This window comes from Oncorhynchus gorbuscha, linkage group LG24 (genome assembly GCF_021184085.1).
Source record: "Oncorhynchus gorbuscha isolate QuinsamMale2020 ecotype Even-year linkage group LG24, OgorEven_v1.0, whole genome shotgun sequence".
NCBI lineage: Eukaryota > Metazoa > Chordata > Actinopteri > Salmoniformes > Salmonidae > Oncorhynchus > Oncorhynchus gorbuscha.
This window is the reverse complement of record NC_060196.1, coordinates 37188084-37259252: the sequence shown is the minus strand read 5'-3', so window position 1 is coordinate 37259252 and position 71169 is coordinate 37188084. Positions and strand designations below refer to the sequence as shown.

At 43.7% G+C, this 71169-nt stretch overlaps 5 protein-coding genes and 1 long non-coding RNA gene across 13 annotated transcripts; 4 read left to right on the top strand and 2 right to left on the bottom strand.

The window, feature by feature from the left end:
• Positions 1-13582: 13582 nt before the first annotated feature.
• LOC124012682 (nuclear migration protein nudC-like) lies at positions 13583-22276 on the bottom strand. The gene is made up of 9 exons (XM_046326552.1): positions 22091-22276; positions 21698-21775; positions 18696-18914; positions 18502-18585; positions 17735-17848; positions 17207-17401; positions 17011-17094; positions 15730-15848; positions 13583-13954 (listed from the first exon to the last, which is right to left on the bottom strand). Exons 1-9 carry the CDS (start codon positions 22160-22162, stop codon positions 13903-13905), a joined length of 1017 nt encoding a protein of 338 aa, XP_046182508.1. The 5' UTR covers positions 22163-22276; the 3' UTR covers positions 13583-13902.
• Positions 22277-23421: 1145 nt separating this feature from the next.
• On the top strand, positions 23422-25028 carry LOC124012909 (nuclear receptor subfamily 0 group B member 2-like). Its single transcript, XM_046326961.1, has 2 exons — positions 23422-24330; positions 24571-25028. The coding sequence occupies exons 1-2, from the start codon at positions 23712-23714 to the stop codon at positions 24816-24818; spliced, it is 867 nt and encodes a 288-aa protein (XP_046182917.1). The 5' UTR covers positions 23422-23711; the 3' UTR covers positions 24819-25028.
• Positions 25029-26489: 1461 nt separating this feature from the next.
• Positions 26490-34141, bottom strand: LOC124012908 (keratinocyte differentiation factor 1-like). 7 transcript variants are annotated; one of them, XM_046326956.1, is made up of 5 exons: positions 33844-34141; positions 28899-29798; positions 28619-28734; positions 28416-28493; positions 26490-28019 (listed from the first exon to the last, which is right to left on the bottom strand). In XM_046326956.1, the coding sequence occupies exons 2-5, from the start codon at positions 29774-29776 to the stop codon at positions 27952-27954; spliced, it is 1140 nt and encodes a 379-aa protein (XP_046182912.1). In that variant the 5' UTR covers positions 29777-29798; positions 33844-34141; the 3' UTR covers positions 26490-27951. The 7 variants fall into 7 exon arrangements, with proteins under 7 accessions (XP_046182912.1, XP_046182913.1, XP_046182911.1 ...); XM_046326957.1 differs by lacking the exon at positions 33844-34141 and adding an exon at positions 31049-31138; XM_046326955.1 differs by lacking the exon at positions 33844-34141 and adding an exon at positions 30700-31135.
• Positions 34142-52184: 18043 nt separating this feature from the next.
• Positions 52185-64390, top strand: LOC124013362. Of its 2 annotated transcripts, XM_046327662.1 has the most exons (5): positions 52185-52287; positions 52383-52441; positions 52527-53724; positions 63616-64164; positions 64325-64390. In XM_046327662.1, exons 1-4 carry the CDS (start codon positions 52265-52267, stop codon positions 63809-63811), a joined length of 1476 nt encoding a protein of 491 aa, XP_046183618.1. In that variant the 5' UTR covers positions 52185-52264; the 3' UTR covers positions 63812-64164; positions 64325-64390. The 2 variants fall into 2 exon arrangements, with proteins under 2 accessions (XP_046183618.1, XP_046183619.1); XM_046327663.1 differs by lacking the exons at positions 63616-64164; positions 64325-64390 and adding an exon at positions 54433-54498 and having other exon boundaries at positions 52527-54272.
• Positions 62076-63566, top strand: LOC124013363. The gene is made up of 3 exons (XR_006834853.1): positions 62076-62178; positions 62274-62332; positions 62418-63566. It is a non-coding gene; the product is annotated as an uncharacterized LOC124013363 (long non-coding RNA).
• Positions 63934-70574, top strand: LOC124012235. Its single transcript, XM_046325711.1, has 4 exons — positions 63934-63995; positions 68488-68517; positions 68737-70348; positions 70509-70574. Exons 1-3 carry the CDS (start codon positions 63934-63936, stop codon positions 70181-70183), a joined length of 1539 nt encoding a protein of 512 aa, XP_046181667.1. The 3' UTR covers positions 70184-70348; positions 70509-70574.
• The last annotated feature ends 595 nt before the right edge of the window (positions 70575-71169 follow it).

Sequence of the window (71169 nt, the reverse complement as noted above, 5' to 3'; positions counted from 1 at the left end):
AACTAAGTTGACTGTGCCTTTAAACATCTTGGAAAATTCCAGGAAATTATGTTATGGCTTTAGAAGCTTCTGATAGGCTAATTGACATAATTTGAGTCAATTGGAGGTGTACCTGTGGATGTATTTCAAGGCCTACCTTCAAACTCAGTGCTTCTTTGCTTGACATCATGGGAAAACGCGTTCATCTGTACAAACAATAGTATGCAAATATAAACACCATGGGACCACGTAGGCATCATACCACTCAGGAAGGAGACGCGTTCTGTCTCCTAGAGATGAACGTACTTTGGTGTGAAAATTGCAAATCAATCCCAGAACAACAGCAAAGGATCTTGTGAAGATGCTGGAGGAAACAGGTACAAAAGTATCTATATCCACAGTAAAATGAGTCCTATATCGACATAACCTGAAAGGCCATTCAGAAAGGAAGAAGTCACTTCTCCAAAACCGCCATAAAAAAGCCAGACTACGGTTTGCAACTGCATATGGGGACAAAGATCGTACTTTTTTGGAGAAATATCCTCTGGTCTTATGAAACAAAAATAGAACTAATTGTCCATCATTATGTTTGGAGGAAAAAGGGGGAGGCTTGCAAGCTGAAGAACACCAACCCAAACGTGAAGCACGGGGGTGGCAGTGTAACAGTATAACTTTAGACCGTCCCCTCGCCCATACCCGGGCGCGAACCAGGGACCCTCTGCACACATCAACAACAGTCACCCACGAAGCATCATTTCCCATCACTCCACAAGCCGTGGCCCTTGCAGAGCAAGGGGAACCACTACTTCAAGGTCTCAGAGCAAGTGACGTCACCGATTGAAACGCTATTTAGCGCGCACCACCGCTAACTAGCTAGCCGTTTCACATCCGTTACACTAGCATCATGTTGTGGGGGTGGAAGCATCATGTTGTGGGGGTGCTTTGCTGTAGGAGGGACTGGTGCACTTCACAAAATAGATGGCTTTAGGAGGAAGGAAAATATTGTAGATATATTGAAGCAACATCTCCAGACATCAGTCAGGAATTTAAAGCTTGGTCGCAAATGGGTCTTCCAAATGGACAATGACCGCAAGCATACTTCCAAAGTTGTGGCAAAATGGCTTAAGGACAACAAAGTCAAGGTATTGGAGTGGCCATCACAAAGCCCTGACCTCAATCCCATAGAAAATGTGTGGGCAGAACTGAAAAAGCGTGAGCGAGCAAGGAGGCCTACAAACCTGACTCAGTTACACCAGCTCTGTCAGGAGGAATGGGCCGAAATTCACTCAACTTATTGTGGGAAACTTGTGGAAGGCTCTCCAAAACATTTGACCCAAGTCAAACAATTTAAAGGCAATGCTACCAAATACTAATTGAGTGTATGCAAACTTCTGACCCACTGAGAATGTGATGAAAGAAATAAAAGCTGAATTAAATCTTTATTATTCTGACATTTCACATTCATAAAATAAAGTGGTGAGCCTAACTGACCTAAGACAGGGAATTTTTACTAGGTTTAAATGTCAGGAATTGTGAAAAACAGAGTTTAAATGTATTTGGCTAAGGTGAATGTAAACTTTTGACTTCAACTATAATACAGGCACTGACTGTGTGTGTAAAATGATTTAAGACTGAGTCTCTCTCCAATACAACCCAACATTGCAGAGTTATGTGCATCCTTTGAAGCACACCCTTCTCATTAACCTGTGGTGAGTTATTCACCATTTCTGATGAACAAATAAGGTTTTATATGCAAGATGGTTAAATAAAGAGCAAAGTATTGATTATTATTATTTGTGCCCTGGTCCTATAACAGCTCTTTGTTTCTTCCCACAAGCCGGGTTGTGACAAACTCACTCATTCTTTTGTTTAATAAATGTATTGTATAGTGTGTGTGTGGCAGCCTTTCAATGATGGCAAAAAACAACAACATTTGAGAGTGCGCTGACCCTGGTGCTAGAGGGAGTACGCAGCTGGAGGTTGAATGTTTGAAGGTGTACAGGACTATAAAACATTTGGGACCACTGCTGTAAAGGCTGTATAGTAGGGCTCCAGACTAACTTTTCCCCTGGTGCCACTAGAACTTGTGGGTTTGCACCTTGACACCAGTCCACCTTGACACCAGTCCACATTAAAATCGTTCACTGCTGTAATGTGAGAGTGAGCATCTCATAATATTTTCAGGCCTGTATACTATATACTAATCACAGGTATATGATTAAGGAAAATCCTCATTCTCTACGGAGGCTAAAATCAAGCCATTCAGTTTCCTGAAAGCAGTCTGCCGGTCACACTGGTTAGAAGGATTTGGAGACAGGCGCAGGAATACATCATCTGGGTTTTTAATACACCTTAACAAACACGTATACAAAACATTGGTATGCACCCAAACAAAAGAGCGAGGGTAAACCTCGTAGAATGACACGGGACGAGACCCGTAATACACGCAGCACAAAACACGCAGCACAGGCTGAGACACCGCATGCGCGCTCACACCACCAAAGGACCAGGGAACATTAATCATCAGGCCACTGGGGAAACAAAGGGCACATTTATACAAACACAATCAGTGAGGAATTGGAACCAGGTTCAGTGCAGTTCAGTGCAGCCTAGAAGGCCAGGAACGTCGACCTCCGGAACTGGTGAACCGAATGAGCAGCAGTACCGGGAGAGCCGTGACACTGCTGGTCTGTCTGTCTGTGAGTGTGTTTCTGTTTTCAGTCTGTTTCAGTGGGTTTGGTGTTGCCTGGTGTAAATATGAGCAGCTGATTTCAGTCTGTTTCAGTGGGTTTGGTGTTGCCTGGTGTAAATATGAACAGCTGTTTTCAGTCTGTTTCAGTGGGTTTGGTGTTGCCTGGTGTAAATATGAGCACCTGTTTTCAGTCTGTTTCAGTGGGTTTGGTGTTGCCTGGTGTAAATATGAACAGCTGTTTTCAGTCTGTTTCAGTGGGCTTGATGTTGTCTGGTGTAAATATGAGCAGCTGATTTCAGTCTGTTTCAGTGGGTTTGGTGTTGCCTGGTGTTAATACTGTATGAGCCGTTGAGTTCAGCAGACACTAGTGTGTGAGAAAACATGTTTAAATCTGCTCAGCCCAGCTGTGCGATCTCTTTAACCAGTGGTGTAAAGTACTTAAATTCTACCTAAGTCGTTTTTTGGGGTATCTGTACTTTATTTTAATATTTCTATTTTTGACAACTTAATTTTACTTCACTACATTCCTGAAGCAAATAATGTACCTTTTACTCCATCCAAAAGTACTCGTTACATTTTGAATGCTTAGCAGGACAGGCAAATGGTCTAACATTACCAACAGAACATCCCTGGTCATCCCTACTGCCTCTGATCTGGCGGACTCACTAAACACACCTGCTTCATTTGTAAATGATGTCTGAGTGTTGGAGCGTTACAATAACTACATTAACTTTTTGATACTTAAGTATATTTAAAACCAAATACTTATAAACTTACTCAAGTAGGATTTTACTGGGTGACTTTCACTTTTACTTGAGTCATTTTCTATTAAGGCATCTTTACTTTTACTCAAGTATGACATTTGGATACTTTTTCCACCACTGTCTCTAACACGCACGCACGCACACACACACACACACACACACACACACACACACACACACACACACACACACACACACACACACACACATACATACACACACGCACAGACACAAACACACGCGCACCTACACACACACACGCACACACACACACGCACGCACGCACGCACGCACGCACGCACGCACGCACGCACGCACGCACGCACGCACGCACGCACACACACACACACACACACACACACACACACACACACACACACACACACACACACACACACACACACACACACACACACACACACACACACACACACTCATTATTCGTGTCATAGTTTGTATTTTCTGAGTGCCTTTTCTAGGAAACCAGCACCCTTTCCACTGGATGTGAGATGGCTGGGTTACATACTGTAGGTATGGTAGGAAGGACATGAGCTGGCTGGGTTACATACTGTAGGTATGGTAGGAAGGACATGAGCTGGCTGGGTTACATACTGTAGGTATGGTAGGAAGGACATGAGATGACAGGGTTACATACTGTAGGTATGGTAGGAAGGACATGAGATGACAGGGTTACATACTGTAGGTATGGTAGGAATGACATGAGCTGGCAGGGTTACATACTGTAGGTATGGTAGGAAGGACATGAGATGACAGGGTTACATACTGTAGGTATGGTAGGAAGGACATGAGCTGGCAGGGTTACATACTGTAGGTATGGTAGGAAGGACATGAGCTGGCAGGGTTACATACTGTAGGTATGGTAGGAAGGACATGAGCTGGCAGGGTTACATACTGTAGGTATGGTAGGAATGACATGAGCTGGCAGGGTTACATACTGTAGGTATGGTAGGAAGGACATGAGCTGGCAGGGTTACATACTGTAGGTATGGTAGGAAGGACATGAGCTGGCTGGGTTACATACTGTAGGTATGGTAGGAAGGACATGAGATGGCAGGGTTACATACTGTAGGTATGGTAGGAAGGACATGAGATGGCAGGGTTACATACTGTAGGTATGGTAGGAAGGACATGAGCTGGCAGGGTTACATACTGTAGGTATGGTAGGAAGGACATGAGATGGCAGGGTTACATACTGTAGGTATGGTAGGAAGGACATGAGATGGCAGGGTTACATACTGTAGGTATGGTAGGAAGGACATGAGCTGGCAGGGTTACATACTGTAGGTATGGTAGGAAGGACATGAGCTGGCAGGGTTACATACTGTATGTATGGTAAGAAGGACATGAGCTGGCAGGGTTACTTACTGTAGGTATGGTAGGAAGGACATGAGATGGCAGGGTTACATACTGTAGGTATGGTAGGAAGGACATGAGCTGGCAGGGTTACATACTGTAGGTATGGTAGGAATGACATGAGCTGGCAGGGTTACATACTGTAGGTATGGTAGGAAGGACATGAGCTGGCAGGGTTACATACTGTAGGTATGGTAGGAAGGACATGAGCTGGCAGGGTTACATACTGTAGGTATGGTAGGAAGGACATGAGCTGGCAGGGTTACATACTGTAGGTATGGTAGGAATGACATGAGCTGGCAGGGTTAGGTATGGGAGTAGAGAGAGAGTTGATGGTGAGAGATCAAAAGGACAGATTCACAGACACACAGACAGAAAGTTCTGACAAACAGAAAGTCTTATCCACCCCCATACATGGATTAATGGTAGCAGGTCTCACCTCTGAGGACGTTATTTACCCAGAAGACTGACGGGACGTGAGCCCACAGAGCAGACACATCACTAAGCACTCTCTTCCTGTTTCGTCACTTCCGCTTTACAAATACACATGTTCACATGATACGGTGTCAGCTCCTGATGAATGTTCTACGACCTATTAGGATTTCTTATTCATCTGTTATGAAGCGGACTAACAACACCATTTATTTTGATGGTCTTTTCTGCTGTTCATCCTGGGACACATAGGGGAGATGGATCTTTGTTAAAATAACACACACTGCTGAGGAAATTCATGACAGAAGTGGTCCTTTTTTGACTGATCATCTACCCTATACACTACCGGTCCAAAGTTTTAGAACACCTACTGATTCAAGGGTTTTTCTTAATTTTTTTACATTTTTCTTCATTGTAGAATAATAGTGAAGTCATCAACACTATGAAATAACACATAAGGAATCATGCAGTGACCAAAAAAGTGTTAAACAAATCAAAATATATTTTATATTTGAGATTCTTCAAATAGCCACCCTTTGCCTTGATGACAGCTTTGCACACTCTTGGCATTCTCTCAACCAGCTTCATGAGGAATGATTTTCCAACAGTCTTGAAGGAGTTCCCACATATGCTGATCACTTGTTGGCTGCTATTCCTTCACTCTGCGGTCCGACTCATCCCAAACCATCTCAATTGGGTTGAGGTCAGGGGATTGTGGAGGCCAGGTCATCTGATGCAGCACTCCATCACGCTCCTGGGTCAAATAGTCCTTACACAGCATGGAGATGTGTTGAGTCATTGTCCTGTTGAAAAACAAATGATAGTCCGCCTAAACCCAAACCAGATGGGATGGCGTATCACTGCAGAATGCTGTGGTAGCAATGCTGGTTAAGTGTGCCATGAATTCTAAATAAATCACAGACAGTGACACAAGCAATGCACCCCCACACCATAACACCTCCTCCTCCATGCTTTGTGTTGGGAAATACACATGCGGAGATCATCCGTTCACCTACTCTGCGTCTCACAAAGACACGGTGGTTGGAACCAAAAATCTCAAATTTGGACTCCAGACCAAAGGACAGATTTCCACCGGTCTAATGTCCATTGCTTGGCCCAAGCAAGTCTCTTCTTCTTAATGGTGTCCTTTTGTAGTGGTTTCTTTGCAGCAATTTGACGATGAAGGCCTAATTCACGCACTCTCCTTTGAACAGTTGATGTTGAGATGTGTCTGTTACTTTAACTCTGTGAATCATTTAGTTGGGCTGCAATTTCTGAGGCTGGTAACTCTAATAAACTTATCCCCTGCAGCAGAGGTAACTCTGGGTCTTCCATTCCTGTTGCGGTCCTCATGAGAGCCAGTTTCATCATAGCGCTTGATGGTTTTTGCAACTGCACTTAAAGAAACTGTCAATGTTCTTGAAATGTTCCGTATTGACTGACCTTCATGTCTGATGGACTGGACTGTCATTTATCTTTTCTTATTTGAGCTGTTCTTGCCATAATATGGACTTGGTCTTTTACCAAATAGGGCTATCTTCTGTGTACCACCCCTACCTTGTCACAACACAACTGATTGGCTCAAACGCATAAAGAAGGAAATAAGTTCCTCAAATTAACTTTTAACAAGGCACACCTGTTAATTGAAATGCCTTCTAGGTGACTACCTCATGAATCTGGTTGAGAGAATTTCAAGAGTGTGCAAAGCTGTCATCAAGGCAAAGGGTGGCTATTTGAAGAATCTCAAATATAAAATATTTGTTTCACACTTCTTTGGTTACTATATGATTCCATATGTGTTATTTCATAGTGTTGATGTCTTCACTATTATTCTACAATGTAGAAAAAGTAAAAATAAAGACAAAACCCTTGAATGAGTTGTTGTTGTAAAACCGGTAGTGTATGTGTCCCAGGTTTTCCACGTAGGAAGCAGCCCCTCTCTAGGCAGCCAGAACCACAGCCAGGACAAGAGCCAGCCAAGCGTCTTGTCTGTCTGGCCAGTCTGAGGGAGCTAACCAGGAGCTGGAGGCCAGCAGACTATAAAACGGAATAAACAAAGGGGTTGGGCATGAGCAGGGTGCTTTTTACTGCATTCCCACGCCAGCAGCAGCAGCAGCAGCTTACTGAGAAGTGCTACCTGAAAAACGCAGGACCCTCCCCCTTCCATCCCCCTTCCATCTACCCCCATCCCTACTAGCAGCAGGAGTAGACAACCAATCCAAGGCGACTGCTGCAGCCCAGGTGTACAAACACTTAACACAGCCCGAGATCAAAGGGTCTCATTAAAGGACAATAGATCCCTATCCCCCACCCCCTAATCCAGACTTGTACCACAGCATGGGCTTTCTCTATATCAATCCACTTCCTTAGGCTACACCTGCTAGAGCTCCCCCTACTGTCTGTTCAAACCTGGGACAAGACAGTCACTTTGAGTCAGGGAATCAATGAGGATTGTAACACTTCCCCTAGTGGTCGGTTACTGGCTGGCCTATGTCCTGACCTTTAAACTTTGCTGAGATTATAGGTGGTTTGCTTGGATACAACATCAATACAACACTACTTTATTATCACCCAAGATTTTACAGGTTTACTATATACAGACAAATAGGCACAGAGTAATAATAATAATAATAATAATAATATATGCCATTTAGCAGACGCTTTTATCCAAAGCGACTTACAGTCATGTGTGCATACATTCTACGTACGGGTGGTCCCGGGGATCGAACCCACTACCCTGGCGTTACAAGCGCCATGCTCTACCAACTGAGCTACAGAAGGACCACAAGCATTACTGAGCTATAAAGATAGTCCAAAACAATTATTCACTCTGTCCAGTAATTTTGGACAAGAAATGAAACATTTAAGTGATACTTAAAGTGGATTTCAGCCTGTCCAAGTATTCAACCACACATATGAGTGAGCAGTGAAACTGTATCAGCCTCTTATAATAAGATAAACAAATGGAAACACAATCAACTGGATGCTGTGTCCCTGTGATCCAGATGTGCTGGTATTACAACAGTTTTATATAGCAATGATAAATATACAAGAGTCGGTAGATATTTCATAGCGGAATCATCCTTCAGAATTTGTGCGTCAACTCAGGCAGGTTCTCAAAAACAAGCTGCAAAAGAAGAGCCAGAACCCTATAGAAATCATTTGATTTAGATTTCAAAAACTTTATTGACAGATGTCAGTCAGATCAGGCCTGGGAAAGGTCTGTCTGTATGGACGTCAGAGCCCGCTACCAGCCCCGGTGTGTCTTTGATGGGGAGGCCCTCTCTTTGTAGTCGGCGTGTTAGTCAGTAAAAGTTAAAGGGCCTAAATGGTCCCTAACAGGAAGCAGTTTACACAGTGAAGCTCAAGCTGCCTGTGGCCCCTATTGTTCCCGGGCCCCTCACCACTTCATTACGATTTCCATAAGAAAGGAACAGTAATTTACCCTTTTCTTCTGGCCTCCCTTCATCTTGGTGGAGTGGACCTCTCTCTGTCGTCAGTCACTTGTTCCTTCTCTCCTTCATGCTACCCAATGTATGGGTTGGAAATGTATGGGTGGTGAGGTAATGGCCTATGTTCTGAAAGCATTTAAAACACAATGGAGACCAGTTAGTAAAGATTACAAATAAGGACAAATTAGAATAAAACTGTATAATGGACAAGCATTTGTCTGTTTTGTGACGAGAAGTAGGACTAATTTGCAGAGCACCTTGACCTGAGAAAGTCAGGTCTGTCTTGAAGAAAGACTGGCTCGAGTTCATGAGGTGAAACTTGGTGTCTTTGGTGCTTCTGAGGTTAGCATAACTGAGCTGTACACAGAGAATATGTTCAAATCCTGGCTGACTGAAGGGTCACTGTGACTGGCCATTCTGTCCACTGATCTGCATAGAGAGAAGACTAGTGTCCACGACCAGCTGAGCTGAGCTATAGAGACCACTGTGGAGAGAGTTCAAACTGTTTCACAGAAAGAGAGAAGGAAAGATCGACATAATGGTCATCCACATTATAAGGCATGGTGTTCAAACCAAGCAAAGTTGACTGTATAGTGAATCCCAGCTGTGGCAACGCACATGAAGGTAAGACACCTCCTCTCTCACACACACACACACACACACACACACACACACACACACACACACACACACACACACACACACACACACACACACACACACACACACACACACACACACACACACACACACACACACACACACACACACACACACACACACACACACACACACACACACACACACACCACTATTCCCTCCCCTAACCCTCATTCCACACTTTGAACTTCTGAAGTGAGAAGGGGAGAAATGCAGCGAGAGCAGAATTAATTTATGCGGAGAGAACGATGTGTAACTTCTCCAGTTAATCCCATCAACCCTGACGCATGGACACATCCTGGGACACATGCAAACACCGATCAAACATGTCCTCTCTCGCTCACGCCTGGTAGGATACCCCAGTATCCCCATATACCCCACCGAGTGGGGAAACGCCCCCGGACTCTCCTCCTATGACAAACGTCAGTCCTGCTAAACCAGTGAACAACCTTGGTATTACCCACAGATATAATGCTTGACACGTCTGGATCACACCATTACATGTGTTTAAGAGTGTTTGTTCACACAGATGCTTTAGGTTGTTGAATGCGCCAGATTCTAACTTCAGCCCAACAGTAGCCCTGACTCTTCATTAACAGGAGTAGGTGGTTGGATTGTTTTCCTTCACAGTCTGTTATTATATAATCCAGGGTGGTTATAACTCAGGCTATAACACCAGTTACAACCTCTATAAGGACCCATGGTGCTCTCTCCCTATCTTTCTGTTTCCGAAGGGTCTTGGCTGGAAGGCTGGTTGTTGTTCCTCCAGTCTGCGAAGGGGAGGGCAGCCGGCTGCAGACCCCCTCAGTGAGCCGGGCTGTTTTACCCACGGCCCCATGCAGACCCTGACAATAGAACCCGGCTGGAATCATTGTCTGACCTATTGTTGCAGGGGGAGCCAGAGAGGCTGGGGTCGGGTTGAGGTCCAGAGCCCATATGTCTCAGAGTAGGAATGCTGATCTAGAATCAGGTCCCCCCTGTCCATGTACGTCTTACTCATTATAATCTAATAGGCAAAACAGAACATAGATCTGCAAACCTACTCTGAGAGGCTTTGCCGCCACACCAGCAGGCCTCCTTATTAATACTCTAAATCTCCAAACCTCATTTCCAGGTTATATTTATATTTTATATTTATGTAACCTACAATTGAGGTCGGAAGTTAACATACACTCAAGCCAAATATATTAAACTCAGGTCTTCACAATTCCTGACATTTAATCCAAGTAAAAACGTGCTGTTTTAGGTCAGTTAGGATCATCACCTTATTTTAAGAATGTGAAATGTCAGAATAATAGTAGAGAGAATGATTTATTTCAGCTTTTTATTTCTTTCACCACATTCCCAGTGGGTCCGAAGTTTACATACACTCAATTAGTATTTGGTAGCATTGCCTTTAAATTGTTTAACTTGGATCAAACGCTTCAGGTAGCCTTCCACAAGCTTCTCACAATAAGTTGGGTGAATTTTGGCCCATTTCTCCTGACAGAGCTGGTGTAACTGAGTCAGGTTTGTAGGCCTCCTTGCTTTCACAAGCTTTTTCAGTTCTGCCCACAAATGTTCTATTGGATTGAGGTCAGGGCTTTGTGATGGCCACTCCAATACCTTGACGTTGTTGTCCTTAAGCCATTTTGCCACAACTTTGGAAGTATGCTTGGGGTCATTGTCCATTTGGAATACCCATTTGCGACCAAGCTTTAACTTCCTGACTGATGTCTGGAGATGTTGCTTCAATATATCCACAACATTTTCCATCCTCATGGTGCAATCTATTTTGTGAAGTACACTAGTCCCTCCTGCAGCAAAGCACCCCACAACATGATGCTTCCACCCCAGTGCTTCACGGTTGGGATGAGGTTCTTTGGTTTGCAAGCCTCCCCCTTTTTCCTCCAAACATAACGATGGTCATTATGGCCAAACAGTTATATTTTTGTTTCATCAAACCAGAGGACATTTCTCCAAAAAGTACAACCTTTGTCCCCATGTGCAGTTGCAAACCATAGTATGGCTTTTTATGGGGGTTTTGGAGCAGTGGCTTCTTCCTTGCTGAGCGGCCTTTCAGATTATGTCGATATAGGTCTTGTTTTGCAGTGGAAATAGATACTTTTGTACATGTTTCGTCCAGCATCTTCACAGGGTCCTTTGCTGTTGTTCTGGGATTGATTTGCACATTTCGTACCAAAGAACGTTCATCTCTAGGAGACAGAACGCGTCTCCTTCCTGAGCGATATGATAGCTGCGTGGTCCTATGGTGTTTATACTTGCGTGCTATTGTTTGTACAGATGAACGTGGTACCTTCAGGCGTTTGGAAATTGCTAAGGTCTTGGCTGATTTCTTTAGATTTTCCGATGATGTCACGCAAAGACACCTGCTCCATCCCTACCTGACACCTGCTCCATCCCTACCTGACACCTGCTCCATCCCTACCTGACACCTGCTCCATCCCTACCTGACACCTGCTCCAGCCCTACCTGACACCTGCTCCAGCCCTACCTGACACCTGCTCCATCCCTACCTGACACCTGCTCCATCCCTATCTGATACCTGCTCCATCCCTACCTGACACCTGCTCCATCCCTACCTGACACCTGCTCCAGCCCTACCTGACACCTGCTCCATCCCTACCTGACACCTGCTCCATCCCTACCTGCTCCATCCCTACCTGACACCTGCTCCATCCCTACCTGACACCTGCTCCATCCCTACCTGACACCTGCTCCAGCCCTACCTGACACCTGCTCCATCCCTACCTGACACCTGCTCCATCCCTACCTGACACCTGCTCCAGCCATACCTGACACCTGCTCCATCCCTACCTGACACCTGCTCCATCCCTACCTGACACCTGCTCCATCCCTACCTGACACCTGCTCCAGCCCTACCTGACACCTGCTCCATCCCTGACACCTGCTCCATCCCTACCTGACACCTGCTCCAGCCCTACCTGACACCTGCTCCATCCCTACCTGACACCTGCTCCATCCCTACCTGACACCTGCTCCATCCCTACCTGACACCTGCTCCATCCCTACCTGACACCTGCTCCATCCCTACCTGACACCTGCTCCATCCCTACCTGACACCTGCTCCAGCCCTACCTGACACCTGCTCCATCCCTACCTGACACCTGCTCCATCCCTACCTGACACCTGCTCCAGCCCTACCTGACACCTGCTCCAGCCCTACCTGACACCTGCTCCTTCCTTTATAAACTTGATTCTATATCAGATCATATTTCAAGTGATTCATATTATCCATACAAACCTCAAGTCTCAAAGGCAGCACACGTTACATAATGGCAACATGTGGTCACTCAACACAATGAAGTTTAATTTCTAACTTGTTAAATATGTCAGTCAGCCAGCAGCCCTGGGGCCTGAGGCTTGGATGTCTTCCAAAATAAATATGACTTCGGTTAATCTGGCCTTCAACTACATTTTATGATTCTGTAATAAAAACAATAGAACAAATAAAAAATGTGACATTTGGCACCTTCACCTCTCACGTCTCCGAAAGCTCTGGTTACATTCCACAATGAACTAAACGGAACAAATATATAAACGCAACAATTTAAGAGTTAATGTTCATATAAGGAAACCAGTCAATTTAAATAAATTCATTAGGCTCTAATCTATGGATTTCACATGACTGGGAAGGGGTGGGCCTGGGAAGGCATAGGCCCATCCACTGTGGAGCCAGGGCCAGAATGAATTTTTCCCCACAAAAGGGCTTTATTACAGATAGAAATACATAATCAGCTGTCCGGGTGGCTGGTCTCTGACGATCCCGCAGGTGGAGAAGCAGGATGTGGAGGTCCTGGGCTGGTGTGGTTCAACGTGGTCTGCGGTTGTGAGGTCGTTTGGACGTACTGCCAAATTCTCTAAAACAATGTTGGATGCTTATGGTAGAGCAATGAACATTCAACTCTCTGGCAACAGCTCTGCATGCCAATTGCACACTCCCTCAAAACTTGAGGCATTTTTTGCATTGGGTTGTGTGTTGTCCTGATGCCATAATTCACTCGGGCTCCAGTGGCCTAAGACACTGCGTCTCAGTGCAAGAGTGGTCACTGCAGTACCTGGTTTGAATCCAGGCTGCATTACATCCGGCTGTGATTGGGAGTCCCACAGGGCGGCGCACAATTGGCCCAGCGTCGTCTGGGTTTGGCCGTGGTAGGCCGTCATAAGAATTTATTCTTAAATGACTTGCCTAGTTTAATAAAAATGAATGTGGTTTGAATCAATTTATTAAAAAAAAAAGGTTCCAAACATTTATTGAGACACTCAGAACACATGGAACAAGAACAAAGATGTCACTAGTCATCAAGTTTCTGTCACAGGAATGAGACTAACAGGAAGCCAGCATCCCATGACGAGAGAAAGAGAGACGGTGATGAAGACAGTAAGATAGGGGTGATTCAATTCAACTGTAACATCGGTGCCGGAGGTTGCTTTTGATAAGGATTCATAGTGGTTGTTTTGTTTTCTTGGGCAGAGTAAGAGTGCAGAGGGGTATGGAGAGTTGGCTGGGGAACGACAGCGACGTCTCTCAGCTGAATTTGGCTTTAGAGAAGTCCATCTCCGGGTGCTGCGACATGAACCTGGAACACAATGACAGGGGTCACATCATGCAGTCTGAACAGTGAAAGAGTAGCCTGGTCCCAGTCGACAAGGAACTGGTAAATGACAATAGGAGTTTGCAAGACTATTTAAGTGCATCTAGCTTAAAGAAAGCATACCAGCCATGTGTTAATCAGACTAGACAGGATAAACTCCTCCCAGCGTTGAGCCCAGTAAGGGGACAGGGGAGGAAGTGAAGCTGGTAGCAGCAGTGAAGGCGTTTAGAGATGCACCGATGTGGACATTAACTAATAGTTCTAGGCTATTATCGTCCAATACCTAAAGTAACCAACTCAGACTGACATCCATTTCTAATAGACTTGAATGTCTGCTATTGTGTCAAACAGTAATGAACATACAGTAAAAGTCGACCCTTAGTGACCGTACCAGATCTTTTGAAGAGGACATTTTCATAAACTAGAGGAGGTGTGAGGCGATGCAGAACGACACGCATATAACCAGACAAGTGAACAACCACGGCTAACCTACCATTGGCTTAGTCACGACCAGGACAGGAAGTAGAAGGGCTGCCCTCCACATAGCCTCCGACGGCTCCTTCCCTAGATCAGTTTCCAGTAAGCCACAGGGAAACCTAACGCTGGCCATGCTTGTGACTGGGACTAGAAGGTGTTTCACCTCCACACTGATGAGACCTTAACATCCATCTCCGACGGCTACAGCTCCTTCCCTCTGTCCCGTACAGACCCCTCATCTCAGTGGAATCGTCCTAATACTTATGTCTGGCGAGTCATACGGAGATGAAATATTTGCCAACCATCACTAAATGCACCTCAAATTGCCAAAATCACGTTGCTAGGAAAGGACATTGTCATTGTCTGGTCATCTTTAGAATACGGAGCATATTCACAAGACTATGTAGTACGTAAACTGAATATAACTTTGTTCTTCAATAAAAACAACAGGGCACATATATGAGCAGGTGGATTGCACAGTTTAACACCGTTAAACAGTTGGAGACATGCTTTTCCCACAAACCCCTTGGATCAGGGTTTCTGTACAATGATGTCCGAGGTCAGTGTGGGGCCCTGACTTTGAACAGGGATAACTTATGCACGACTCATAAAAAAGCAGTGTAATGGGAGACATGTTTCCTTCCCAGACAGGTCAGCTCTGGTCCCGACTCCGTACTGAAGCTGGTACAGACGTCTCACTATTCGTTTATGGCTGCAGTGATTATGTAACCTGACCTTGAGTGGAAACAGTCTGCTTTCAAATTCACATTTGACCTCCTTTTTATGGCCATGTTAAACTATACAGTAACTACTAGAACATGTTAGACAATAAAAAGCAAAGCACCAAGTGGGCGCTTAGTGGTTTGAGCGTTGGGCCAGTAACCGAAAGGTTGCTAGATCAAATCCCTGAGCCGACTAGGTGAAAAATGTGGCGATCTGTCCTTGAGCAAAGCCCTTAACCCTAAGTGCTCCAGGGTCGCTTTCAATAATGGCCGATCCCTGGCTGTGACCCCATTATCCGCGGGTGTCTCAGGGGAATGGGATATGCAAAAAACACATTTTACACCACACACTTGTACATGTGTGAAACAGAACAAATATACCCCCCCCCTCTCCCCTATTGTACCTTTACCTGTGAGAAAGGTACGTAGTTAAGTCCCAGGGAGGACTTGACATGGGTCAAACTTTATACTGTATATGTGAAGAAAAGTATTGCACTAATTAAACATTATCATAACAGGCATGCTATGTGATGGTGCTATAAGCAATGTGCTGAAAGCTACTTTTTGAGGATGTCTTGTTTATTCTGCTCTTCGGAGGTGGGTAGACCCATGGACTTCTGTCTCTGATCGTACATCATCTTCTCCACCATACCACGGGTCTCCCCATCCAGATCTGACAGCTGAGACAGCCGGGACACAGAGAGAGCCGGAAGAGGAAGAGAGAGAGACGGAAGAGGAAGAGTGAGAGACGGAAGAGGAAGAGTGAGAGACGGAAGTGGAAGAGAGAGAGACGGAAGTGGAAGAGAGAGAGACGGAAGTGGAAGAGAGAGAGACGGAAGTGGAAGAGAGCGAGACGGAAGTGGAAGAGAGCGGCGGGGGAAGAGAGCGAGCGGGGGAAGAGAGCGAGCGGGGGAAGAGAGCGAGCGGGGGAAGAGAGCGAGCGGGGGAAGAGAGCGAGCGGGGGAAGAGAGCGAGCGGGGGAAGAGAGCGAGACGGAAGAGGAGAGAGGGTGAGCGATAGAATAGATGAGAGATGGAGGATGGGCGATAGAATAGATGAGAGATGGAGGGTGAGCGATAGAGAGGAGATGAGCGATGGAGGGTGAGCGATAGAGAGAAGATGAGAGATGGAGGGTGAGGGAAAGAGAGAAGATGAGAGATGGAGGGTGAGGGAAAGAGAGGAGATGAGAGATGGAGGGTGAGAAGAGAGGAGATGAGAGATGGAGGGTGAGGGAAAGAGAGGAGATGAGAGATGGAGGGTGAGGGAAAGAGAGGAGATGAGAGATGGAGGGTGAGGGAAAGAGAGGAGATGAGAGATGGAGGGTGAGGGAAAGAGAGGAGATGAGAGATGGAGGGTGAGGGAAAGAGAGGAGATGAGAGATGGAGGGTGAGGGAAAGAGAGGAGATGAGAGATGGAGGGTGAGGGAAAGAGAGGAGATGAGAGATGGAGGGTGAGGGAAAGAGAGGAGATGAGAGATGGAGGGTGAGGGAAAGAGAGGAGATGAGAGATGGAGGGTGAGCGATAGAGAGGAGATGAGTGATGGAGGGTGAGCGATAGAATAGATGAGAGATGGAGGGTGAGGGAAAGAGAGGAGATGAGAGATGGAGGGTGAGAGAAAGAGAGGAGATGAGAGATGGAGGGTGAGCGATAGAGAGATGAGAGATGGAGGGTGAGGGATGGAGAGCAGATGATAGATGAAGGGTGAGGGAGAGATGGAGGGTGAGGGATAGAGTTTAATAAGTGGGAGATGCATTACCTTTTTACTTTTAAATATAGGAGAATAATCACGTGTTCTCTTGCAAATTACAGTGAGCCTTGCATCAGTAGCTTGGCGTTGGTTACCTTCGAGTTCTCCGGACAGATCTTCTTCGTGTTGAGTTCTGGGTCCGTGGTCACCATCTTATTCCACCACTCCATCTTGTTGATCTGAAACAGACAAGGCATGACTGACTGACTTATAAAATATTTCACGCTGAAACCATCTCTCTCAATTAAACCAATTGCAATAAAGTAAATAAAAGCATCCTCTCTGAAGTACCTTCTCCAGGTGAATGGTGACCACCTTGCCGTCCTCAATGAGCCAGGAGCTCTCCTCCACCTTGACGTGGTTGTAGAGCTGTCCATCGATCACAGGAGGATGGCCCTTCAAACCCACCTTCAGCATACCACGCTGGATGTCCACCTCCACATCCTTCCCTTTTAAACGGAACTTCACATCAAAAGGCACCACCAGCTGGGGGGGGCAGAATAGAGGGCAACACCCAGTTAGAATGAAGGCACCACTAGCTAGGAGGCAAGGACATAGGGGAACCAACAGAATGCCTGATAACCTTGTCTGCCCAGATTACATCTTGCCCAATACTAAACCAATCCCTAGCGACTGCAGACAAAACGATAAACAACATCCGCTCTGAAATAGAGGGAGCTGCTGCACGATCAGCCCACGAACGGAGAGCACAAACACCTGGATAGTTAAAGCAACAATCATGCTCCAGTTAGACAACTTTAATATCACTAGGGAACATAGCAACACGGTAATCACTGAAGACAAGGGAAACAAACTCACGTCCACTTCAGACAGGGACTGTGTCCAGCGATAGTTGGCCAGGTCAGCTCCGTTGCCTGCGTTGGGTTTAATCTTGTCCTTGTCTTTCTCGTCTTCTTCTCCTTCGGAATCAGTCTGGCAGAAATGAAGAAGACTGTGATTCATTGTCTTCAACATACTGCACATACATGTAATACCCGTGTGCTGTAAGAGAGGAGATGTTAGCCAATGTTGTTATGGTCTAATGTTGTTATGGTCTAATGCTGTTATGATCTAATGGTCTAATGCTGTTATGATCTAATGTTGTTACGATCTAATGTTGTTATGATCTAATTGTCTAATGTTGTTATGGTCTAATGGTCTAATGTTGTTATGGTCTAATGTTGTTATGATCTAATGGTCTAATGTTGTTATGGTCTAATGTTATTATGGTCTAATGGTCTAATGTTGTTATGATCTAATGTTGTTATGATCTAATGTTGTTATGATCTAATGGTCTAATGCTGTTATGGTCTAATGGTCTAATGTTGTTATGGTCTAATGTTGTTATGGTCTAATGTTGTTATGGTCTAATGGTCTAATGTTGTTATCGTAGAATGTATGCACACATGACTGTAAGTCGCTTTGGATAAAAGCGTCTGCTAAATGGCATATATTATTATTATATATATATTATATATTACTGTAATGTGCATCAGTTTTTCCCCTAGTTCATTTCCCAGGTGGGACGCCCCATCTATACGATACCGCTCATTTATCTACTGAGGAATCCCAACAGAATCTCTTACCCCCTTGTCTCCCTTCTCTCTCCCTTCCTTCTCAGCTGGAGCTACTGCAATTGTGGCCTCTTTCTTCTCCTCTTGTTTCTTTTGCTGAAACCACGGCAAGAGACATTAAACTTCATCAAGACAGTGCCATTGTTAAACCTAGTGTGTATAGTACATCAATCAATCATTCATAACTGACAATCGGTTCTTCTTACCTGGTCGATTTCAGACTGAAGTCTCTCTGCCTCTTCGTCTGTCAGTTCTTTGATTTTGGGCTCGTCGTCTGCGTTCTTCCTCTTCTTTTCCTCCTCTTCCTCAGCTAGCTTGGCAGCCCTCTTTGCCTTCTCTCTCTTCTCCTTCTCCTGCCTCTTCTCCTTCTCTCTGTGAGCCTTCAGGGCAAGACCACTGTGGTGGGCAAACGACTCCTTCACCAGCTGGGGACAGAGGGGTCGTCACTAGGTAACAGCCACAAAGTCATAAACCCCTCACTCACATTTCTACAATTTCTCTTCTTAAAATCTGATTTTAAAACTTATCCTAAACCACACTGTTAACCTTGTGTATAACCCTAACCTTAAAATAAGACCAAAAAACAGTTTTGTTTTGATTATTTTTACGATATAGCCAATGTTTTACTTTGTGCTATCTAGTAGAAACCGGTGGGGAAAAGGGGGAGATTAGACTGAAACTACTTTAGCAGTTCTGCATCTTTTGACATATGCATCTTTGTTATGTTTCACTATATTGGATCACTCCACGGCGGAGGGATACATCGAGGTGAGGAGTTACACCAGTGTACACCGGTGTCACGGCTGGGGTCCGCCCCTATATATATATATATAGACACACCTCCATTTTCTCAGTGGACATCTATGGTTTGAGGTACAAACTTTCTGAAGCTCGCTTGTTAAGTGTAATATCTTCCTTGGAAGTTCTCTCACTGGCTGTTTGCAGCCTGGAGCAGCTGCCCACATGGCCGCCCCTCCTCAGTGCTCCACTCGCAGCGCGCGGTTGGTCTGGATCTTCCGCCGTGGTTTGTCGTACTTGTGATTCGCTAGCGTTACACTACGACTCCGTGTGCATCCATTAGTATGGTGGGTCTTGCTGACACAAACGGTAATTTACCTTACACAACCTGCCCACTGGTTGTTCTGTGTGTTGTCAATTGAGTCATCGAGTATCGAGTCAGACCGTCAGCAGGTTGATGACGACAGCTGTTCCCTGTTGGCCAGTGATAGGCTGTTCCTGGGGGACGATGTTGGCACTGTTCACCACCGTGAGCGGGGGGCTACCAGGCCGCCAGCGGGGCTCCATTGCACCCAGTGGCTCGAGAGGCTATGAGGAGCCTACTCACTCAGGTAGCCACTGCACTGGACATCAACTGGTGGACAGAGATGACTCTCCATCTGTCCCCATCTCTACTAGTGGACAGAGATGACTCTCCATCTGTCCCCATCTCTACTGGTGGACAGAGATGACTCTCCATCTGTCCCCATCTCTACTGGTGGACAGAGATGACTCTCCATCTGTCCCCATCTCTACTGGTGGACAGAGATGACTCTCCATCTGTCCCCATCTCTACTGGTGGACAGAGATGACTCTCCATCTGTCCCCATCTCTACTGGTGGACAGAGATGACTCTCCATCTGTCCCCATCTCTACTGGTGGACAGAGATGACTCTCCATCTGTCCCCATCTCTACTGAGTTCTGCAAGGCCTTGCAGGAGAGCTGGGCCTCTGCCAGGAGGCGCTTCCGACTCACAGCAGAGACTGGACCATGGCGTTATGATGCGAGCGCGGAGTCACTTGGCCTCCGGGAGAACCCGACCATGGACACCATAATAGCTGCCATGGTCCTCCAGGACCGGGAGATTATAGGGCGGAACCTGCGACTGAAGCCGGACCCCCCGTGCGCTGAACGGCACCAATGTTCCATGTTAGGACTACAGAGGGCGTAATGAACACCATGCAGAGTTTAAGGGCACCGGCTACAACCGCGACATACCAGTTGCACTGGTGGTTGTTCTGCTCTTGGTGCACTGGTATTGAGGTTGTGCCTGAGTCATGCAGGGTGCAGTGTGTCCTCGTATGGACCCTGGTGGGAGGAGTACATCTCTCTGCTCCAACCCCTCATTCCTCCCGAAGGTTCTGTCAGACAGGCATGTGAACATCCCTTTTATCCTGTCTGCTTACGACGCCAAGGCAGTGGCGGGGGAGTCTGGGCCTCCCTCTGGCATGCTGTGCCCTGTGAGGGCACGGGCAGCCTATATGGAACGGACACGACAGTGGGAACAACAGACCAGCTCTTTGTCTGCTATGGTGAGAGAGTCATGGGGGCTGAGCTATCAAAGCAGAGGCTCTCTCACTGGATCGTGGACACGATTACGACAGCATACCGCCTGGCTGGCAGGCCAGTGCTGGGATCTGTGGTGCCACATTCAACACGAGGTGTGGCTGCATCCTGGGCTCTACTGAGAGGAGTGCCCCTCGCTGATATCTGTGCTGCGGCCAGCTGGGCTTCCTCTTGCACCTTTGCTAGGTACTATTGGGTAAATGTGGCACCTCCCACTGCAGTTGGTTCAGCGGTCCTGGGCGCCGCCTCCCCTTCCGGGGACTATGCCTGGACCCCCCTTCCACATTGACGGCCCCTGCGTCTCGGTCCCGTGGAGTGATCCAATATACTGAAACATAACTGTGGTTACATAGGTAACATTAGGTTATGTGAGCTATATAGATCACTCCAATCCTCTACGGTGCTAGAGCACCTCAAAATTGATGTGTCGTGGCCATAGGGCAATCTATAGGGGCAGAACCCAGTCGTGACACAGGTGTACATGAGAGTACATCTGTAAATCCTCACCTTGGATGGATCCCTCCACCGCAAAGTGATACCAATATATTGGAGTGATCCATATAACTCATAACCGTGGTTACATACGTAGCCTTGGTTCTGTTACGCCTTGCACTGATAGTAGCCTTGGGCAAAACACTACGCAGCATCATCTGGATATGTGTTCAACAACAGTTCAACATTCACCATCTGCTACCATTTCTGTCAAGCCTTCTATGCATAATGTTTGACGCATATGTTAACATAAACACCACACAGAACGCACTGCAAATGCCTCTGCAACGCAATGCTGGAAGGCAAGGTGTCCCAAAATGCTATGACACTGTCGGTTTGATCGAGGCGTTAGGTAGCCAATTGTGGACTGACCTTCTCTGGTGCTCCTGCCTCTCCACCCGTGAAGAAGTCGGTTTTACGCCGGAGGAAGCTGAAAAACGTGTTTACTAACTGTTGGGAGAATAAATATTACATTAGAGATGATACACAGCCAACCTGAGCTTTAAACACGCCCATTTGCTATGCCTTACCAAAGGTTGCCACACCACCTGCATGCCTAAACACAACTAACTAGCTAAACTGTGGTTAACGAATACGATACTGATGTGAAATTTAACATACGTAACTACCATTAACTACAGGTTTGTGGTGACATATTCATGGTGGAAACGCGGGACACTCCCCATCATACAGCTAACGTACATTAGCCGGCTAGCCAGTTGTTTTATGATGAATTTCATAGCATCCTAACAAGCTGGAGTTTACCTCTTGTACGCCTCCTTCATGCTGTTGTGCCATAACAAGCAACATCCCGTCATACTTCTCATCATCACCCATTTTCTGTCGAAATGTATGAACTTGATTAAAATATAATTTGAAATGCAGGCTAGCAGGGAGCTAAAATGGAGCAATGTGAAGTCACGTTGCTGTGCTACTTCCTGGAAACAAGCACCGCCTTGTTTCTCAGCGAATTAAAAGTTTGACGCAAACAACCATGAGTCCAACCTTTTGATTGGCAAACTAAACACCCAATTAGATCCTGTTAGATGAACGGCTATGGCGTGTTCAAGTTTTGACGGTGTGAAACCGAGTGCAGCGGTGAACCGAATATTCGTGATGAGAAATTACTGTTTGATTGATGGCAAAAAACGTACTGGTAATTCATTATGACATAATTCTCGTATATTCATGTCGTTTCACTATTATACTTTTTTCTTACGTTAATCTGTTATACATTTCCATTTGAAATAATTCAAATGTATTTATTTACAGACATTTTCACATGCAAACACGATTTATATGCTCAAGGATTACTTTCGGATTCTGAACATCTTTGGCGTAGCCATTATATCAAATCTCCCCACCTCTAAATTGGCAATGACCCTTGTTTGTCTTGAGAAATCCTATTGAAAATGTTACATTTGATAGTTGGATAACATCATTCTAATTCTTCATTTATTAACAGTGATTTAGCAGGATATATCTCTGATGGATAGGTGTCAATGACCAACAGCTCAATGTTCCATATTTTGACCCAGATAACATACTGTATCTTGACTCCATGACTGAACTATTCAAATATACTGAAAAAAGGGTCACAGTGACTGCCACACAGTGTTATGTTGAGTGATACGCAACGGGTGGAAATATATATTTGTTCTAGGTTACCTAGCCTATTTGCAAAAACACATGGAAGGCCAAAAATAAAGTAGGCTGTTGATAATGAGATTAAAATGATACCTATCTATCATGATTAGGATCTAGGCTACTTGTGTCATTATTTTCCTAAAATTATATTGCTCTTTGTCAATGCCAAATGCTGATATCCTATGATCCTGAGTTTGCATTTACCCCTTAACTAGCAAGAAATAGAAGACTGAACCGAGGCCGTGTGTTGGGGTGGTAGTCTGTATAGGAGCATTGACCCCGTCCTTGGTAGTCAGGTCAACATGATAAATGTCATTGATCTCGTAGTGCAGCTGGCTTCCTCACGTCTCTCCCTCCCTGCAGGCCAAATGTCACAGTTGTATTGAATACGCCCTATCACCTCACTCCACGTGGAGAGAACCTAATGCAGAGAGCAGAGCAGTCCAGGGTCACTCTGTTGTTCTCAGATGTGAGTGTGTGTGGTTTGAGGGGGAGGGGTCAAGGCTGACTGGTGACACACAGATCAGAGGAGAGTGTCCTGTCTTCCTATAAATAAGACTCGGTCTACTGGAGTTGTCAGACAGTCAGAGCTGCTGATCACACTGCTGGACAATATTTAAAAGAGAGAATGTGGCTATTCTCACATCTGTAGCATAGCTCTGTAAAGCCTCTGCACTGGGGACATCTCATCATCTATTGATTGATTGATACTTTATTGATCCTCAAAGGGGAATTCTCCATGATGTTTCCTCTTGAAGAGATGAAGAGCACCTGTCACTGTTCAGGTTACCGGGAGCAACAACATCAGCCTCACACCATCCTGTACAACATCCTGAGCCGGGCGGACAGTAACTACAGCAACAACGACAGCCTGATCAACAATAACCAGGTGAACCAGTACAACTACAATAAGATGATGCCTCACAACTGTCACTGCAAGCGGCAACGGGTGGTGTGTCTGAAGAACCCCGAGGGAACCTGTCAGATGACATCTGATGTTCTGGTCAAAACCATCTGCTTCATGAAAAGTTTACCCTCCTTCAGTCAGCTTCCAGTGGAGGATCAGCTATCTCTGCTGAGGGACTGCTGGGTGCCCCTGTTCTCTCTGGGCCTGGCCCAGGAACGGACTGTGTTCGAGGTGAAGGATGTTCCACAGGCTAGCATGCTGAGGAGGATCCTCCTCAACGGTCAGGGGCCACAGAGTGAGGAAGAGCAGGAGGTGGAAGATGAGGGGAAGAGGTTGCTGCCTACCCTGGCTGGGGTGCATAAACTCAGGTCCTGTCTGAACAGACTGTGGACTCTGGATCTCAGCCCAAAGGAATATGCCTATCTGAAGGGAGCTATGCTGTTCAATCCAGGTAAAGATCATTTTATCTTCTCAGCATGCTATGATGTAATGTAGAACTCCAAATCTACCTTAACTGACATTGTATTCATTTCATTTGATGTAAATATTTGAAGCAATCAATACATTGATGATTATTTAATCATCTAACATGACAATACAGTAAACAGCTCCCCTCTTCTGTCACATTAGTGTTAAATTGCTGATGGTGGAATACAGTTGACATGACATTTCCCTCACTTCCTCTTAACAGACGTCCCAGGACTGAGCACCACTGTATTCATCAACAGTCTACAACAACAGGCCCAGAGAGCTCTACAGGAGGTTGTGCTGACCCTTCACCCAGGAGACTTGGGTCGATTCAGCTGCATCCTACTATCGACCTCTGACTTACAGACTGTCAGCCAATCACTCATCACAGAACTGTTCTTCAGACCTGTTATTGGTCAGGCGGATCTGTTTGATTTGTTACGCAAGATGCTGTTTATTAGACAAAAATAAAGCTGAAAGTGTGTGTATGTGTTTGAATTATATTTTAGGGTATTTTCTACAGTGACAACTATGAACGTGACGAATGCAACCAGGCAATAAAAGTTGAATAAACTAAATGATTCTGTTTTCTTCTCTTCTATCCACACATTTAATCATTGTACTTTTGGCATGTATATGACATTTTAACAGTGGTGTGATAACAATAAATTAAGTGAGAGCAACAGTATTTTCTATTGGATCAAAAAATCCTGTAATATTGTACTGGCTCTTAGCATATGTACTCTGGCTCCTACCTGTGGTATTCTACCTGGACCTACAAGTATCTGTGCTGTTCACTGTACAGGGTATTGAATGGAAAGTACCAAAAATCCCCTGAGTGACGGGACCTGGAAAACTCCCCAATGCATAAGGAAGGCTAGCAAAATGCGGCTTTAGACAGCATTAATACCCCAACTAGCTCAACACTCATATTTCCTGTAAACCTACCTCTTTATCCATTTCCTGTCTATGCCCAGGACCAGAATGACCTGTTTTACAGTCATTCCGTGATCTGTATTATTTTGTCCTTGCCAAAGATAAAAGTTGTCCCCAGAGGGCACAAGTGAACACCCTGGTACTGGTACTGCACACATGCCAAGGTTATGTGTACATTTGGGCCTGTTCAACAGGGCAAAACATTACATTACAGAACATTCAGACAAAAATGTTTTAAGTAGAATAGAATATATGCTTGCCATCCATTGTAGAATAGATATTTTCATTTCAATTCGCAAACTTCTAAACATTTCACATCACAGAACCCTCATTGGTTCGTAAGTCTGCATGTTGTCAGAGATTCTTCCATTTCAATACATCAACACAATAGAACTGCGTTGTAGATAGTTTGGAAGAGTAGTGTGTGTGAGTAACTGGCTGATTCATTTCCAGTAATGCAGCAGGAAAAGCCTATTTAGAAAGAATGAAAACACAGAAATACACAGAGCTTAATGTCAACAACACACACAAAACATGACTGGGACTCTTCCACTGGTGAGCTAATGGAAAGTGAACTAGTCACAGGTTCAGACATTCTTGCCTGGAGGATTTCCATTTAAAATATTTATTTATTTATTAACATATCATTCATTTAGACACTCTTAGAGAGGCGGATCCTAACTTCCACATAAATCCACTTAGTCTCATTGTACAGAACTCAAATTAGACTTAAGTGGAAGTTAAAATTTTCCCCATAGAGAGCAACACAGTTCATTTTTACCAGCCACAATAAAACAGAAGACAAAATGTGCAAGAATAGCATGGCATCAATGCCTTTACAACTTCATTTATGCTTGTGCATCCCTTCAAAAAAATGTTTTATATAAAATCACAGAAATGCACACATTATACAATTTAATTTCAAGTATATACTCATTGGCGTCTACAATGAGATCATGTTAAATCATTATCCAGGCCACATGCTCGTGAGAGATTTTGGACCCTAACCAATTTTAAAGCAATGCAAACATATTAGGATTACCGTTATGGGTATCAATTCACTTAACACACCCAGCGTCATAACATGTTATGACATGGTCATAACATAACCTTTTATAATATGGTCATATCCCTTGTCATGACACATTGCGTTATTTTATGGCAGGTTATGACACCTACATAAGAGTGTCAAAACCTACCACACAAGGCAAAACATTCCATTACACAATTACACTGTTGACATGTTCTATATTTGTGTGTGAAATCGACCACGTTAAGTGATCACTGTAATTGCACACACATTGATGTCAGGCATGTACTTACCCCAACGCTCCGTTGCGGATGGCTGGGATGAACGCAGATGCAGATTTCAGGAGCAGGATGACGTATATAACAGCATGTACGTGATAGGTGACTTATAGGATGACGTATATAACAGCATGTACGTGATAGGTGACTTATAGGATGACGTATATAACAGCATGTACGTGATAGGTGACTTATAGGATGACGGTCATAATGCTTCACAACAGTGTCAAAAAGCGGATTTTCTACAAGTTAATTAAAATACATCAAAAACATGACCGTAAAGAATTCATTATAACAGAGGATTTAAGAAACAATCTTTTAAAAAGGGAAGGACAATTCCTGGCCGGGAAAAAACTATTTTGAATAAATGTGAGTTTTGATTCTATAACCAGCCATAAAATAATACAATATATGTCACAACAGGTGTAAACATATGGGTCATGACAGTGTAATGACCATATTATGACAGGTCATGTCAAGTGTTTCCACATAGTTAAGACCATAACACGTTATGACACTGGGTGTTAAGTAAAATGTTACCTAGTTAGGTACAGCAGCATGATATTCTCTTGGCATCAAAAAGCACATCTACATCTTGTATTTCAAAGTCACCAATACGTCAATAACATTCATAGTCTTTGAGGTGTTCCCTCTTCATCCGTTCCCAGTGGGGTTTTTTGGCCTCCAGTACATTCCAGATTAGTTCTTGGTGTCTACATGTTGCGCTATTAAACCGTTGACCAATCAAGTGTGCGGTTATCCATCTTCCTCGGGTCAGTTTACTTGACCCTGCAAGTCCCTGGATGTGAGTACACTACCTTGAAACTGATTCTTGTGTTAGTGTTGAAGCGATAATGCAGAAGGAGATCCGGCAGCAGTGGAGAGTCGAGTTTCATATCAAAAGAGCTAGTTGTTATTCACTGGTAAAGTAACACACACCACCACGGATGTAATTGAGGGCATTAAGAGGAACAACAAAACAGGGGAAGCTGCTGGAAGAGTTTGAGAAGTAAATCTACAGTGACTTTCCTATGAGACAGACCAACCCCCAAACAAGGGCGCAAAATATGCCAGAATCAAAGATACATTCACGACCCTGGTTACATTAGAATCCTTCAATATACAGATGACACGATTCATAGTATCGCCTTCAAAATAAAGTCGTGGTCTTCGGACGGAGTTTGCATACGCATAATACTCCTCCCACTTCATTTAACATAGTGCTAATTCTCAGGCTCCTTAAAGTTCCCAACACAGAATTAAATAGACCTTACAATACGTGTATCTGTATGGCTCCCAACCTCTTCAGCTGGAGACTGGTGAGTAGCTCCATGGTATCAGCAGTGTTGAAGATGGATCATCATGTTCTGACTGAAGTCCCGGGCAGGGGCATGCCTAACACAGACATCTGACGTTCAGAACTCTCTGCTTCAATCAAAATATGATAAAGAAGGCATGAGATGTAGAACATAATCGAACAGACCAACTTCATTGTTCACGCAATGTGGAAATGTGTCTTTAGCTTCAAAGTCAGTTCCACTCATAGTTCCTATCTAATCAGGGACCGATTTAGTCCTGGGACACCAGGTGGGTGCAATTAATTATCAGGTAGAACAGAAAGCCAGCAGGTTCCGGACCTCATAGGGTCAGAGTTGAAAACCCCTGCAGCAATGTGCCACTGCTAAATGAACACAGGGGACACACTGCTATTTCAGTAAAAAAAAGTGTGTATTGAAGGACTCTAACCCCATCATAACAAGCTCTTAATGATGACTACAACACTGCAGGACACACAACATAGAGTACCCACGTCAAGTCGCTTACCTGCTCCACTGGTCATCCTCATGTTCCTAGCGTTCATATCAGAATCTGTCTCCTTGGAGATCTGGATATCATAATCATCTTTGTGGTAAAACAGAGTGAGTCAACTAACAGTGTAATAACAAATGAAAGCCCATGAAGGATTCCTTCAACAAGTACGTAAAATAGGGGAAAAGTGGTTGTTTATCATTAGAGGTGTTGCTTACTGTTATTGCTGATGGTTGATGTTTGGTAGTTGCTCATAGTTTCGTTTCCGCTGTCGGAGGTACTCCTCTGTGACCTTCGGTATGGAGGTCTCTTCTTGCTCTTCCTAGTGCTGATCCTGAATGCATAGAATGGATTAAAATAGTAGAAACTTTATTATCCATTTTAATGTATTGATTTGCTGTCACATTACCAACAGCTTGCACGCACACAACAATACTTGATGTGCCCTTGATCAAGGCAGTTAAACACTACCAGCAAATGTCAGTGAATGGTAGCTACCTGATGATGCCCTTGACCAGTCGACCTTCTGCGTCCTGCTCATCAAGCTGATGCTCCTCGGCCAGGTCACTGATCAGCTGGCTGATCTCACCGGTCTTCTTCAGGAACACTGAGTCCGAGGTGCAGTGGGCCAGCTCCTCGATCTGGTACTCAGAGTACAGCTCCAGAAGCTTCTGGGTGATCAGAGAGTCCACGTCACCCATGCTCAGATCACCCGTATCCCCCTCATACCAGGAGTAGGATGGAGGGCTGTACCGTCTCCCTCCTCCACCTCTTCCATTGTGTAACAGAGGCCTGGTAATGACCACTGGCTCCTCCTCCATTCTGGGAATATCCACTTTGACCCCTCTGATGTAGATGTCCTCCGACCAATCAGAGCCACTACCCCCGCCCTCCTTCCTGGTTTGGGGGTCGTTGGCCCCAGGGTGGCTCTGGAGACCCCGGAGGTTGACCTTCTCCTGATCGTCATCTGGTGACCTCCCTGTGGGACTGGGGGCCAGGATGGTGCGCCGACACACCATGTAGATTCCACAGGTCAGCACGCTGCACACCCAGTTCTTACAGCTGCCTGGGGAGGAGGGGGCACAAGGACCACACCCATGATCCCCTGGAGGAGAGTCTGCTGATCCGGGGATGAAGCCGATGGTCTCATCAGCCGCCTTGCTCTGCACGTCCCCGTGGTGGGCCTTGTGGTGGGTCCCCCTGGGACCCTGGTGCCTCAACTCCACCGGGTCCACACATCGCTCCTCATAGCAGGACTCCTGGCTGGTGCTGCTGCTGCTCCGGTAGAGGAGATGGTTGGGTTCCACAGGTATGAGGCCGACCTGGCCCCCTGGCGCTGACCAGGGTCTGGGGCTCCCTGTGATGCTGCTGGGCATGGTGGCTCACTAGAGCCAAGGCCTGGGAAAGAAGAGGACAGGGAGTGTGGGGGAGGGCAATTCATTACATTAATGTAGGAAATATGTATGCTGTATTTTTTAAACATTGCTTAATCCTGTCATAATAATCAGCAGCTTGAAATAGACAACAAAGCAGCCGTGAATCAAATCCAAGGCTTGGTGATGAGATGAGAAATTGATTCAGGTGTGTTATTGCTGTGGTAGGAAAAACATTTGCAGCCTGGGTCTCCAGCACACGGAGAAGCCCCGAGGGGTATTGAATTAGCCGGCTAACTTGCATAAATATTCTTTAAAAATGTTTTATTTTGTATAAAGATCAACTTGAAAACGGGGATGGCCTAATTGACTAAACAACCAAAAACACACACGTAAGTTTAGCTTTCTTAATGAACCAGAAAAGCTAGTCATTTCTAGTTGTTGATTGAAGTGAGCTGGCTAATGTAGGAAATGTGTAGTATACCCCTCTGGCCTGTAGGCCACGTTCAAAACGTACTTTCACAGAAAGTCAAAGGCCATATGGAAGCCAGGATGAGGACGGTGTCCATTCAACGTAGGCCAAAATGTAAACCAATGTGTCATAACGTGAATGTAATCAAAAGACTTTGTCTGATAGGCTGTGGGGTGGGGGTGACTACAAAAATGTCCTGATCAGTTGTTTGAGGAAAGCAGGGCCGGGCCTACTTCATACAATGAAAGGTTACTACTGCCATATGCTGAGACGTAGAACAACTAGTTGAAATGGACGACGACCGTTTCAGTCCATCTTCAACCTTTTGTCAACAACAAAAAAATACAATAGTTGTCAAGGTGCTACTTCCAAAACACATATCTAATCAACTTTCGTTCCATCTGTAATGGATACTTTAAAATAAGTTACACCTGGGTTTATTAATTTGGCTTACTCACGGCATTCGAAGGGTGATCGCGGTTCTCCACCGAGTTTTCTTCCGAGTGGTTATATTCCATAAAGAGCAAGAGTTTACATTTGTATATATATATTTTTTTTTGAATTACAGACAAAAAAGACGCGGCATAGTTTCGTTTCGTAAATGCTTCCTTACAACAGATTTTCACCTGCGCGACAAGGTAATAAAGCGAGAGAGTTACTCCAACCAAAATCACCGCAGTAAATTCGTTTAGGCTACTTTAGATATTCAGAGTTCGCTCGTCAATAGCTGTCCAACGGAACGTCCTAAGGTAATATCTAGAATCAGATGACGGTAGAGAGCAAAATACACCTTTTGTTTTTACCGATAGTCGAACTCTTCCCTTAACAGGGTCGAACAGAAGGCAAGATTCTGTTTTCTGGCGCTCGGGTGGTTTAGGGACCGTCGTAAAAGTGCAATACCGGTGATTACACGTGTAAGCAGAAAAAAAGGTTTTGCATTCCCATTCAGGAGGGTTAGCCCTATGAAGACTACACACAAGTTTCTGCCTTTTGTAGTGGAAAATCGGTTCAAATATGACACAATGAAGAACTTTGAATTCAATTATAGACTTTTAATACAAGCCGGAGAGCCCCGCGGGACCCACACCTTTTCCAGAGCCCTGGCTCCAGTATTTATCCACATATTCATGTAGTCTGTTTTTAGTGTTCAGCTATTCTATACATCTTATGCATTTGTCTGTGTTATATTTGCAACCACACTTTCTATGGAGTTTTTTTGCGAGCCACATCTGCATTGCTTGCTCTTTGGGTTTTAGGCTGAATTTTGTATAAGCACTTTGTTAAAAAAGGGCTTTATAAATACATTTGATTTGATGTGGTTTTAGATGTTACACTGTATGTACAAAACATAATAACACCTGCTTATTCCATGACATACTGACCAGGTGAAAGCTATGATCCCTTATTGATGCCACGTGTTAAATCAGTGTAGATGAAGGCAACATGACAACTGAAACAAGGATTTTTAAGCCTTGAGAAAATTGAGACATGGATTGTGTATGTGTGCCATTCATAGGGTGAATGAGCAAGACAACATATTTAAGTGCCTTTGAACGGGGTATGGTAGTAGGTGTGTCAAGAACTGCAACACTGCTGGTTTTTCCACACAACAGTTTTCCATGTGTATCGAGTGGTCCACCACCCAAAGGACATCCAGCCAACTTGACACAACTGTGGAAAACAGTGGCATCTACATGGGCCAGCATACCTGTGGAATGCTTGACACCTTGTAGAGTCCATGCCCTGATGAATTGAGGCTGTTCTGAGGGGGAAAGGAGGTGAAACGCAATATTAGGAAGGTGTTCCTAATGTTTTGTACACTCAGTGTATATGTCATTTGAACTGGAATCTATTGAAAATGAGATCTTTATGTGAATTCACACATACAGATCACTGCACCTGTACATAGCCCATCTGTAAATAGCCCATCCAACTACCTCATCCCCATACTGTATTTATTTTGCTCCTTTGCCCCCCATTATCTCTACTTGCACATTCATTTTATGCACATCTATCACTCCAGTGTTTAATTTGTATATTGTAATTACTTCACCACCATGGCCTATTTGTTGCCTTACCTCCCTTATCTCACCTCATTTGCACTCACTGTATATAGATGTTCTTCAGCTGTATTATTGACTGTATGTTTGTTTATTCCATGTGTAACTCTTGTGTTGTTGTATGTGTCAAATTGCTGTGCTTTATCTTGGCCAGGTTGCAGTTGTAAATGAGAACTTGTTCTCAACTAGCCTACCTGGTTAAATAAAAGGTGAAATATATTTTTTTATAACCACAGGAAAAATATTTGTAGGAAATCAAACTGGACGAACTTGTATATCTATATATCATGTTGACAGTGAGCTAATGAAAATTACATGACGATCGATGCTTGGCTGCCATTTGACAAATACAAATCATCTCTCTTTTGTCCATAATCACCTCATCATGTAGGCCAGCCTATCCTCACTATCTGCCAGCTGTTGGCTAGAGCACATGCCATAACCATAATGGGCACATTAGCTATATAAATGCAATATAGGCCTACAGTATTGTGACAAAACCATCAGTTGAGGTGAAGATGGAATGGAAACCAACTTTTATTTTTTAGGTACATGGGAATTGAACCGTAAAAGTAATTATGAAAACTTGTTCTCAACTAGCCTACCTGGTTAAATAAAGGTGAAATAAAAAACTACATCATCATGCACAGCCTTTTATCCGCAACAAGTCAAATTGATAGAGAAAACAAAGCTAGGTAATTAATTTCAATGATGTAAAGGCCTATCATTGGTTCCCACCAGTGATTGAATGAGCTCTAATCATATTTTAGGGCCATACTGCTAGGTTTCCATCCAATTGAAGACAGATTTTCATGAGAATATTCTAGAATCCGCATGAAGGAAAATATGCAAATTGTCCCACTAGTGGTGTGTTTCCACCAAACGGACTTGTTGCAAATAAAAATCAGTGTGTGATTTCGCAAAAGTTTTCATGTACGGAATAAACCTTAAGTTCAATGTGTTTCCATTGCATTTTCAACTCTACCGACAGGTTCTTCACACAATTATTGCATTAAATTGCAAATGTGCTACTCTGTTCTTGGCACATGTGCTTTAGCCAACAGCTCGCAGATACAGTGCAGGTATCGTCTACATCAATGCTTCCCAAACATGATGATCAATGTTTTTCCAAGCCACCGTGCATCTACATCTGCATTGCTTGCGGTTTTAGTCTGGGTTTCTGTAAAGCACTTTGTTACATCTGCTGATGTAAAACGGGCTTTATAAATACATTTGATTGATTGAGAGCCTCCATACTTATTGGGAAGGAGCATTAAGATCACTGTGCACTTTCACCACCCTATGAAGTTCATTATTTCAACTGTGGCCTAATAAACTGCATGGTTTCCAAAGTCTAGTGGGAGGACCACACGCCATATCGTCACGTGACATCCTTTACTTCAATACTTGTGCAAAAAGGAATTTTCACCGCTATTTCCACATAGTTAATTTCCCAGACACAAAAACATCCCATCATTTCAAACAAATAGACGCAAAGTAAAGTTTGTGGTTATTGTGTTGTAGTAAAGAGTACTTACACAAGCCTCAGAGCTGAATTCCATCCATATCCAAGAAGTATCGGTGATTTCCGATTGAGCCGACATATGCAGCAACGTTTACTGTGAATGCAGTCGCGGTGAATGAAGGAACGTTGCCTTTAAATTTCAATCGAGCGGTCTTGAATCCACTCCGCACAGTGGATTTTGACAGGGAGCGATGACATTTTGGAAGCCAGTCATTGTCAATGGAGGGAAGGGAAGTGGCCAGGAGCGCAATGTGGGCGAGGGATGGTCAACAATGCGGGACCAAAGTTGGGGAAAGGTGAACATTATGCAAATAGGCTGCTCTGCGACACTATTGACCAATCTAAGCTCACGATAACTTCCAGCCCCTACTGGTTTGGCTGTTCATGCCTATCACTATATCTAACCTGCTTCCTAGCACCCTCACGAGGGCGAAGCTAGCATGGCTATCCAAAATATTGTGTTATGTGGACATCACGTCAGACTACAGTAGCCAAACTCAACTGGCGGACCGCGGTCCTGGTCCGGACCCAGAGAAGGGTCAATCCAATCGGACAACATCACATTTTGTTATATAAAAGTCAATGCATTTTTTTAGACAGCTTTAAAATATATATATATATCAAAACGGGCGCCGCGGCCTCTAACTCAGCAACTTCTCTTTCTCTCTCTCTCTCTCGAAGCAACGGCCACTTCAACTAGTGCTCCGCCTAATCCAATTGCATGGTTATTTGCAAATACAAGAGGCCGCGTTTTACCCAATCACATTAATCCAAATATCCTCTGTGGAACCTTGGGACAAGCAGGCAGAAAGAATCGGAAATATTTGACCACGTTTCAACTGTAAATATCACAGATTGAAGGAGCTTAGTTACCAGTATATGGCTTGTTTTTTTTTTTTAATAGTTGATTCTGAAAACGGGACAGTATTTATTAATTCTCCCCGCAAATAGCACAAAACCAATGTGCCTGATATTCAGTGAGTAAAGTGCCAATGTTTAACGCCATGAGGACACCAGGCTTAGTAAATTAGATCGGACGTATCCCCTGAACACAGAGGTGAGAACAAACAAGATTAAGTATATCCATGAGGTCATCAAAGGGATGCTGACAAAGAGGGGGAGAGATCTGAAGTCAGAGTTCTTCATCATCACAGATGAAGCTCCAGCCATGATAGGAAGAGGGAGGGGACTGGTTGCACGTTTGAAAGAGGACCACCCTGACCTGACAAATCACTGCATCATCCATCTATCTGTCCTGTGTGCCAGTCTGGGAAATGAGTATTCTGAGGTCATGACAACGATGATGAAGCTGATCAATGGCATCTGCTACGAGGCATTCTGACAAAGGCCAATGCTAGTTCTGATGACTTACTACGGCACAGCAATGTCAGAAAGCTCAGCAAATGCAGGGTTTTGGAATGTTTTTGGGCCTTTCAGGAGGAAATCAAAGCTTTCTTAACAGAGCAAAAGTGTGACAAGGCAACTCAGTTTGAGTTTTTGGAAGATGGAAACAGTTGCATTTGACAGACATTACATCACACCTTAAATCAACTGAATGTTAAGCTGCAGGGACGGGACAACACAGTGTGTGATATGATAACAGCAGTTCGGGATTTCCAGATGAAACTTGAGCTTTTCAAGAATGATCTTCAGAGAGAACATGTCCACTTCCCCAATCTTCTGGTGCAAACGTAGGGAGACAGATGTGTTCCCAACCATGTTGATTTCATCCAGAAGTCAAATCAAATCAAATTTTATTTGTCACATACACATGGTTAGCAGATGTTAATGCGAGTGTAGCGAAATGCTTGTGCTTCTAGTTCCGACAATGCAGTGATAACCAACAAGTAATCTAACTAACAATTCCAAAACTACTGTCTTATACACAGTGTAAGGGGATAAAGAATATGTACATAAGGATATATGAATGAGTGATGGTACAGAGCAGCATACAGTAGATGGTATCGAGTACAGTATATACACATGAGATGAGTATGTAGACAAAGTAAACAAAGTGGCATAGTTAAAGTGGCTAGTGATACATGTATTACATAAGGATGCAGTCGATGATGTAGAGTACAGTATATACATATGCATATGAGATGAATAATGTAGGGTAAGTAACATTATATAAGGTAGCATTGTTTAAAGTGGCTAGTGATATATTTACATAATTTCCCATCAATTTCCATTATTAAAGTGGCTGGAGTTGGGTCAGTGTCAATGACAGTGTGTTGGCAGCAGCCACTCAATGTTAGTGGTGGCTGTTTAACAGTCTGATGGCCTTGAGATAGAAGCTGTTTTTCAGTCTCTCGGTCCCAGCTTTGATGCACCTGTACTGACCTCGCCATCTGGATGATAGCGGGGTGAACAGGCAGTAGTTCGGGTGGTTGATGTCCTTGATGATCTTTATGGCCTTCCTGTAACATTGGGTGGTGTAGGTGTCCTGGAGGGCAGGTAGTTTGCCCCCGGTGATGCGTTGTGCAGACCTCACTACCCTCTGGAGAGCCTTACGGTTGAGGGCGGAGCAGTTGCCGTACCAGTCGGTGATACAGCCTGTAATAAGGCTCGCTTTGATGACTTCACCGTTGGAAGAGAATTGGTGCTTCACTGTTGGAAGAGAACTGGTGCTGCTCATCCAGAACCTCTTCCTCATCTTCCTTGTCACAAACATGACAATGTTGTCAGAAGATGTAAAACAGACCTTCAGATGGGTAGATGTTGCATCACTGCAAATGGAGTTGATTGAACTGTAAGAAAATGTGTAGTTGAAGGTGCAGGCTGGTGGTTGTGACCCTGTCACTTTCTGGGGAAATATAGTGCCTGCAGCTGATGTCCCTGTTCAAGAAACTGGCACTATACATCCTAACCATGTTTGGCTCCACATACAGTTGTGAATCAGCCTTCTCCACAACAAACTTTATTCAAAACAAATACCGCACCAGGCTCACCAATGTTCTCTCTACTACCGCATGGCAAGCGGTACCGGAGTGCCAAGTCTAGGACAAAAAGGCTTCTCAACATATTTTACCCCCAATCCATAACACTCCTGAACAGGTAATCAAATGTCTACCCGGACTATTTGCATTGTGTGCCCCCCCCAACCCCTATTTTTTACTCTGCTGCTACTCTCTGTTTATCATATCTGCATAGTCACTTTAACTATACATTCATGTACATACTACCTCGATTGGGCCGACCAACCAGTGCTCCCGCACATTGGCTGACCGGGCTATCTGCATTGTGTCCCACTGACAACCCGCCAACCCCTCTTTTACGCTACTGCTACTCTCTGTTCATCATATATGCATAGTCACTTTAACCATATCTACATGTACATACTACCTCAATCAGCCTGACTAACCGGTGTCTGTATGTAGCCTCGCTACTTTTATATCCTCGCTACTGTTTTTAGCCTGTCTTTTTACTGTTGTTTTATTTCTTTACCTACCTATTGTTCACCTAATACATTTTTTGCACTATTGGTTAGAGCCTGTAAGCATTTCACTGTAAGGTCTACACCTGTAGTATTTGGTACATGTGATAAATACACCTTGATTTGATTTGAACACATGGTCCCGTGTCTGAGTTGCTCTCACACCATTTATGCTAAAGTTTAAAACATTGGCAGGAGACAGAAAGTATCATTTCTGGGCAAGGCATGGATGGCCCTGACTGACTTATAAATGAATATTGCATGGCCCAGACTGACTTATAAATGAATATTGCGTGGCCCAGACTGACTTATAAATGAATATTGCGTGGCCCAGACTGACTTATAAATGAATATTGCGTGGCCCAGACTGACTTATAAATGAATATTGCGTGGCCCAGACTGACTTATAAATGAATATTGCGTGGCCCAGACTGACTTATAAATGAATATTGCGTGGCCCAGACTGACTTATAAATGAATATTGCGTGGCCCAGACTGACTTATAAATGAATATTGCGTGGCCCAGACTGACTTATAAATGAATATTGCGTGGCCCTGACTGACTTATAAATGAATATTGCGTGGCCCAGACTGACTTATAAACAGAACAGTTTCAACTGTTCTGCCTTACTATTATTCAACCATGCTGGTCATTTATGAACATTTGAACATCTTGGCCACGTTCTGTTATAATCTCCACCCGGCACAGCCAGAAGAGGACTGGCCACCCCACATATGCTCTCTCTAATTCTCTCTTTCTTTCTCTCTCTCGGAGGACCTGAGCCCTAGGACCGTGCCCCAGGACTACCTGACATGATGGCTCCTTGCTGTCCCCAGTCCACCTGACTGTGCTGCTGCTCCAGTTTCAACTGTTCTGCCTTATTATTATTTGACCATGCTGGTCATTTATGAACATTTGAACATCTTGGTCATGTTCTGTTATAATCTCTACCCGGCACAGCCAGAAGAGGACTGGCCACCCCACATAGCCCGGTTCCTCTCTAGGTTTCTTCCTAGGTTTTGGCCTTTCTAGGGAGTTTTTCCTAGCCACCGTGCTTTTACTCCTGCATTGTTTGCTGTTTGGGGTTTTAGGCTGGGTTTCTGTACAGCACTTTGAGATATCAGCTGATGTACGAAGGGCTATATAAATAAATTTGATTTGATTTATAAATGAATATTGCGTGGCCCAGACTGACTTATAAATGAATATTGCGTGGCCCAGACTGACTTATAAATGAATATTGCGTGGCCCAGACTGACTTATAAATGAATATTGCGTGGCCCAGACTGACTTATAAATGAATATTGCGTGGCCCAGACTGACTTATAAATGAATATTGCGTGGCCCAGACTGACTTATAAATGAATATTGCCCCCAGACTGACTTATAAATGAATATTGCGTGGCCCAGACTGACTTATAAATGAATATTGCGTGGCCCAGACTGACTTATAAATGAATATTGCGTGGCCCAGACTGACTTATAAATGAATATTGCGTGGCCCTGACTGACTTATAAATGAATATTGCTGAGACTGACTTATAAATGAATATTGTGGCCCAGACTGACTTATAAATGAATATTGCGTGGCCCAGACTGACTTATAAATGAATATTGCGTGGCCCAGACTGACTTATAAATGAATATTGCGTGGCCCACAGTGATGTTATGTGAATTCAGATGACTATTTGTTGAACTCTCCTTCGTTCTCCAGAAAACACTATTTTATACAAAAATAAAATAATTTAAGGCCAATGTACAATGGTTAACAGTGCCCTTTTTGCATAGACAATTATGCAACCACTTTTGTTCTTCAGCAATGTTGCACATGTTTACATTTGGAATAAGTAATTCATTCAAATTTGTACAATTTAATGTAGATTTAATAAAATCAACGTTTCCTAAATCGTGGACGACTATGTTTGTTACTACGCTGGACCTTCTCAAATGGTTTAATACCGAGGTAAAGTTGGTTTTATATTCACACGTTTGGACATGCAACAGACATGCAGACATTCGCCAAAAGCGATTTAGAAATTTAAAAATCAATAACTAATTCACCGTTTGTCACTGAATCATAAAGCTATGTATGATTTAATCTATAAACTTCTAGCATACTTTTCCAACCTTCGTTCCGAGGAAAAATTCCAGTTTTGACTTAATAGAAATACATAAAATTATATTTAAAGCGGCAAAATTAATTAATTCACTGTTTGTCACAGAAACATCAAACTAGGTATGATTTATTCTATAAATATCAAGCATTCTTTTATCACTTATTTTGAGTGAAAACTCCAGTTTTGATTTGATAGAGGTCATGTAGTCCGTCTAGAGGGCTAACGAGTCTGTTATACCCTATTAGAAGTCATATTAAATTAGATTACAGGAAAGAGAGGGGGGACCAAGACAACCAAGAGGACCAAGACAACCAAGAGGATCAACATGGACAGTCCACAGTGGAGATAAGGAAAAGAGTGAACCATAACATACACTACCGTTCAAAAGTTTGAGGTCACTTAGAAATGCCCTTGTTTTTGAAGGAAAAATCACATTATTTTGTCCATTAAAATAACATCAAATTAATCAGAAATACAGGGTAGACATTGTTAATGTTGTAAATGACTATTGTAGTTGGAAACGGGAATATATGCAAATGAATACCATTTAAATGTAGATGTTTTTTTGCATTGGATATATTTACCACATGGACACAGAAACATACACCCTTTACCTTATCATAAGTAGACAAATTGCAAATTATGAAATCCTTTCAATAGAAAAAAAACATCAATTTAGTTACAAATTGAACTTTAATTAAATGAGTTGACTCTTCACATGGGATGATTTCACTGAACAAGAAAGGGGAATATTTAACATACATCTGTAAAATGATAGTCTAGAAACTAAAGCTTTGGTTGTCTTCCTCTCAGGCTTCCATGTCTTCTCCCCGAACCTCCTCAATGTCCACCTCTTGAACATCAGACTCTGAGGCCTCATCTTCACTGTCAATTTCCAACCTTGTTGAGAATGGCTCGTTGTCAGGCTCAAAAAGCCTAAAATTTGCCCGGAAGGCCATCAATTTTTCAACCCTTGTATTGTTCAGCCTGTTACATGCTTTGGTGTGTGTGTTCCCAAACAAGGACAAGTTGCGCTCTCAGGCGGCTGATGTTGGTGGGATTTGGAGGCTGATTGAGGCAACAGGGGAAAAAGCCTCAGATCCACAAAGACCCTTCCATCAAGTGGCTGATGAGATATGTTGGCACGACTGCCATATTACATCTCCATCCCAAAGCCCTTGCTTGGAAGTGTACTTCCCCAGACTGCCAAGAACCTTGGCCTTATCCAAGCCAAGGTGGCGAGACATGGTAGTGATGACACCATAGGCCTTGTTGATCTCTGCACCAGACAGGATGCTCTTGCCAGCATACTTGGGGTCCAACATGTACGCTGTGGCATGTATGGGCTTCAAGCATAAGTCTTCACACTTTTTGATGCATTTCAGAACTGCAGTTTCCTCTGCTTGGAGCAACAGTGAAGTGGGCAGGGCAGTACGGATTTCTTCACTTACATCTGCAAGCAGAGTCTGAACATCAGACAGGATGGCATGGTCTCTCTCAATCTGTGCAATGGCTATTGCTATAGGTTTCAGGAGTTTCAGGCTGCTTATCACTCTTTCCCAAAATACATCATCCAGGAGGATCCTCTTGATGGGGCTGTCCATGTCGGCAGGCTGTGAGATGGCCATTTCTTGGAGAGTCTTTCCCCTCCAAGAGACTGTCAAACATGATGACACCACCCCACGGGTGCTGCTGGGCAGCTTCAATATGGTGCTCTTATTCTTCTCACTTTGCTTGGTAAGGTAGATTGCTGCCATAACTTGATGACCCTCTACATACCGAACCATTTCCTTGGCTCTCTTGTAGAGTGTATGCATTGTTTTCAGTGCCATTGTAACGGAATTCCTCTTCTTCAGAGGAGTAGCAAGGATCAGACCAATGTGCAGCGTGGTAAGTGTCCATAATGATCTATTTAATAAATCAACAGAACACTGAACAAACACACCAAAAGTACAACCAACCGGAACAGTCCCGTATGGTGAAAACACTAACACAGGATACAACCACCCACAAAACACAATAGAAAACAGACTACCTAAATATGGCTCCCAATCAGAGACAACGACTGACACCTGCCTCTGATTGTGAACCATACTAGGCCAAACACATAGAAATATAACAACAGAACAAAACATAGAAAAACAACATAGAATGCCCACCCAACTCACGCCCTGACCAACTAAAATAAAGACATAAAAAAGGAACTAAGGTCAGAACGTGACAGTCATCATGTCCTTGAGGAGCAGATTCAATATATGAGCAGCACAGCCAATGGGTGTGATGTGAGGGTAGGACTTCTCCACTTTAGACCAAGCAGCCTTCATGTTCACAGCATTGTCTGTCACCATGTGCAAATGCCTTCTGTGGTCCAAGGTCATTGATGACTGCCTTCAGCTCATCCGCAATGTAGAGACCAGTGTGTCTGTTGTCCCTGGTGTCCATGCTCTTGTAGAATACTGGTTGAGGGGTGGAGATGATGTAGTTAATTATTCCTTGTCCACGAACATTCGACCACCCATCAGAGACGATTGCAATACAGTCTGCTTTCTCTATGACTTGCTTGACCTTCACTTGAACTCTGTTGAACTCTGCATCCAGCAAATAGTAGATAAAGCATGCCTGGTTGGAGGGGTGTATGCTGGGCGAAGAACATTCAGAAATCTCTTCCAATACACATTGCCTGTAAGCATCAGAGTTGAACCAGTTGCATACACAGCTCGAGCAAGACATTCATCAGAGTTGAACCAGTTGCATACACAGCTCGAGCAAGACATTCATCAGAATTTCTCTGGCTACGTTCCTCAATTGAGTTTTAAAAAACTTTGGATTCCAGGAGGACCATGAGCTGTTATCGATAAGGTGCTGCTATCGATAAGGTGTCTGATTCACAATTTTCACCTCAAATAGAAGTAGTGGGACTTTAGTCAGAGGTTGCTTGTTGTAAGTGCTGAGGGAACTTTATGCAATTGGCCAGATGATTCTGCCTCTTTGCTGTATTCTTCACATATGATTTGGCACAGTATTTGCAAATGTACACAGCTTTTCCTTCTACATTAGCTGCAGTGAAATGTCTCCATGTACAGATAAATAATTAAGCAGACTAAACAACTCCTTTGTAAGATAAATGTTTTAAAATGAAACATGTATGGAAACAGGGGAATTAACACTCTTCAGTTAGCAGACTCATGCAAGCTAAACCCCACATGGTAGCAAAAACTAGCTAGCAGAAATTGTTAACAAGTTAGAAATGATTTAAACACACTTTGCTGTAGGCTACTATTTACTAGTTAACAAAAAATCCTATATGTCGTATAAGATATATTCACCAGACCCAGTATTGTAATCAAAACTTACCAGAAAGCTTGTAGTCCTTGGCTCAGACAGTGTAGTAGTGTGGACTCAATAGCATCTTATTAGTGTGCAAGATCTTGAGAATCAGCTGTACATGTGTTGGAAGAATGCACTGTGCATGCAGAGGGTTGCAATTCCATTGAATTGGGGATGGTTTAACCAAAATATGATGCAATACATAGAATCGCTTTATGTGTATCCCCCCAAAAAGGTTCACTGTTATAAGTTAACTTTTTTGATGAATTTAAGCTAAACTTAACTTCCCATAGACATTTCAGTCCCTTTGCAACCCTAGTTATTGCTCTAATGTTCTACTATCATGACTCTATGTTATTATTCTACTATGAGAGATACTAGATACATACTATGACAGCAACTCACTGTAATAGGTGCACACGTTTTATCTGGCACAAGTGATGATTAAAATGATCACCAGGTATGCTCCATATGACGCCACATAGGACACTTTTTCTCTCTTGCTCTTCCCCACCAGTCTGGCAGGTTTCAATCTGATTGATGGGGATCATTACTGTCCCCTGCTGGAAGCAGTGTGTGCCATCAGGGCCCCTATCTATGATGAGGATATCTGTCACACTTTCACCCTCACTCTTATCAGACACATGGCACTGCTAACCAGCCTGGATTCAGAGAGTATTAAAAATCATTCCATGTCTTCAGCTGTGCTTGGCTCAGAGGAACTAATAAAATATTCCCAAAAGTACAAACCCATATCCTGCCCATCTGGCATTCCAGACAGGATCAAGCAAACACTGAAAGTATTTGAAAGCCATCAAAAAACTGTTTGATCCCATGTCTGACTAGTTAGCCATGGAGTAAAGATTCAGAATGTTCCCTTGGGTTTTAGATGTTATAATATTGTTGACACATTTGTCTTTTACACTGAGGTGAATGACTAAGCCGGGAAGGGCACACCAGTTTGTCACAGTAAAATAAACAGAGAGAGAGAGCAACACCTCGCATGCATTGACCATCCATGTGTGGTGGCTCAAATCAAAGATGCTATTACCTGCCAGAGGAAGTGGAGGCACAGACATCCTTTTTTAGGAGCCGTTTCCTTTCCTCTCTTTTTCCATAACGCCTGGCAACATTCATAAGAAAGAAAAATAAAGAGAAAAATAACGTTCACGCAGAATACAGAAATGTAAAATAAAATACAAATAAATCTTTCATTGGCATCAGCAGAAACGATCTTGTTGACAGGACCTTTAGACAGAGGGTAGATTTGCAGGAAGAGGAGAAAGGTGTCTTAAATCATACTGAAAATGAGTTCTATTAATCAACAAAGGATGGAGGTGACACTTCTGTTCTCTCTAATGGGAGACAACACTCTCCTCTCTATTCGTCAGGCCATTCAACAATCTGCTTCACCCATGATATTTCATCATCATAATAAGCATACAACGTACTTATTGGCTTTATTGGCATGAGAAACATATGTTTACACTGCCAAAGCAAATGGAATAGACAATAAACAAAAGGAAATAAACATTTCTTTCTAATTTGCATTCATTTCCTGCAGGTCAGAAATGTTCTGGTCTGGTGTTCTACTTTTTATTTCATTTTATTTTACTTTTATTTAACTAAGCAAGTCAGTTAAGAACAAATTCTTATTTACAATGATGGTCTACCCCAGCCAAACCCTCCCGTAACCCGGACGACGCTGGGCCAATTGTGTTTACTAATACCACAACTAATAGGTAATGCGGGGGCTGGGGCTTTCTGCTTGGCAGGTGCAGTGTGTTTTGGCTGTGGCTTGCTGGCACTTGAAGAGCTGGGTTTGGAGTGGCTAGGGGAGGAGGCACTACTTCGAGGCGACAGACACAAGCTCCACCGTAGTATTCTGAGATGTTGTGGATGGTGACCAGGGCGAAGCGTTGAGGGGTGGTGGAGGTGCCACTGCTAGTCCCACATTGGGTAAGGCCATAGCTTCTAGAGGAGAGGCTTTGGGTAGGGCCGCCGGCAGACCTAGGGTTGGACTTCACATACCTTAAGGGAACATTTTGACATTTGCCATATGGTTAGTGAGAAAGTCCACATTGCAAATGTACGGTCCCTTACTAGACGTCCGACAACATTTCTAAAATTGGCGGATGGCGTCGGGCCGTGCAGCAGGACCGGATCTTCCAGGAAGTCATCAAACGAAGTCTCTCGGACATTCGGTTTTCGTTTAATAAAATGTTCAAATTTTGGTCATTTTTCCGCTGTCCCGGTAAATCCCACAAGAGGACGAGTAGAATCATATTGCAAATGTACAAAACATCACCAATCACGACGTGGCCTTATCTCCTAAACGGAAAAGACTTCGAAGAAGAAACTTGGTGAGCATAGGTTTAGCATAATGGGCAGTTGGCCCCGAACAAGACGGCGTCCAGGCCTCAACGGGATTAAAGGTCAAACATGAAAATAGAGCAATAATTTATCTGCTTCACATCAAAGTAAATGAAGCTACGGTGTCAATAAAAAAAGACCAGCCATTTATCTTACGTAATTTAAGAGAAATCGTACAATGTCAATTTTTTTTTTTTTTTTTTAAAGTTACAGATCCAGTTGCAGCTTGTTCAGACAAATCTTTTTGAATTGTGTTTCCGAGCTATACGAGATTTCTGTGATTTTCTGTGATTTTCTGAAATAACACACACTCATTCAACCCTCTGTAAATAAGTCCGTTCTTAGCGTAAAGACTTAAAACTCAATACTATATAAGTGCCTACCCCAAGGAGGATATGTGTTTACTTTCAGCTTCCTGTGTAAAGTGCCGTAAAATGTTGTCATAGGTGCTGTTTCGAAGGGTTAAAAAGGTCAGATCTTTTCAAAACTTCATATGGGTTATTAGGCAGCCGTAAATTAGGAACTGTAAATCAGTCATTTCTCCCAACAGATGTCAAAGAAAAGCTCTGTCACACACACACACACACAGACACACACACACACACACACACACACACACACACACACACACACACACACACACACACACACACACACACACACACACACACACACACACACACACACACACACACACACACACACACACACACACACACACACACACACAGCAAGGATGGAGTGACAAAGTGCGCATCAGGCCCCTATCCATGATGAGGATATCTGTCACAATGTCACACTTTCACCCTCACGTCTTATCAGACACATGGCACTGCTAACCAGCCTGGATTCAGATAGTATTAAAAATCATTCCATGTCTTCAGCTGGGCTTGGCTCAGTGGAACTAATCAAATATTCCCAAAAGTACAAACCCATATCCAGATCCCATGTCTGCCTAGATGCAGATTGTTCCCTTGGGTTCTAGATGTTATAATATTGTTGACACATTTGTCTTTTACACTGAGGTGAATGACTAAGCCGGAAGGGCACACCAGTTTGTCACAGTAAAATAAACAGAGAGAGAGAGCAACACCTCGCATGCATTGACCATCCATGTGTGGTGGCTCAAATCAAAGATGCTATTACCTGCCAGAGGAAGTGGAGGCACAGACATCCTTTTTTAGGAGCCGTTTCCTTTCCTCTCTTTTTCCATAACGCCTGGCAACACTCATAAGAAAGAAAAAGAAAGAGAAAAATAACGTTCACGCAGAATACAGAAATGTAAAATAAAATACAAATAAATCTTTCATTGGCATCAGCAGAAACGATCTTGTTGACAGGACCTTTAGACAGAGGGTAGATTTGCAGGAAGAGGAGAAAGGTGTCTTAAATCATACTGAAAATGAGTTCTATTAATCAACAAAGGATGGAGGTGACGCTTCTGTTCTCTCTAATGGGAGACAACACTCTCCTCTCTATTCGTCAGGCCATTCAACAATCTGCTTCACCCATGATATTTCATCATCATAATAAGCATACAACGTACTTATTGGCTTTATTGGCATGAGAAACATATGTTTACACTGCCAAAGCAAATGGAATAGACAATAAACAAAAGGAAATAAACATTTCTTTCTAATTTGCATTCATTTCCTGCAGGTCAGAAATGTTCTGGTCTGGTGTTCTACTTTTTATTTCATTTTATTTTACTTTTATTTAACTAAGCAAGTCAGTTAAGAACAAATTCTTATTTACAATGATGGCCTACCCCAGCCAAACCCTCCCCTAACCCGGACGACGCTGGGCCAATTGTGTTTACTAATACCACAACTAATAGGTAATGCGGGGGCTGGGGCTTTCTGCTTGGCAGGTGCAGTGTGTTTTGGCTGTGGCTTGCTGGCACTTGAAGAGCTGGGTTTGGAGTGGCTAGGGGAGGAGGCACTACTTCGAGGCGACAGACACAAGCTCCACCGTAGTATTCTGAGATGTTGTGGATGGTGGCCAGGGCGAAGCGTTGAGGGGTGGTGGAGGTGCAACTGCTAGTCCCACACTGGGTAAGGCCATAGCTTCTAGAGTAGAGGCTTTGGGTAGGGCCGCCGGCAGACCTAGGGTTGGACTTCACATACCTTAAGGGAACATTTTGACATTTGCCATATGGTTAGTGAGAAAGTCCACATTGCAAATGTACGGTCTCTTACTAGACGTCCGACAACATTTCTAATGTAAATTGGCGGACAGCGTCGGGCCGTGCAGCAGGGCCGGATCTTCCAGGAAGTAATCAAACGAAGTCTCTCGGACATTCGGTTTTCGTTTAATAAAACGTTCAAATTTTGGTCATTTTTCCGCTGTCCCGGTAAATCCCACAAGAGGACGAGTAGAATCATATTGCAAATGTACAAAACATCACCAATCACGACGTGGCCTTATCTCCTAAACGGAAAAGACTTCGAAGAAGAAACTTGGTGAGCATAGGTATTGGCATAATGGGCCTTTGGCCCCGAACAAGACGGCGTCCAGGCCTCAACGGGATTAACCTCATCAGTCGACCCTCTACTTTTTCGAACATTCTGTTAAAAATCGCGCAACATTTCAGCGCCCTGCTACTCATGCCAGGAATATAGTATATGCATATGATTAGTATGTGTGGATAGAAAACACTCAGACGTTTATAAAACTGGTTAAATCACGGCTGTGACTTTAACACAACGTGCGTTTCATTGAAAAGTGCAGGAAAATCTGATCACTGAAAGTGGAAAAATATATCCATCCGCCGCTTCAACCCATTGTTATGGGCGAAAGACATTAAATAGGGCTGAGGTTGCAGTACCTACAGCTTCCACACGATGTCAACAGTCTTGTCATTTGCCAATTCTTTGTTTCTTGGTCAAACGAACAAGAGACAGGCTTTTTCTTCAGGTCTCCGACCGGATATTTTGGTTGAGAAATACACGGACAGTATTTCAAGACGGACCCCTATAGAAAACACTTCGTCTCGTGATTAATTTGATCGCTTATTAACGTTTAAAGTTGCATTACAAAAGTATTTCGAAGTGTTTTGTGAAAGTTTATCGTCGACTTTTTGAATTTAAAAAAATGACGTTACGTTATGAAACGCATAGATTTTTCCGTTTATCACACAGTCTTCATAGATCGATATCTAGGCTATATATGGACCGATTTCATCGAAAAAAATACCCAATAGTGATTATGGGACATCTAGGAGTGCCAACAAAGAAGATGGTCAAAGGTAATGAATGTTTTATATTTTATTTGTGCGGTTTGTGTAGCGCCGACTATGCTAATTATTTTGTTTACGTCCCCTGCGGGTCTTTTGGGGTGTTACATGCTATCAGATAATAGCTTCTCATGCTTTCGCCGAAAAGCATTTTAAAAATCTGACTTGTTGCCTGGATTCACAACGAGTGTAGCTTTAATTCAATACCTTGCATGTGTATTTTAATGAACGTTTGAGTTTTAACTAATACTATTAGCATTTAACGTAGCGCATTTGCATTTCCAGAGCTCTAGATGGGACGCCTGCGTGCCAGGTAGGAGCAAGAGGTTAAAGGTCAAAAATGAAAATAGAGCAATAATGTCTCTGCTTCACATCAAAGTAAATGAACCTAAGTTACAGATCCAGTTGCAGCTTGTTCAGACAAATCTTTTTGAATTGTGTTTCCGAGCTATACGATATTTCTGTGATTTTCTATGATTTTCTGAAATAACACATACTCATTCAACCCTCTGTAAATAAGTCTGTTCTTAGCATAAAGACTTAAAACTCAATATTATATAAGTGCCTACCCCAAGGAGGATATGTGTTTACTTTCAGCTTCCTGTGTAAAGTGCCGTAAAATGTTGTCATAGGTGCTGTTTCGAAGGGTTAAAAGGTCAGATCTTTTCAAAACTTCATATGGGTTATTAGGCAACCGTAAATGAGGAAATGTTAATCAGTCATTTCTCCCAACAGATGTCAAAGAAAAACTCTGTCACACACACACACACACACACACACACACACACACACACACACACACACACACACACACACACACACACACACACACACACACACACACACACACACACACACACACACACACACACACACACACACACACACACACACACACACGCAGCAAGGATGGAGTGACAAAGTGCGGTGCTTAAAGACACTCAGAGCCTGCAATGGTGTTATCATATCTCTAGGCTGTGCCGAGTTCAACGAGATGCCCCGCTAGACCGTAAGCTTGCTCGGTCTGAGCTCATAATGAAGCCTGGTCCTAAATTGCAGGGGCTTTTGGGTGACAGCGGGAGAACAGTTTGGGCTAGAAGCATTCCTGAGGTCCTCCCGATCGGTGCAAGCCTAAACTTGACCATGTGGCATTAACCCTTAAAAGTTAAAAGAAGATGTTTACGTCAAACAGTTTCCATTGACTTCTCTCCCCATAGTAATACATTGCCTGCACCACTAAAATCAACCTGAAGCCCATGTGGGTTATGAATGTCTTATGAACCTGTCTTCCATGACAATCCACCAGGCCACTATGAGGTCTACCTGTGTTGATTCTAAGCTTCCTGAAGCAACCGTAAGTGATTAAATTCACCCTAAAAGTGTTTTGATATACATAACCTGCAATTATGAAAATCACTGTATTCAACCCTGTGTAGATCAGTCAATTCTAAACATAGACTTAAAACTCAGGATTCTGTAAGAGCCTACCCAATGAGGATATGTGTTCACGTTCAGCTTCCTGTGCCAAACGGAAGTGCCTTCAAATGGTGTCATATGCGCTGTTTCGAAGGGTTAAAAAGGTCAGATCTTTTAAAAACTTCATATGTGTGATTAAGCACCCCTCATGAACTGTAAATCAGTCATTTTCTCCAACAGATGTCAAAGAAAAGTTCTCACACACACACACACACACACACACACACACACACACACACACACACACACACACACACACACACACACACACACACACACACACACACACACACACACACACACACACACACACACACACACACACACACACACACACACACACACACACACACAGCAAGGATGGAGTGACAAAGTGCGGTGCTTAAAGACACACAGAGCCTGCGATGGCATTTCCATATTCTCAATGCACAGTGCATTTGCAACATGATTCAACAGTGAAAAAACTTCACCAAATGGACGTGATGAAATCAACACAACGAGCGATGGAGGAACCACTATATTGGAACCACTATCACTGCCCGGCGATCTCGAGTTCATCAGGCCAGTCAATTTTGCATTTCTGCAGTATTTTTGAGCATGACAAATTTGCAATGGTAAATGCCCATTGAAACATGGGCATCACAAATTTGTGATGGTAAATGCACATTGAAACATACTGCAAATGCACAGCCGTGCACCTGGTGATTGGAAAAATGGTTTTTAATGCCATTACGGGGTAGCAAGGGGTCCACGGTTGGGTAGGGAGCACCCCCCACCCGTGCCCCTTGTCATTTTGGACGTTTTTCAAAAAATCATAAAAAAACAACAGTCCCACTTCTCCCTCATCATACATGACAAATAGACCATCTAGGTTGATTCATGGCTTAACATAGTGCTATATATCATTTTGGCAGTATATAAATGCCTTTTGGACATGGTTCACTGACTTGTGGGTTTGTAAACCGACTTCCATTTATCGTACATGGCAAATGGACATAAAGATTTGAAAGTGGCAAATCAGGGTGTTAATATTGCATTTGGACATTTCTTATGGCATTTGGCAAACAAAATAAAACAGTGACTTTTGACTTCCTATGAATTCATATTGCAAATGAACAAAACAATATGCCCTATGGACAAGTTTAAAAACTATATATAATGAAATTTGACAAAAGTTTATTCATACAGGTCTTACACATGTTTAATTGACACAAAATCTAAAGAATTTCGAAAATCAGTCCAGAAAGCACTTTTTTAAGTGGGGTGATACGTTTTTGAAAAAATGTTCAATTTTTCAAAATTCTACTCTTGGGTCTTGACTTGTGTTACATTTGCAATATGAAAAATCACAGTGGAGCGCACTCGCCATCTGTTGGATTTTTGGAATGCTACACTTGGCATTTGCCATATGGCATTTGCAATCAACTTTGACTGAAATGACGCCGAATTGAGTGGTATGTTTCGTACGGTGTCAATGACTTCCCATTCATTTTTGTTTCTTATTCATCCCTTTACATTTGTGTGTATACGGTAGTTGTTTTTGTATAAGGTAGTTGAAATTGTTAGATTACTAGTTAGATTTTACTGCATAGTCGGAACTAGAAGCACAAGCATTTCGCTACACTCGCATTAACATCTGCTAACAATGTGTATGTGACCAATAAAATTTGATTTGAATTTTTGCAAACAATGAACAAAACAAACAAATCCCCTGTCAAGAGAATACATTGTACAAGTTAAATCACGTAAAAGCCAAGAGAGAAATTACACAACATATTTCACAAGCAGCAACTTTTCAGTAGATATGAAACACTTTTCCCCCAAACATTGCAACCAAAATGTATTTCAAAAGCTATATTTAAATGAAGTTCTACAGAACCCACAGAGGAGACAACGCAATAGCTGCCAGCTCGCTAACTTAGGCTGCTTTTACACAGGCAGACCAATTCAGATCCTTTTTTTACTCATTTGTCTTTTGACCAATCACATCAGATCTTTTCAAATCAGCTCTTTTTCAGAGCAGATCTGATTTGTCAAAAGACTAATTAGTGAAAAACAAGATCAGAATTGTGCTGCCTGTGTAAACGCTGCCTTACTGCCTTGAGTTGTTGATATATCAGCTGAGTGTATATTTATAGCCTGAACAGCCAGTTGTCATCACTGTTTGATTGATTGATCATGTTCATCTGCATGTCATTGTGGTGTCATAACGTTAGCCCTCTTTGTGTGAATTTCAAAAGTCTTTCCTTAACTCTTCGCGTCCTCTGTCCTCACCTTGGTTGTTTTCAAATCTGTCCGCTCCACAAAGACATACAGCTGAGAATGATCAATCAATAAGCCAGTGATTGGATGGCAACTGCAGGTTCAGGCAATAAATACACACCAAGCTGGTATGTCAACTAAGCATGGCAGTAAGGCACTGAGCTACTAATTGCTTTGTCTGGGCTGTTGGTGGTTTAAGGCTTTGATATGGCTTTTGGAATTAATTTGGGGTAAGATTCTTTGACCAATGTGTTTCAGGTCAACTGCAAGGTTGCTGCTTGTATTTGGAATGTGGATGTGTAATGGCAACTTCTTTTCTTGACAGGATTGTGTTCCTTTGCTCATTGTTTGCAGAACACTCAAGTTTTACATGGGCTCCACGTGGTAAGGCATGAACCCAAAACGTTGTCACTTTTGTCAGACCAACCTTCAAGTTTGGCACTGAATCTATAACTTCCCTTCTGTTTAGATGCCCAGAGAGTAAGAGGCTATGGGTTTTCTGGCTCTTCCAGAATGGAAGTTGAGCAGAGGCAAACAGGTGGCAGCTATCCCCAGGATCAATTCAGACCAGCCTCTCACACTTCTGGTTCGGTCCAGAGTGAAGCTACTTACCGCGGGACTGGATACAACACACTCGGAGGCTTTGCTCCAAGCTCCCTCCAGCCAGCCCCAAGGGGCTCTGGATCTATCCCCAGCAGCTTTACCTCCGCCCAGACAAAGGGTAAGAGGACCCGTGCCAAGAATACTGACATTAGCCTCTCTGGTTCTATAGCCAGTGGATCCTCTGTCACCCACAACAAGCATCAAACCAAGGCCAGCAGAACCTATGGTCAAAGTGTCACTGACCCCAGTGCATTAAGGCCAGTTTCAAGTTGGGAGGTAAAGAGAATCCAGGCCAACACTCTTCGTACTGTACAGCCTCTCTCCGGCAGCTCTGGACTAGTCCAGAATCCTGATGTTGTGTTTAATGTCCAGAGTAGAACTGCCTCTAACCTGAAACCATCTACTCCTAACTATGGCTCTACCCAGAGTGAATTCAAGTTCTCCACCTCCAGACAACCCAACCAAGGCCTTGTCCAGACTCTGAGTAGAGGAGCCCCCAGCCTCTATGGTCAAACTGCCACCCACACCACCTCCCTCACCCACTATGTCCAGGACCTGAAGCAAGGGAGCAGCTTCCCTTCCCTGGCTTTCAAGGGACCAATGGAGATCTCTGCCCGGTCAATTTCCACTCCTGACCGTGAAGTTCCCTCAAGTGGTTCTTCACAAACTTCATTTAGACCAGGTCCTCTGAGTTTTGGTTCTACTGAAGGTGGGAGTGCAACAAACAGCTACAAGCCTAGCTTCTCCCAAGATGTCATGGAATACCAGAGCAACTCTGCCAGTAGAAGTGTTTCAACTTCCAATCAATATGCCCAAACCTCTGGCCAGAGAATAGATGGAGCCTCTACCTCAAGTCGCGGCATGCCCACTTCTAGCCTGGCCTCTCGCTCCAGTCTTTTCGCCCCAGCTCTACAGCTAGTGGAAACTCCTATGGCGCCTACAAGCCTGGCTCTGACCTTGGTGCAACACCAAGCCAAAGCCTGTTTACCTCTAACCAAGGTGGAAGGGGTTCAACATACAGCCAGAATCTCCTTGCAAAACCTGCCCAAGGGAAGTACGGACAAATGTCTGCTCAGTGGGGAGCTACCAGCCCAGCTATGCTGCCAGTAGTGGGCCAGTCTCCAGCCTCTTCAGTTCTACCCAGGCTGCCAGTTCTTCAACATTCATCCAGAATGCTCCTGCCACAGCCCAGAAGCCAAGTGGCTCTAAACCTGTCCCCAGTCAACGCTATCAGCCCAGCTATTTGTTCAATGCAGTGAAGTCCAACACTAGCTCTGCCAGACGTCCCACCCAGAGCCTCTTGTCTAGCAGCTATGGCCCTACCCAGAGCAGGACCAGCAGTGCCAGCTCGATCAACCCTCGCCGCTTTGCCCTGACCATCATGCACAGCATCCCAGAATTGTACGGGGGATCTACAATCCACCGGCTCAAAGACTCTACTCGGTAGGAGTACTGCCTCCCCTAGCCACTCAACCCAGCTCTTCAAGTGTCAGCAAGCCACAGCCAAACCACTATCTGCCAAGCAGAAAGGCCCTAGCACAACCTAAATTGAGTCCAGAGCTTTAGGGGAGTCCAGAACATGATGAAGTGGGATCTGTAGCCACCAGTTGAGGTGAGATTTCAGTTTCTCTGTATTTTTATGCCATTTGGGCTGTTTAGGTTTACATAGGCAGTTCATTGATCTTTTTGCGATTGGCTCAGTCAAAAGATCAGAATTTGGTTGCCTGTCTTTGCTTTCATGTATGCTTGTTACTAATCTTTTTGTCTTCTAGGTGCTGTGACCTGGAAGTGTCAGGACTTCTCTACTTCAATTGTTTTAAATAAAATTTACTAATACATATTAGTCTTTATCTAATTGTTTTCAGAAAAATGTTTTGAATGCCTTGTTGTGGTAGTTAGGTTGCTTGTTCCAGTAGAAGAAATGTTGGCTCTCTGGCATTTGACAGGATCTTTTGCATCACTGGACCTCTGCACTCAATGAGCCTGAATCAGAGTTTTGGGCCTGATGCCCTTAATATTAATGGTGACTCTAATGCTCTTGCTTTCTATCTCACTAAACCCTCCTGAAAGTTCTCTGAAGTATTTCATTAACCCCCCCCTCTCCAAAAAAGTAAATGAACGTTTTTTTCCATTGTCTGATCATCCAGAAAATGACAAACTACTTGTCACATACGCTGACTACAAGTGTGAATTTTGCCATAATGTTTACTTGCAAGCCCCTTTCATTTTTTAAAATGAATTGTTCAGCAGTCTTATAGCTTGAGATGCCATTAAGCTGTTGAGGAGCCTTTTGGTCCTAGACCTGGCACTCCGGAACCGCTTACCGTGAGGTAGCAGAAGTTTAACTTGGACTGCAACCGATCTGGAGGCTCTTGATGGTGCAGCTGTAAAACCTTCTGGGGACCCATGCCAATTCTTGTCAGTCTCTTGGGGGGGGGTTGTCGTACCCTCTTCACGACTGTCTTGGTATGTTTGACACATGAGAGTTCTTTGGCGACGTGGACACCAAGGTACTTAACTCTCGGCCTGCTCCATTACAGGCCTGTTAATAGGGGCTTTTTCCTGTAGTCCACGATCAGCTCCTTAGTCTTGCTCATGTTGAGGGAGGTTTTTCTGGTACCACTCTGCCAGTTCTCTGCCCTCCCGAAAGGCCGTCTCGTCGGTATCAGGCCAAACATTCCTGTTACTGAGCTCAGCTCCATGTTTCAAAATGAGCGCTACATCTTGCCTCGTATCTTATGTTAGCATAGCCAATATACGTCTAAGAATATGACTGTCAGAAAGGAAACAGGAATAGCAGCATTGTCATTGGAGTATTTGCATGTGTGGGTTCTATAATGGAATTTCACCTTGCAAACCTTGTACCCAGAATGTCACTAGCTGCTTGTTTGTGCCTGCTTGACCAATCTGAATCAAACATCACCAGGTATGCTCCATATGGAGACACAGGACACTTTTTCTCTCTTGCTCTTCCCCACCAGTCTGGTAGGTGTCAATCTGATTGATAGGGATCATTACTGTCCCCTGCTGGAAGCGTGTGAGCAGGAGTAGCCAGTGTGTGCCATCAGGCCCCCTATCCATGATGAGGATATCTGTCACAATGTCACACTTTCACCCTCACGTCTTATCAGACACATGGCACTGCTAACCAGCCTGGATTCAGATAGTATTAAAAATCATTCCATGTCTTCAGCTGGGCTTGGCTCAGTGGAACTAATCAAATATTCCCAAAAGTACAAACCCATATCCAGATCCCATGTCTGCCTAGATGCAGATTGTTCCCTTGGGTTCTAGATGTTATAATATTGTTGACACATTTGTCTTTTACACTGAGGTGAATGACTAAGCCGGGAAGGGCACACCAGTTTGTCACAGTAAAATAAACAGAGAGAGAGAGCAACACCTCGCATGCATTGACCATCCATGTGTGGTGGCTCAAATCAAAGATGCTATTACCTGCCAGAGGAAGTGGAGGCACAGACATCCTTTTTTAGGAGCCGTTTCCTTTCCTCTCTTTTTCCATAACGCCTGGCAACACTCATAAGAAAGAAAAAGAAAGAGAAAAATAACGTTCACGCAGAATACAGAAATGTAAAATAAAATACAAATAAATCTTTCATTGGCATCAGCAGAAACGATCTTGTTGACAGGACCTTTAGACAGAGGGTAGATTTGCAGGAAGAGGAGAAAGGTGTCTTAAATCATACTGAAAATGAGTTCTATTAATCAACAAAGGATGGAGGTGACGCTTCTGTTCTCTCTAATGGGAGACAACACTCTCCTCTCTATTCGTCAGGCCATTCAACAATCTGCTTCACCCATGATATTTCATCATCATAATAAGCATACAACGTACTTATTGGCTTTATTGGCATGAGAAACATATGTTTACACTGCCAAAGCAAATGGAATAGACAATAAACAAAAGGAAATAAACATTTCTTTCTAATTTGCATTCATTTCCTGCAGGTCAGAAATGTTCTGGTCTGGTGTTCTACTTTTTATTTCATTTTATTTTACTTTTATTTAACTAAGCAAGTCAGTTAAGAACAAATTCTTATTTACAATGATGGCCTACCCCAGCCAAACCCTCCCCTAACCCGGACGACGCTGGGCCAATTGTGTTTACTAATACCACAACTAATAGGTAATGCGGGGGCTGGGGCTTTCTGCTTGGCAGGTGCAGTGTGTTTTGGCTGTGGCTTGCTGGCACTTGAAGAGCTGGGTTTGGAGTGGCTAGGGGAGGAGGCACTACTTCGAGGCGACAGACACAAGCTCCACCGTAGTATTCTGAGATGTTGTGGATGGTGGCCAGGGCGAAGCGTTGAGGGGTGGTGGAGGTGCAACTGCTAGTCCCACACTGGGTAAGGCCATAGCTTCTAGAGTAGAGGCTTTGGGTAGGGCCGCCGGCAGACCTAGGGTTGGACTTCACATACCTTAAGGGAACATTTTGACATTTGCCATATGGTTAGTGAGAAAGTCCACATTGCAAATGTACGGTCTCTTACTAGACGTCCGACAACATTTCTAAAATTGGCGGACAGCGTCGGGCCGTGCAGCAGGGCCGGATCTTCCAGGAAGTAATCAAACGAAGTCTCTCGGACATTCGGTTTTCGTTTAATAAAACGTTCAAATTTTGGTCATTTTTCCGCTGTCCCGGTAAATCCCACAAGAGGACGAGTAGAATCATATTGCAAATGTACAAAACATCACCAATCACGACGTGGCCTTATCTCCTAAACGGAAAAGACTTCGAAGAAGAAACTTGGTGAGCATAGGTATTGGCATAATGGGCCTTTGGCCCCGAACAAGACGGCGTCCAGGCCTCAACGGGATTAACCTCATCAGTCGACCCTCTACTTTTTCGAACATTCTGTTAAAAATCGCGCAACATTTCAGCGCCCTGCTACTCATGCCAGGAATATAGTATATGCATATGATTAGTATGTGTGGATAGAAAACACTCAGACGTTTATAAAACTGGTTAAATCACGGCTGTGACTTTAACACAACGTGCGTTTCATTGAAAAGTGCAGGAAAATCTGATCACTGAAAGTGGAAAAATATATCCATCCGCCGCTTCAACCCATTGTTATGGGCGAAAGACATTAAATAGGGCTGAGGTTGCAGTACCTACAGCTTCCACACGATGTCAACAGTCTTGTCATTTGCCAATTCTTTGTTTCTTGGTCAAACGAACAAGAGACAGGCTTTTTCTTCAGGTCTCCGACCGGATATTTTGGTTGAGAAATACACGGACAGTATTTCAAGACGGACCCCTATAGAAAACACTTTGTCTCGTGATTAATTTGATCGCTTATTAACGTTTAAAGTTGCATTACAAAAGTATTTCGAAGTGTTTTGTGAAAGTTTATCGTCGACTTTTTGAATTTTAAAAAATGACGTTACGTTATGAAACGCAATTTTTTTCCGTTTATCACACAGTCTTCATAGATCGATATCTAGGCTATATATGGACCGATTTCATCGAAAAAAATACCCAATAGTGATTATGGGACATCTAGGAGTGCCAACAAAGAAGATGGTCAAAGGTAATGAATGTTTTATATTTTATTTGTGCGGTTTGTGTAGCGCCGACTATGCTAATTATTTTGTTTACGTCCCCTGCGGGTCTTTTGGGGTGTTACATGCTATCAGATAATAGCTTCTCATGCTTTCGCCGAAAAGCATTTTAAAAATCTGACTTGTTGCCTGGATTCACAACGAGTGTAGCTTTAATTCAATACCTTGCATGTGTATTTTAATGAACGTTTGAGTTTTAACTAATACTATTAGCATTTAACGTAGCGCATTTGCATTTCCAGAGCTCTAGATGGGACGCCTGCGTGCCAGGTAGGAGCAAGAGGTTAAAGGTCAAAAATGAAAATAGAGCAATAATGTCTCTGCTTCACATCAAAGTAAATGAACCTAAGTTACAGATCCAGTTGCAGCTTGTTCAGACAAATCTTTTTGAATTGTGTTTCCGAGCTATACGATATTTCTGTGATTTTCTATGATTTTCTGAAATAACACATACTCATTCAACCCTCTGTAAATAAGTCTGTTCTTAGCATAAAGACTTAAAACTCAATATTATATAAGTGCCTACCCCAAGGAGGATATGTGTTTACTTTCAGCTTCCTGTGTAAAGTGCCGTAAAATGTTGTCATAGGTGCTGTTTCGAAGGGTTAAAAAGGTCAGATCTTTTCAAAACTTCATATGGGTTATTAGGCAACCGTAAATGAGGAAATGTTAATCAGTCATTTCTCCCAACAGATGTCAAAGAAAAACTCTGTCACACACACACACACACACACACACACACACACACACACACACACACACACACACACACACACACACACACACACACACACACACACACACACACACACACACACACACACACACACACACACACACACACACACACACACACACACACACGCAGCAAGGATGGAGTGACAAAGTGCGGTGCTTAAAGACACTCAGAGCCTGCAATGGTGTTATCATATCTCTAGGCTGTGCCGAGTTCAACGAGATGCCCCGCTAGACCGTAAGCTTGCTCGGTCTGAGCTCATAATGAAGCCTGGTCCTAAATTGCAGGGGCTTTTGGGTGACAGCGGGAGAACAGTTTGGGCTAGAAGCATTCCTGAGGTCCTCCCGATCGGTGCAAGCCTAAACTTGACCATGTGGCATTAACCCTTAAAAGTTAAAAGAAGATGTTTACGTCAAACAGTTTCCATTGACTTCTCTCCCCATAGTAATACATTGCCTGCACCACTAAAATCAACCTGAAGCCCATGTGGGTTATGAATGTCTTATGAACCTGTCTTCCATGACAATCCACCAGGCCACTATGAGGTCTACCTGTGTTGATTCTAAGCTTCCTGAAGCAACCGTAAGTGATTAAATTCACCCTAAAAGTGTTTTGATATACATAACCTGCAATTATGAAAATCACTGCATTCAACCCTGTGTAGATCAGTCAATTCTAAACATAAAGACTTAAAACTCAGGATTCTGTAAGAGCCTACCCCAATGAGGATATGTGTTCACGTTCAGCTTCCTGTGCCAAACGGAAGTGCCTTCAAATGGTGTCATATGCGCTGTTTCGAAGGGTTAAAAAGGTCAGATCTTTTAAAAACTTCATATGTGTGATTAAGCACCCCTCATGAACTGTAAATCAGTCATTTTCTCCAACAGATGTCAAAGAAAAGTTCTCTCTCACACACACACACACACACACACACACACACACACACACACACACACACACACACACACACACACACACACACACACACACACACACACACACACACACACACACACACACACACACACACACACACACACACACACACACACACACACAGCAAGGATGGAGTGACAAAGTGCGGTGCTTAAAGACACACAGAGCCTGCGATGGCATTTCCATATTCTCAATGCACAGTGCATTTGCAACATGATTCAACAGTGAAAAAACTTCACCAAATGGACGTGATGAAATCAACACAACGAGCGATGGAGAGGAACCACTATCACTGCCCGGCGATCTCGAGTTCATCAGGCCAGTCAATTTTGCATTTCTGCAGTATTTTTGAGCATGACAAATTTGCAATGGTAAATGCCCATTGAAACATGGGCATCACAAATTTGTGATGGTAAATGCACATTGAAACATACTGCAAATGCACAGCCGTGCACCTGGTGATTGGAAAAATGGTTTTTAATGCCATTACGGGGTAGCAAGGGGTCCACGGTTGGGTAGGGAGCACCCCCCACCCGTGCCCGTCCAATAGGGGGCGCCCCTTGTCATTTTGGACGTTTTTCAAAAAATCATAAAAAAACAACAGTCCCACTTCTCCCTCATCATACATGACAAATAGACCATCTAGGTTGATTCATGGCTTAACATAGTGCTATATATCATTTTGGCAGTATATAAATGCCTTTTGGACATGGTTCACTGACTTGTGGGTTTGTAAACCGACTTCCATTTATCGTACATGGCAAATGGACATAAAGATTTGAAAGTGGCAAATCAGGGTGTTAATATTGCATTTGGACATTTCTTATGGCATTTGGCAAACAAAATAAAACAGTGACTTTTGACTTCCTATGAATTCATATTGCAAATGAACAAAAAAATATGCCCTATGGACAAGTTTAAAAACTATATATAATGAAATTTGACAAAAGTTTATTCATACAGGTCTTACACATGTTTAATTGACACAAAATCTAAAGAATTTCGAAAATCAGTCCAGAAAGCACTTTTTAAGGGGTGATACGTTTTTGAAAAAATGTTCAATTTTTCAAAATTCTACTCTTGGGTCTTGACTTGTGTTACATTTGCAATATGAAAAATCACAGTGGAGCGCACTCGCCATCTGTTGGATTTTTGGAATGCTACACTTGGCATTTGCCATATGGCATTTGCAATCAACTTTGACTGAAATGACACCGAATTGAGTGGTATGTTTCGTACGGTGTCAATGACTTCCCATTCATTTTTGTTTCTTATTCATCCCTTTACATTTGTGTGTATACGGTAGTTGTTTTTGTATAAGGTAGTTGAAATTGTTAGATTACTAGTTAGATTTTACTGCATAGTCGGAACTAGAAGCACAAGCATTTCGCTACACTCGCATTAACATCTGCTAACAATGTGTATGTGACCAATAAAATTTGATTTGAATTTTTGCAAACAATGAACAAAACAAACAAATCCCCTGTCAAGAGAATACATTGTACAAGTTAAATCACGTAAAAGCCAAGAGAGAAATTACACAACATATTTCACAAGCAGCAACTTTTCAGTAGATATGAAACACTTTTCCCCCAAACATTGCAACCAAAATGTATTTCAAAAGCTATATTTAAATGAAGTTCTACAGAACCCACAGAGGAGACAACGCAATAGCTGCCAGCTCGCTAACTTAGGCTGCTTTTACACAGGCAGACCAATTCAGATCCTTTTTTACTCATTTGTCTTTTGACCAATCACATCAGATCTTTTCAAATCAGCTCTTTTTCAGAGCAGATCTGATTTGTCAAAAGACTAATTAGTGAAAAACAAGATCAGAATTGTGCTGCCTGTGTAAACGCTGCCTTACTGCCTTGAGTTGTTGATATATCAGCTGAGTGTATATTTATAGCCTGAACAGCCAGTTGTCATCACTGTTTGATTGATTGATCATGTTCATCTGCATGTCATTGTGGTGTCATAACGTTAGCCCTCTTTGTGTGAATTTCAAAAGTCTTTCCTTAACTCTTCGCGTCCTCTGTCCTCACCTTGGTTGTTTTCAAATCTGTCCGCTCCACAAAGACATACAGCTGAGAATGATCAATCAATAAGCCAGTGATTGGATGGCAACTGCAGGTTCAGGCAATAAATACACACCAAGCTGGTATGTCAACTAAGCATGGCAGTAAGGCACTGAGCTACTAATTGCTTTGTCTGGGCTGTTGGTGGTTTAAGGCTTTGATATGGCTTTTGGAATTAATTTGGGGTAAGATTCTTTGACCAATGTGTTTCAGGTCAACTGCAAGGTTGCTGCTTGTATTTGGAATGTGGATGTGTAATGGCAACTTCTTTTCTTGACAGGATTGTGTTCCTTTGCTCATTGTTTGCAGAACACTCAAGTTTTACATGGGCTCCACGTGGTAAGGCATGAACCCAAAACGTTGTCACTTTTGTCAGACCAACCTTCAAGTTTGGCACTGAATCTATAACTTCCCTTCTGTTTAGATGCCCAGAGAGTAAGAGGCTATGGGTTTTCTGGCTCTTCCAGAATGGAAGTTGAGCAGAGGCAAACAGGTGGCAGCTATCCCCAGGATCAATTCAGACCAGCCTCTCACACTTCTGGTTCGGTCCAGAGTGAAGCTACTTACCGCGGGACTGGATACAACACACTCGGAGGCTTTGCTCCAAGCTCCTCCAGCCAGCCCCAAGGGGCTCTGGATCTATCCCCAGCAGCTTTACCTCCGCCCAGACAAAGGGTAAGAGGACCCGTGCCAAGAATACTGACATTAGCCTCTCTGGTTCTATAGCCAGTGGATCCTCTGTCACCCACAACAAGCATCAAACCAAGGCCAGCAGAACCTATGGTCAAAGTGTCACTGACCCCAGTGCATTAAGGCCAGTTTCAAGTTGGGAGGTAAAGAGAATCCAGGCCAACACTCTTCGTACTGTACAGCCTCTCTCCGGCAGCTCTGGACTAGTCCAGAATCCTGATGTTGTGTTTAATGTCCAGAGTAGAACTGCCTCTAACCTGAAACCATCTACTCCTAACTATGGCTCTACCCAGAGTGAATTCAAGTTCTCCACCTCCAGACAACCCAACCAAGGCCTTGTCCAGACTCTGAGTAGAGGAGCCCCCAGCCTCTATGGTCAAACTGCCACCCACACCACCTCCCTCACCCACTATGTCCAGGACCTGAAGCAAGGGAGCAGCTTCCCTTCCCTGGCTTTCAAGGGACCAATGGAGATCTCTGCCCGGTCAATTTCCACTCCTGACCGTGAAGTTCCCTCAAGTGGTTCTTCACAAACTTCATTTAGACCAGGTCCTCTGAGTTTTGGTTCTACTGAAGGTGGGAGTGCAACAAACAGCTACAAGCCTAGCTTCTCCCAAGATGTCATGGAATACCAGAGCAACTCTGCCAGTAGAAGTGTTTCAACTTCCAATCAATATGCCCAAACCTCTGGCCAGAGAATAGATGGAGCCTCTACCTCAAGTCGCGGCATGCCCACTTCTAGCCTGGCCTCTCGCTCCAGTCTTTTTCGCCCCAGCTCTACAGCTAGTGGAAACTCCTATGGCGCCTACAAGCCTGGCTCTGACCTTGGTGCAACACCAAGCCAAAGCCTGTTTACCTCTAACCAAGGTGGAAGGGGTTCAACATACAGCCAGAATCTCCTTCCCTTGGGCAGGTTTTGCAAGTACGGACAAATGTCTGCTCAGTGGGGGAGCTACCAGCCCAGCTATGCTGCCAGTAGTGGGCCAGTCTCCAGCCTCTTCAGTTCTACCCAGGCTGCCAGTTCTTCAACATTCATCCAGAATGCTCCTGCCACAGCCCAGAAGCCAAGTGGCTCTAAACCTGTCCCCAGTCAACGCTATCAGCCCAGCTATTTGTTCAATGCAGTGAAGTCCAACACTAGCTCTGCCAGACGTCCCACCCAGAGCCTCTTGTCTAGCAGCTATGGCCCTACCCAGAGCAGGACCAGCAGTGCCAGCTCGATCAACCCTCGCCGCTTTGCCCTGACCATCATGCACAGCATCCCAGAATTGTACGGGGGATCTACAATCCACCGGCTCAAAGACTCTACTCGGTAGGAGTACTGCCTCCCCTAGCCACTCAACCCAGCTCTTCAAGTGTCAGCAAGCCACAGCCAAACCACTATCTGCCAAGCAGAAAGGCCCTAGCACAACCTAAATTGAGTCCAGAGCTTTAGGGGAGTCCAGAACATGATGAAGTGGGATCTGTAGCCACCAGTTGAGGTGAGATTTCAGTTTCTCTGTATTTTTATGCCATTTGGGCTGTTTAGGTTTACATAGGCAGTTCATTGATCTTTTTGCGATTGGCTCAGTCAAAAGATCAGAATTTGGTTGCCTGTCTTTGCTTTCATGTATGCTTGTTACTAATCTTTTTGTCTTCTAGGTGCTGTGACCTGGAAGTGTCAGGACTTCTCTACTTCAATTGTTTTAAATAAAATTTACTAATACATATTAGTCTTTATCTAATTGTTTTCAGAAAAATGTTTTGAATGCCTTGTTGTGGTAGTTAGGTTGCTTGTTCCAGTAGAAGAAATGTTGGCTCTCTGGCATTTGACAGGATCTTTTGCATCACTGGACCTCTGCACTCAATGAGCCTGAATCAGAGTTTTGGGCCTGATGCCCTTAATATTAATGGTGACTCTAATGCTCTTGCTTTCTATCTCACTAAACCCTCCTGAAAGTTCTCTGAAGTATTTCATTAACCCCCCCCTCTCCAAAAAAGTAAATGAACGTTTTTTTCCATTGTCTGATCATCCAGAAAATGACAAACTACTTGTCACATACGCTGACTACAAGTGTGAATTTTGCCATAATGTTTACTTGCAAGCCCCTTTCATTTTTTAAAATGAATTGTTCAGCAGTCTTATAGCTTGAGATGCCATTAAGCTGTTGAGGAGCCTTTTGGTCCTAGACCTGGCACTCCGGAACCGCTTACCGTGAGGTAGCAGAAGTTTAACTTGGACTGCAACCGATCAGGAGGCTCTTGATGGTGCAGCTGTAAAACCTTCTGGGGACCCATGCCAATTCTTGTCAGTCTCTTGGGGGGGGGTTGTCGTACCCTCTTCACGACTGTCTTGGTATGTTTGACACATGAGAGTTCTTTGGCGACGTGGACACCAAGGTACTTAACTCTCGGCCTGCTCCATTACAGGCCTGTTAATAGGGGCTTTTTCCTGTAGTCCACGATCAGCTCCTTAGTCTTGCTCATGTTGAGGGAGGTTTTTCTGGTACCACTCTGCCAGTTCTCTGCCCTCCCGAAAGGCCGTCTCGTCGGTATCAGGCCAAACATTCCTGTTACTGAGCTCAGCTCCATGTTTCAAAATGAGCGGTACATCTTGCCTCGTATCTTATGTTAGCATAGCCAATATACGTCTAAGAATATGACTGTCAGAAAGGAAACAGGAATAGCAGCATTGTCATTGGAGCAAGGATGGAGTGACAAAATGCGGTGCTTAAAGACACTCAGAGCCTGCAATGGTATTATCATAATCTCTAGGCTGTGCCGAGTTCAACGAGATGCCCCGCTAGACCATATCTTGCTCGGTCTGAGCTCATAATGAAGCCTGGTCCTAAATTGCAGGGGCTTTTGGGTGACAGCGGGAGAACAGTTTGGGCTAGAAGCATTCCTGAGGTCCTCCCGATCGTGCAAGCCTTGAAAGGTGTTTACGTCAAACAGTTTTCATTGACTTCTCTCCCCATAGTAATACATTGCCTGCACCACTCAAATCAACCTGAAGCCCATGTGGGTTATGAATGTCTTATGAACCTGTCTTCCATGACAATCCACCAGGCCACTATGAGGTCTACCTGTGTTGATTCTAAGCTTCCTGAAGCAACCGTAAGTGATTAAATTCACCCTAAAAGTGTTTTGATATACATAACCTGCAATTATGAAAATCACTGCATTCAACCCTGTGTAGATCAGTCAATTCTAAACATAAAGACTTAAAACTCAGGATTCTGTAAGAGCCTACCCCAATGAGGATATGTGTTCACGTTCAGCTTCCTGTGCCAACCGGAAGTGCCTTCAAATGGTGTCATATGCGCTGTTTCAAAGGGTTAAAATGGTCAGATCTTTTAAAAACTTCATATGTGTGATTAAGCACCCCTCATGAACTGTAAATCAGTCATTTTCTCCAACAGATGTCAAAGAAAAGTTCTCTCTCTCACACACCACACACACACACACACACACACACACACACACACACACACACACACACACACACACACACACACACACACACACACACACACACACACACACACACACACACAGCAAGGATGGAGTGACAAAGTGCGGTGCTTAAAGACACACAGAGCCTGCGATGGCATTTCCATATTCTCAATGCACAGTGCATTTGCAACATGATTCAACAGTGAAAAAACTTCACCAAATGGACGTGATGAAATCAACACAACGAGCGATGGAGAGGAACCACTATCACTGCCCGGCGATCTCGAGTTCATCAGGCCAGTCAATTTTGCATTTCTGCAGTATTTTTGAGCATGACAAATTTGCAATGGTAAATGCCCATTGAAACATGGGCATCACAAATTTGTGATGGTAAATGCACATTGAAACATACTGCAAATGCACAGCCGTGCACCTGGTGATTGGAAAAATGGTTTTTAATGCCATTACGGGGTAGCAAGGGGTCCACGGTTGGGTAGGGAGCACCCCCCACCCGTGCCCGTCCAATAGGGGGCGCCCCTTGTCATTTTGGACGTTTTTCAAAAAATCATAAAAAAACAACAGTCCCACTTCTCCCTCATCATACATGACAAATAGACCATCTAGGTTGATTCATGGCTTAACATAGTGCTATATATCATTTTGGCAGTATATAAATGCCTTTTGGACATGGTTCACTGACTTGTGGGTTTGTAAACCGACTTCCATTTATCGTACATGGCAAATGGACATAAAGATTTGAAAGTGGCAAATCAGGGTGTTAATATTGCATTTGGACATTTCTTATGGCATTTGGCAAACAAAATAAAACAGTGACTTTTGACTTCCTATGAATTCATATTGCAAATGAACAAAAAAAATATGCCCTATGGACAAGTTTAAAAACTATATATAATGAAATTTGACAAAAGTTTATTCATACAGGTCTTACACATGTTTAATTGACACAAAATCTAAAGAATTTCGAAAATCAGTCCAGAAAGCACTTTTTTAAGGGGGGTGATACGTTTTTGAAAAAATGTTCAATTTTTCAAAATTCTACTCTTGGGTCTTGACTTGTGTTACATTTGCAATATGAAAAATCACAGTGGAGCGCACTCGCCATCTGTTGGATTTTTGGAATGCTACACTTGGCATTTGCCATATGGCATTTGCAATCAACTTTGACTGAAATGACGCCAAATTGAGTGGTATGTTTCGTACGGTGTCAATGACTTCCCATTCATTTTTGTTTCTTATTCATCCCTTTACATTTGTGTGTATACGGTAGTTGTTTTTGTATAAGGTAGTTGAAATTGTTAGATTACTAGTTAGATTTTACTGCATAGTCGGAACTAGAAGCACAAGCATTTCGCTACACTCGCATTAACATCTGCTAACAATGTGTATGTGACCAATAAAATTTGATTTGAATTTTTGCAAACAATGAACAAAACAAACAAATCCCCTGTCAAGAGAATACATTGTACAAGTTAAATCACGTAAAAGCCAAGAGAGAAATTACACAACATATTTCACAAGCAGCAACTTTTCAGTAGATATGAAACACTTTTCCCCCAAACATTGCAACCAAAATGTATTTCAAAAGCTATATTTAAATGAAGTTCTACAGAACCCACAGAGGAGACAACGCAATAGCTGCCAGCTCGCTAACTTAGGCTGCTTTTACACAGGCAGACCAATTCAGATCCTTTTTTACTCATTTGTCTTTTGACCAATCACATCAGATCTTTTCAAATCAGCTCTTTTTCAGAGCAGATCTGATTTGTCAAAAGACTAATTAGTGAAAAACAAGATCAGAATTGTGCTGCCTGTGTAAACGCTGCCTTACTGCCTTGAGTTGTTGATATATCAGCTGAGTGTATATTTATAGCCTGAACAGCCAGTTGTCATCACTGTTTGATTGATTGATCATGTTCATCTGCATGTCATTGTGGTGTCATAACGTTAGCCCTCTTTGTGTGAATTTCAAAAGTCTTTCCTTAACTCTTCGCGTCCTCTGTCCTCACCTTGGTTGTTTTCAAATCTGTCCGCTCCACAAAGACATACAGCTGAGAATGATCAATCAATAAGCCAGTGATTGGATGGCAACTGCAGGTTCAGGCAATAAATACACACCAAGCTGGTATGTCAACTAAGCATGGCAGTAAGGCACTGAGCTACTAATTGCTTTGTCTGGGCTGTTGGTGGTTTAAGGCTTTGATATGGCTTTTGGAATTAATTTGGGGTAAGATTCTTTGACCAATGTGTTTCAGGTCAACTGCAAGGTTGCTGCTTGTATTTGGAATGTGGATGTGTAATGGCAACTTCTTTTCTTGACAGGATTGTGTTCCTTTGCTCATTGTTTGCAGAACACTCAAGTTTTACATGGGCTCCACGTGGTAAGGCATGAACCCAAAATGTTGTCACTTTTGTCAGACCAACCTTCAAGTTTGGCACTGAATCTATAACTTCCTTCTGTTTAGATGCCCAGAGAGTAAGAGGCTATGGGTTTTCTGGCTCTTCCAGAATGGAAGTTGAGCAGAGGCAAACAGGTGGCAGCTATCCCCAGGATCAATTCAGACCAGCCTCTCACACTTCTGGTTCGGTCCAGAGTGAAGCTACTTACCGCGGGACTGGATACAACACACTCGGAGGCTTTGCTCCAAGCTCCTCCAGCCAGCCCCAAGGGGCTCTGGATCTATCCCCAGCAGCTTTACCTCCGCCCAGACAAAGGGTAAGAGGACCCGTGCCAAGAATACTGACATTAGCCTCTCTGGTTCTATAGCCAGTGGATCCTCTGTCACCCACAACAAGCATCAAACCAAGGCCAGCAGAACCTATGGTCAAAGTGTCACTGACCCCAGTGCATTAAGGCCAGTTTCAAGTTGGGAGGTAAAGAGAATCCAGGCCAACACTCTTCGTACTGTACAGCCTCTCTCCGGCAGCTCTGGACTAGTCCAGAATCCTGATGTTGTGTTTAATGTCCAGAGTAGAACTGCCTCTAACCTGAAACCATCTACTCCTAACTATGGCTCTACCCAGAGTGAATTCAAGTTCTCCACCTCCAGACAACCCAACCAAGGCCTTGTCCAGACTCTGAGTAGAGGAGCCCCCAGCCTCTATGGTCAAACTGCCACCCACACCACCTCCCTCACCCACTATGTCCAGGACCTGAAGCAAGGGAGCAGCTTCCCTTCCCTGGCTTTCAAGGGACCAATGGAGATCTCTGCCCGGTCAATTTCCACTCCTGACCGTGAAGTTCCCTCAAGTGGTTCTTCACAAACTTCATTTAGACCAGGTCCTCTGAGTTTTGGTTCTACTGAAGGTGGGAGTGCAACAAACAGCTACAAGCCTAGCTTCTCCCAAGATGTCATGGAATACCAGAGCAACTCTGCCAGTAGAAGTGTTTCAACTTTCAATCAATATGCCCAAACCTCTGGCCAGAGAATAGATGGAGCCTCTACCTCAAGTCGCGGCATGCCCACTTCTAGCCTGGCCTCTCGCTCCAGTCTTTTTCGCCCCAGCTCTACAGCTAGTGGAAACTCCTATGGCGCCTACAAGCCTGGCTCTGACCTTGGTGCAACACCAAGCCAAAGCCTGTTTACCTCTAACCAAGGTGGAAGGGGTTCAACATACAGCCAGAATCTCCTTGCAAAACCTGCCCAAGGGAAGTACGGACAAATGTCTGCTCAGTGGGGGAGCTACCAGCCCAGCTATGCTGCCAGTAGTGGGCCAGTCTCCAGCCTCTTCAGTTCTACCCAGGCTGCCAGTTCTTCAACATTCATCCAGAATGCTCCTGCCACAGCCCAGAAGCCAAGTGGCTCTAAACCTGTCCCCAGTCAACGCTATCAGCCCAGCTATTTGTTCAATGCAGTGAAGTCCAACACTAGCTCTGCCAGACGTCCCACCCAGAGCCTCTTGTCTAGCAGCTATGGCCCTACCCAGAGCAGGACCAGCAGTGCCAGCTCGATCAACCCTCGCCGCTTTGCCCTGACCATCATGCACAGCATCCCAGAATTGTACGGGGGATCTACAATCCACCGGCTCAAAGACTCTACTCGGTAGGAGTACTGCCTCCCCTAGCCACTCAACCCAGCTCTTCAAGTGTCAGCAAGCCACAGCCAAACCACTATCTGCCAAGCAGAAAGGCCCTAGCACAACCTAAATTGAGTCCAGAGCTTTAGGGGAGTCCAGAACATGATGAAGTGGGATCTGTAGCCACCAGTTGAGGTGAGATTTCAGTTTCTCTGTATTTTTATGCCATTTGGGCTGTTTAGGTTTACATAGGCAGTTCATTGATCTTTTTGCGATTGGCTCAGTCAAAAGATCAGAATTTGGTTGCCTGTCTTTGCTTTCATGTATGCTTGTTACTAATCTTTTTGTCTTCTAGGTGCTGTGACCTGGAAGTGTCAGGACTTCTCTACTTCAATTGTTTTAAATAAAATTTACTAATACATATTAGTCTTTATCTAATTGTTTTCAGAAAAATGTTTTGAATGCCTTGTTGTGGTAGTTAGGTTGCTTGTTCCAGTAGAAGAAATGTTGGCTCTCTGGCATTTGACAGGATCTTTTGCATCACTGGACCTCTGCACTCAATGAGCCTGAATCAGAGTTTTGGGCCTGATGCCCTTAATATTAATGGTGACTCTAATGCTCTTGCTTTCTATCTCACTAAACCCTCCTGAAAGTTCTCTGAAGTATTTCATTAACCCCCCCCTCTCCAAAAAAGTAAATGAACGTTTTTTTCCATTGTCTGATCATCCAGAAAATGACAAACTACTTGTCACATACGCTGACTACAAGTGTGAATTTTGCCATAATGTTTACTTGCAAGCCCCTTTCATTTTTTAAAATGAATTGTTCAGCAGTCTTATAGCTTGAGATGCCATTAAGCTGTTGAGGAGCCTTTTGGTCCTAGACCTGGCACTCCGGAACCGCTTACCGTGAGGTAGCAGAAGTTTAACTTGGACTGCAACCGATCTGGAGGCTCTTGATGGTGCAGCTGTAAAACCTTCTGGGGACCCATGCCAATTCTTGTCAGTCTCTTGGGG

What these genes read in the sequence shown, in the direction of transcription:
- LOC124012682 (XM_046326552.1), bottom strand. Translation starts at nt 22,162, where the DNA reads ATGGGTGATGATGAGAAGTATGACGGGATGTTGCTTGTTATGGCACAA. An exon ending in TTCAGTCTGAAATCGACCAG is followed by an intron (nt 18,586 to 18,695) that starts GTAAGAAGAACC and finishes CCGTGGTTTCAG; the next exon opens with CAAAAGAAACAAGAGGAGAA. An exon ending in AGTCCCTGTCTGAAGTGGAC is followed by an intron (nt 17,402 to 17,734) that starts GTGAGTTTGTTT and finishes TGCCCCCCCCAG; the next exon opens with CTGGTGGTGCCTTTTGATGT.
- LOC124012909 (XM_046326961.1), top strand. Translation starts at nt 23,712, where the DNA reads ATGATGTTTCCTCTTGAAGAGATGAAGAGCACCTGTCACTGTTCAGGT. An exon ending in AGCTATGCTGTTCAATCCAG is followed by an intron (nt 24,331 to 24,570) that starts GTAAAGATCATT and finishes TCCTCTTAACAG; the next exon opens with ACGTCCCAGGACTGAGCACC.
- LOC124012908 (XM_046326956.1), bottom strand. Translation starts at nt 29,776, where the DNA reads ATGCCCAGCAGCATCACAGGGAGCCCCAGACCCTGGTCAGCGCCAGGG. An exon ending in CTGGTCAAGGGCATCATCAG is followed by an intron (nt 28,735 to 28,898) that starts GTAGCTACCATT and finishes CTATGCATTCAG; the next exon opens with GATCAGCACTAGGAAGAGCA. An exon ending in GAGGATGACCAGTGGAGCAG is followed by an intron (nt 28,020 to 28,415) that starts GTAAGCGACTTG and finishes TTTTGATTGAAG; the next exon opens with CAGAGAGTTCTGAACGTCAG.
- LOC124013362 (XM_046327662.1), top strand. Translation starts at nt 52,265, where the DNA reads ATGGCTTTTGGAATTAATTTGGG. An exon ending in GCTTTTGGAATTAATTTGGG is followed by an intron (nt 52,288 to 52,382) that starts GTAAGATTCTTT and finishes TTTTCTTGACAG; the next exon opens with GATTGTGTTCCTTTGCTCAT. An exon ending in CCCAAGGGAAGTACGGACAA is followed by an intron (nt 53,725 to 63,615) that starts ATGTCTGCTCAG and finishes AAGTACGGACAA; the next exon opens with ATGTCTGCTCAGTGGGGGAG.
- LOC124012235 (XM_046325711.1), top strand. Translation starts at nt 63,934, where the DNA reads ATGCACAGCATCCCAGAATTGTACGGGGGATCTACAATCCACCGGCTC. An exon ending in CGGCTCAAAGACTCTACTCG is followed by an intron (nt 63,996 to 68,487) that starts GTAGGAGTACTG and finishes CATTGTTTGCAG; the next exon opens with AACACTCAAGTTTTACATGG. An exon ending in TTTTACATGGGCTCCACGTG is followed by an intron (nt 68,518 to 68,736) that starts GTAAGGCATGAA and finishes TCCAGAGTGAAG; the next exon opens with CTACTTACCGCGGGACTGGA.